The 69334-nt window shown below is 51.3% G+C and overlaps 3 protein-coding genes across 7 annotated transcripts; 1 reads left to right on the forward strand and 2 right to left on the reverse strand.

Moving 5' to 3' along the window:
- Nucleotides 1-3146: 3146 nt before the first annotated feature.
- PELP1 (proline, glutamate and leucine rich protein 1) lies at nucleotides 3147-13554 on the reverse strand. 2 transcript variants are annotated; one of them, XM_090060103.1, is made up of 18 exons: nucleotides 13326-13554; nucleotides 13185-13249; nucleotides 12923-13028; nucleotides 12428-12577; nucleotides 12214-12285; nucleotides 12066-12125; nucleotides 10399-10549; nucleotides 10072-10201; nucleotides 9700-9787; nucleotides 8753-8841; nucleotides 8212-8325; nucleotides 7973-8123; nucleotides 7645-7795; nucleotides 6986-7041; nucleotides 6688-6897; nucleotides 5531-6334; nucleotides 3515-4144; nucleotides 3147-3358 (listed from the first exon to the last, which is right to left on the reverse strand). In XM_090060103.1, exons 1-18 carry the CDS (start codon nucleotides 13491-13493, stop codon nucleotides 3266-3268), a joined length of 3288 nt encoding a protein of 1095 aa, XP_089916229.1. In that variant the 5' UTR covers nucleotides 13494-13554; the 3' UTR covers nucleotides 3147-3265. The 2 variants fall into 2 exon arrangements, with proteins under 2 accessions (XP_089916229.1, XP_089916228.1); XM_090060102.1 differs by having other exon boundaries at nucleotides 13185-13252.
- Nucleotides 13555-19051: 5497 nt separating this feature from the next.
- On the reverse strand, nucleotides 19052-43835 carry LOC149858590 (uncharacterized). 2 transcript variants are annotated; one of them, XM_090060107.1, is made up of 4 exons: nucleotides 43089-43835; nucleotides 42170-42296; nucleotides 35642-35758; nucleotides 19052-30316 (listed from the first exon to the last, which is right to left on the reverse strand). In XM_090060107.1, exons 1-4 carry the CDS (start codon nucleotides 43110-43112, stop codon nucleotides 28557-28559), a joined length of 2028 nt encoding a protein of 675 aa, XP_089916233.1. In that variant the 5' UTR covers nucleotides 43113-43835; the 3' UTR covers nucleotides 19052-28556. The 2 variants fall into 2 exon arrangements, with proteins under 2 accessions (XP_089916233.1, XP_089916232.1); XM_090060106.1 differs by having other exon boundaries at nucleotides 19052-30319; nucleotides 43089-43834.
- A 511-nt stretch (nucleotides 43836-44346) lies between these two features.
- On the forward strand, nucleotides 44347-60224 carry LOC149858591 (uncharacterized). Of its 3 annotated transcripts, none has more exons than XR_016443823.1 (5): nucleotides 44347-46562; nucleotides 47041-47167; nucleotides 51482-51598; nucleotides 54972-56099; nucleotides 56916-60224. XR_016443823.1 is itself a non-coding variant. In XM_090060137.1 (5 exons), exons 2-5 carry the CDS (start codon nucleotides 46539-46541, stop codon nucleotides 56009-56011), a joined length of 1308 nt encoding a protein of 435 aa, XP_089916263.1. In that variant the 5' UTR covers nucleotides 44347-46358; nucleotides 46461-46538; the 3' UTR covers nucleotides 56012-60221. The 3 variants fall into 3 exon arrangements, 2 of the variants coding, with proteins under 2 accessions (XP_089916263.1, XP_089916264.1); XM_090060137.1 differs by having other exon boundaries at nucleotides 44347-46358; nucleotides 46461-46562; nucleotides 54972-60221; XM_090060138.1 differs by having other exon boundaries at nucleotides 54975-60221.
- The last annotated feature ends 9110 nt before the right edge of the window (nucleotides 60225-69334 follow it).

The raw sequence follows: 69334 nt of genomic DNA on the forward strand, positions 1-69334 counted from the left end.
CTCTGTGCTGGTGGGGCTAGTAAACACCTACCTGGCTTCTAGCAACCCTTTGAAGTAGAGTGTGAGGCACTTAGTAGCACTTTGCTCTAGGGGTGAAGATTTAAGTGTTCCAGAGATCTTCTGGAAAGACAGGAGAGAGAAGACAGGAGTGGGGGATACATGACTCTGAGATGTGACCAAGAAAAGCAAGGGATGCTCCACAGTGGCCTGTGACGAATGCAGGTGCCAACGCTGGGAATGCATGCACACATCAGAAATGCAGCTCAGCTCACTTGGACCATCAGAGATCAGCCTAGCAGTGTCAGTCAGGGCAGCTCTGGGGATCTCCCTAGGGTTTGGGGGTGGCTGTAGGCTGAGATGCAAGTAGGGCCTGTGATGAGAGCTATGGAGGCAGCGATGGAGTTCTGAAAGTGCCCAGGGTTTAAGGGGTCTTGAATATCGGGGGGGGGGGGGGGGCTGAAAAATGTCCCCGAAGCTGAGACCTGAGAGGCCTGAGTTGAGGACTGAAGAGTTAGGGGTTGATTTGAGGGATCCCCAGTAGCTGAGATCTGAGAGGCCCCTTGGGGAGTTGGTAGCAGGTGGGGGCTTTGTGGGGTCCTCAGGATGAGTTCCCAGGCATCACAGGATCATAGAAAAAAATCATAGAAAATTAGGGCTGGAAGGGACCTCAGGGGGTCATCTACCCCAGCTCCCCAGCTCAAAGCAGGACCAGCCCCAATTAGATCATCCCAGCCAAGGCTTTGTCTACCCAATTCCTAAAAACCTCCAAGGATGGAGACTCCACAATCACTCTGGGGTACCTGTTCCAGTGCTTCACTAACCTCCTATTGAGGTTTTTCCTCATCTCTAACTTAAACTTCCCTTGCTGCAACTTGAGATCATTGCTCCTTGTTCTGTCATCTGTCACCAAACATGGGAGGAGGTTGGTGGTACCCCTAGGGCTGGGTTCTGGGCTCTCCCCCTGCCCCTCTCTCACCTGTAGACCTGAAGCTTCTCTTTCTCTGCCTGTTGCTGGGAACTTCCCAGGGGGAAGTGACCTGGAGTCACTCTCCCCCCCCCCAGCTTCTGGGCTGGAGAGGCAGAGCAGAGGGAGTAAGGACTCCCCTGCAAATAAGGAGGAGAGGGGAAGCAAGCTCCAGAAGGTAAGTTTGATGCCTCCTCCACTACCTCCAGAAGGTAAGTTTGATGCCTCCCCCACTTTAATTTCCCTTTGGCCAATAGAACCACTTATAGACTTCATGACTGAACCCATTTTCTGTCCCCTCTGCACTCTAACCCAGCAGGCTCCATCCTTTCCCAGAGTGGGGATAGGGCCCAGATGTCCTAGCTCTCAGTCCTGTCCATCAATCCCCCCCTCCTCTCTGCCCCCCACCGGGCCCTATAAGGACAGAGCTGCCATGGACTGGGTCAGACCCTATGTCCATCTTGCCCAGTCCTGCATTGCAGCAGTGCGCAGATGCTGAAAAACCATATGTGCAAGGCAGACCTTGTTTTAGCCTGACGTAGCTTGACCTAACTAGAAGCTATGATAGCACAGAGGCTCGCTACCTGGATTTATTAAGCTTAATTAGTCCTGGCAGCAGCAAACCAGGGACAGGGCTGACGTCCGTGAGGCATAGGAGCCAGTTGTTCCCAACAGCTGGTGGAAAGCAGCCTCATCCACTGTCTCCAAACCATGGAGTGTTATAACCCCCAATGCCTACCCCGCACCCCTACCATGGTCTTGTCAGGCTCTCTGGCTTCAGACTCCTGCAGCCAAGTGAACCCCCAGGTGGCCTTTCCAAGCGGCAGAGGCTAGAGCTGCCCATGTTGGGACACAGCCAGCAGTCACATACATGGCAGCAGAGTGTGGATGCTGGAAGAGAGAGTGACCTGGGTCTTTCCCATACTTCTCCCACTTGCAGCCTCCAGCATGTAAGGTTTAGGAAGTTCTGATTTAGAGGCTGTGCCCCTCACTCCCATGCTTAATACCTACCAACACCCCTTTCCTCCAAGGACATGTCTAATCCCTTTATGAATCTGGCTGAACTCAGCTTCCACCACGTCTGGTAAGAATGAGTCCCACCCTTGAATGCCATGCTGGGGGAAAAAAGAACTTCCTTGTGTTAGCATTAAACTGACTGCCTATGTTTCATATTTTTGACCTCTGGTTCTTGTCTGGTGACAGACAAATCCCAAAGCCATCTCTCAGCCCCCCACTCCCTCCATTAAACCACAATGGACCTCACTAGCTCTTTCCTTAGCCCCAGGAAACACTTCTTGCAGGAGCAGGCAGGTTAGAGAAAACAGGGTACATCTGTCTCAGTCTGCGTGCATCTCTGCATGTCTCTGTACATCTGGGTCTGCCTCTGTGTATCTCATCCCCCCAGACATTGCTAGCAGGGACCCAACCCTGCCCGATTCACGAGCTGGAACCCAGGCATCAGGACTCTCAGCACCCCTGGTCTAAGGCCCCCAGACCCGTCCCCTCCCTGAGCAAGGAGAGAACAGGCATCTGGGCCCCTGTGCCATTGGGCAGGCAGACAGTGGTGCCCCATGGCCAGCAGTAGCAGAGGAAGTGCAGAGCATCCCTCCCAAGGGATCCAGACCCTGCCGTGGTAGTAGAACCAGGCATGCAAGGGGCAGCAGTACCCTAACAGGATAAGGCCCCGCTCCCTCCACTTTCCTTGCTGCCTGCTGCGCGGAGGGAGGGGGGAAAACCTAGGACACTACAGCTAGCTAACCTCCCAGAGAACCCAGGTGTCCAGGCTCCCAGCCTACTCCCAGATCAGATCCTCTTCCCAGCACTGGGAAGAAACCCAGGCATCCAGGCCCCCTCAGAGACCTGCTGCAACCTCCCAGCCCCTGCTACTTCCCCAGAAAAGCCAGGTGTTTGGGCCCGCAGTACTCACCCCCAAAATCAAATCCTGCTTCAACACAATGGACACCACTCCCCTCCCACAGAAGCCTGGTGTCTGGACTCAGACAAGGAACCAAAGCCCTGGTTTTCCAGCAGCCACAGCTCTGTGAGGTCAGCTCTACTGGGTCACACTTCTGACTGGACCCACTGGGCTGTGGGGGGGAAGAGGGGCCCACTCCCTGCACACCCCATCACCCCCAAACCCAACCCCATCTCCCTAGAGCCCCGCTTAGAGACTCAAGACATCTCCATAACTCGCAGGCTTTATTCCATGTGTTTGGGCAAGCCAGTACAAAATGAGGAGCTGGGGGGTGTAGGGGAGCCCAGCCAGCCAGGATTTTGGAAAGCTAGGGGTCCCCCCAGTGCTTAGGAGCCAGTTTCAGGGGGGGTCTTGTCATCATCTGGGGGGCAGTCGATGAAGTCAGCCAGCATGGTTGCCGCCTCATCCACCTCCTCCACCTGGGGGGGGAGGGAGGGGGGGGAGGAAGCAGACAGGAGGGCAGTGTTTTAAGAGTGGTTCCTTTTCCCCAGAGTACCCCTCCCTTCCTCAGGTTTCCCCCCAAAACATGCCCCCAGGAGTCCCCCCACTCACACATACCCCCAGACCCCTCTCACCTCCTCCTTGATGGCGACAACTACTTCTTCCTCAGGGGCACCTGGAGGGGGGGGTGCCTCGGCACTGCCCTCACCAGCACCCTCCTCTGGGCTAGTGGGGGGCACCTCCTCAATTTGGGGGGGCTGCGGCAGCAGGGCTGGGGGTTCTGCCTCCTCGGGGATGGGGGGCAGTGGCTCCTCCACAGCAGCTGGGAGGGGGCTGGGGGGTGGAGGGGGTGTGGGCACAGGCACAGCCAAGGGAGGTGGGGGAGCTCCAGTGGCACCCTCCTGCCCTCCTCCAGCCTCCTCCTCCTGGGGCAGGGCCGGAGTCTTCATCATCACCACCTCTTCATCCTCCTCCTCATCCTCCTCTTCCTCCTCAGGAGGTGCAGGTGTCTCTTCCACCTCCATGATGAGATCCTCAGGCTCAGGGGCCTTGTTGATGTCCGCAGCAGGTGGTACTGGGGTGGAGGCTGATGGTGGGGGGCCACTGTGGCCTTCCTCATCATCCTCCTCCTCCTCCTCCTCTGAGAGCCCTTCATCTTCCTCGTACTCTTCCTCCTCGTCCTCCTCCTCCAGCTCCTCCTCCTCCAGTTCTGCCTCAAAGTCTTCTTCCTCTTCTTCCTCCTCTTCCTCAAAGCCTTCCTCCTCCTAGGGAAGCTGGGGTCAACACTGGGCCCCAAACACCCTTCCTGCCCCCCTGGCATATGGCCCAGGAGGGAGAGTCTGCCTGGGGTCTGTTCAAGACCTCCCTCAGTGTGGGGTTGCCAAAAGACCCAGCCCTGTCTGGGGTGGACACACAGAATTACAGGGATGCTCTCAGCCCCTTTACAAACTGTTCTGCAGTGAGGAATCCCACCCAGGAAGCCCAGGTCTCGGGCTGCTCTTCTCCCCAGCACTGCTTTGGCCTGCTAGCCACTAATGAGAAGGCTCCTTAAACTAATGAAGATACATGGACTGCAGCATTTCAAAGGCACTCTGGACACCTAAGCTGCCTCTAAGCAGTTAGCAGTAGGCCTACGTGCTCTGGTTATTCAATGCCTGGATTTGTCTCAATCAGTCCTGCCAGCAGCAAACCAGGGCCAGGATTGACCACTGTGGGGTCCTTGGCCCAGCTGTTTCGAACAGCTGGGGAAAACCAATTCCCACTCTGCTATCTCCCAGCCATATGAAGTATTACAACCTCTGAGGCCTATCCCCAACACCCTATCCTTGCCAAGCTCTTGCCCCAGTGCCTTGCTGGTCCTTCTCTGCAGCTAGATGAGCCCCCTGCTCCTTCTGAGAGACATAGGCTAAAGCTGCTCACAGCAGGGCACAGCTGGTAGTCAGAGCTTGACCTAAGAACTACCACTGACCGACTTGGACTCTAGGTCCGTCTTGCCCCGTCTCATGTTACACAGCAGCAGAGAGCAGATACTGGACGGAAGGGCGAACTGGGTCTGACCAGATTTTATTCCAATTCCTTGTTCACTTGCACCCTCCAGCATTTATGGTTTAGGATGTTCTGATTCAGAGGCTGTGCCCCTCACTCCTGTGCTCAATAGCTGCTAATGCCTCTTTCCTCCAAGAATTTGTCCAATCCCTTGGTGAATCTAGCTAAACTCTCAGCTTCTATGAGCTCTGATGGCAACAAATCCCACGCTTCAATGACCCACTGTGGCAAAAAGAACTGCTTGGTGCTTGTTAAGGTAGCTACCACACTGCTCTTGCTGCCCTTATCATGATGCCCGGGGCTGCTCTAGCTTTCTGTGTAACTTTGCTGAGGGCAGACTCCTGGGCCCAGTGGCTCGTGGAAAACTGGAGCACCCCCCTAACATACTACTGCTTGCAGACAACTGACTGCAGCTCCTCATACCCCAAGCCGGAATTGAGCAAGACCCTAAAGAAGTCATGCTGGGCAAAATTCCAGGTTAAACCAAGGTGCCAAGCAGGGGAGCATGGGCAGCAAGACCCAGCCCACAGCCAGGGATGGGTGGTGGGAGCCCTGGTGAAAGGGGATGGGGAGCTTCTGACTCTCCCCCCTCTGCTCCCAAATACCTCTTCTTCCTCTTCGTCATCCTCTTCATCCTCAAAGTACTCCTCCTCTTCCTCATCAAAGCCTTCCTCTTCATCTTCCTCCTCCTCCTCACTGCTGTTGATGTTGATCACAGCCGGGTCGTCCTCAGCCAGGGAAGTGGGGGGCAGCTCTGGGACACTAGGAGCCGTGGCAGCGGGTGCTGGCACGGCTACAACAGGCTCCTCCACAGGCTCTGGAGCCGGGGGGGCCGGGGGTGGTGGGGGAGAAGGGGGCAGAGCTGGGGGGGGCGGTGGTGGAGGTGGCGGCAGCGGTGGGGGACCCGGCTTAGGCAGCAGCCCCTTGGGCACAATGACAACGCTGTCATCTGAGTCACTCTCCAGAGAGATCTCCACATCCTCCTCCTCTTCCTTCTCAAAGTGGATGAAGACAGGGCGCCGTGCCTTGGCTCCTCCGGCCCCCCCTGCCGCCTCCTCCCCAGGTGAGGGGGGTAGAGGCAGCCCCTGCAGCCGCGGGTCCTCACTAGGGGGTACTGGCTGGGGCAGGGGAGGCTCCTCTGGCAGCCCCAGGCCGGAGGGGGCCAGGCGAGGCAGCCCCGCAGCCAGTGCAAGCCCCAGTGGGGTAGCTGCAGGGGGGCGAGGGGTGGCAGGGAAGGGGGCTGGGCCTTGACGGAAGGGGGAGGCAGGAGCAGCAGATGCCAAGTCAGGGGCTGGGGCCTGGGCTGGAGGGGTGGGGCTAGGCCTGGACAGGGGCAGTTGGAGGGAGGGTACCCGGGGCCGCGCGACTGCGCTGCAGATGACCAGGGCCTCAGCGCAGAAGGACGAGACCTACAGGGCAGAAAGGAACTGGTCATGAGGGTTCCCCAGGGGTGTGGATAGGGATGAAAGAAACTGGGGTCAGCGGGGTAGCAGAGTGAGAGTAAAGGAGCAAGAACAAGTTGGGGGAGGACACAGCAGACCTACGGCTACTGATTTGGTGCCACAGGGAAGGGGGTATGAGGGAGCTCGGGGGGGGAGGAAGGATGCTGAGGACAGGGCTAAAGGATCCCAAAGAAGGGGCTGAGGGCAAAGGGGTACAGGTCTGGAGGGTCCCTAGAGGGGAGTTGAGGGGAGAGAGGGGTAGGTCTGGGGCGTCCCTGGGAGGGAAGGGAGGGGCTGAGGAACAGGCAGGGAGATCTCACCTCGAGGCTGGGGTCATGTCGGCCCTGGGTGAAGACGCGGAGAGCACAGTGCAGGGGTGGGGGTGGTGCTGCAGGGGCAGGTGCAAGCAACAGGGCCAGCAGAAGGCGGTGCAGAGCCAGGCGGCAGGCAGGGCAGGCATAAGGGCTGCCAGCAGGTCCCCCATCCTGGGATAGGCGCAACAGCAGGGGCACCACCAGCTCCTGCAGACGCTAGAGGGGTGAGAGGAACAATCACAGCATGAGGGGGCTGCAGTGCCCCCACCCCTGCACCCATCACACCCCCCCACTCCACACTCACCCTGTGCATCTCCTCCTTGATGAGGGGCCCTCCCAGCAACACGGCTCGGTACAAAGCTGGGGAGGGAAGGGGACAGCTTATCTCCCCAGGAGAGGAGAATCCGCCCCCCCAGCTCAAGATGCAGTGTTCACAACAACCATCATACCATCCAAGAGAGCCCACCCCATTGGCACAGAGTCCTGTCCCAGCCTAACCTCAACCCTTGGGGGCCCTGAATTGGGGAGGAGCCCTGGTCCCCCAGTCTGCCCCATGGCAGAGTTGCCCAGCCTTAGAGCCAGGAACCCAAGAAACCAGGTCCCTACAAACACTGGAAGCCCCAGGTTTTGCCCCCTAGGCAGAGATGGGGACTCCTGCTTCCTCTGTCCCCTCCCCTTGCCCCTAAAGGAAACCAGACCCCTGCCTCCTCAGACCCTGACCCTCCATGGCCTTCCTCCTAAGGCAAAGGGGGACAGGTCTGGAGGGGGGCAGTGCCACCCTTCCTTGTGCTTTCCACATCTTCACCCAGGGCTGACATGACCCCAGTCACAAGGCAAGACCCCTCTCCCTGTCCCTCAGCCCCTCCCAGGGACCTCCCAGACCTGCCCCTCTCTCCCTTCAGCTCCCTCTAGGGATCCTCCATGGCCTTCTTTTCTCATCAGGCCCCCCTCCTGCCTCAGTACCCTGGAGGGCAGCTTGGCAGACATCGCTGTTGGCGGCAGGGTCCACTTTGCGGTGCAAGGTTGGGGCATCCCCTGCCCCCTCCATCAGCTTTGGCTTCTTGGGGGCACTGGGCTTGCCCCCCTCAGACAGGCTGTGGTGCCCAGTGCGCATCTGGGGGGGGCGCAGAAGAGGAGAGAGTGGTGTCAGGGTAGGTCCCCTGAGCAGACAGGGTTAGGTGGGAAGGGTACAGCAGGGGGTGCTATCCCTGGGCAGGCAGTGATGCCCCAGAGCTGCAGGTGCCTGGGGGTGGGGATGAAGAAAGGGAATGGAGAGGTGTGAGGGTCTCACCTTGATGCTGTCAGCGGGGGGCATGATGTCACTGAGCATGTGGCCCAGGAGGGCCTCACTGAGGGGCCCAGAGCCCTGTAGGACGCCCCCGCCGGCCCCTGCCACCTGCAGCCACAGCTCCAGCACCTGGTACAGCCTGGAGCGCACGGCGCTGAGGGGGAGAGGCAGGAGATGAGACCACCAAGCTGGTGAACCCGACCTCCCCATCCAACCCCTCCTCCAGCCTTCACAGTTCCCACCTGTAGGGCTTCTCTTGCCCTGGGGGGGCATCACGGGCCCCACTCCAGACATCCAGCACCTGTGAGAAGAGGCGGGCAAGAATGCTGCCCCAGCGAGCCAGCCGCGCCCCACACCTTGGGGAAGAAACCAGGGGGTCACCACAGAGCCCACAGCCCAAGACCCTGCCCCTTCCCCACAGCCTCCTGCCCCCAGCCCAGGATAGGACTCACCTGCTTCTAGCACTGACTCCCCCAAGGCAGCTCTCTCCTACACAGCCTCTACCCCCATCCAGACCCTACACACTCTAGCCCCTAGCCCAAGCTCAACATCTTCCCCCAGGCAGCTGATTTCCCCAACACTGAACCCCTCCCCAGGTACCCAGCCCAGCCCCATGGCCAGGGCACTGCCCTCTGCCCCATGTACCCCCCCAACACTTTTGCCCCCAGCCTCCCTCCCAGTCCCCCCCCCCCAACTACCTTCCCCCTGTCCCTCTCCTCTCCCCAACTATATATGCCCCCCTTCCCACGCCCTGGTTCTCTAATCCATAGGGACAGGACTCACGTCATAATGAGAGCAGCCAGTACGTCCAGGCTCTCCAAGTGGATGGAGGGGAGCAGCAGCATCTTTAGGGGCCCATCCCCAAACCAGCTCTGGGGGAGTGGGGGATATGAGGGGAGAGGTTAGAGCAGGGGTGAGCAAAGTCCAGATCAGTCCCACAGTCTGCTCCATTCCACAGCAGACCCTGTCCGCATTGCTGCAGCTGGCTTCCATGGAGAAGTGGAAGGGCTGTAACAGTGTGGGTCCAGGGTCTCCATGGAGATGGGCCCCAGCAGCCCTGGCAGGGCATGTGGCTGGGTGGAGAGCTGATCTGGGGCCAGGATTTTCTGGTGACATTGTGGTCTGGAGCCAGGGCACACCTGCAAGCTACTGCCTACATGCCCCAGGCAGGGGGATGCAAGCAGCAGATCGTGGGTCTGCCCCAGCTCCAGACCACACAGTCACAGCTGCAAGATCCCAGTACTGGCCCCAGCCCCAGACCAGCTTCCTGTCCAGCCCTGCTAAGGGTGTTCTCCATGGAAACCCTGGCTCCACACTGTCAAGGCCTCATTGCTCTTGGGATCTCCATGGAAACTGGCCCCAGTGACATGGGCAGGGGGTCCTGGGAATGGAGTCCAGCTGTTGGCCAGCTCTGCCATTTTCCCCACTCCTGGGTTAGAGGCAGCCTAGGAGGAATGGGGGGGGCAGATAGCCCCTGCCACACACACTATAAGAATCACTTATTGTTCTCTTTGCAGAACACTGGTTCTTTAAGACATGCAAGGAACGCTTACTGCTCAGTCAGTTTTGCCTCAGACTAGACACCTCTAAATGCCCCTGCCGAAAAGCCTGCCCAGCCAAACAGAGACAAGAAGGCTCCTAGTTCTCTCCCTCCCCCCCACCATGCCCTCTGCCACTGTACCCCAAGGGCAGCAGACTGTGAAAGACCCCCTGGCCCCAACCCAGCTCACAATGTTCTTGCTGGAGATGTTGAGGGCACGACACACCAGGTTCAGGATATCCTGGACGGGGACAGTCACCGGGGACCCAAACTCATTGCTGAGGGGGGTGGAAAAGCAAGGGGGTTAGACATAGTGAGAGGGCAGCAGGCAGTGCTGGACTGGGGAGGCGGGGGGCAGCCTCCACTGGCAGCCAGGGCTGACTCTGATACCCCAAAGCAGTTGCTAGGTAAAAAGGGGTGGGGGGGAAAGGGGTACAGGAGGGTTGAAGGAGTGGAGTGAAGTGGAGAGGAGCTGTGCTATCCAGGCCAGCAGTGCGGGGGGTGGGGGTGGGGGTGGAAAATGAGCTCAGGGGAAGGAATAGGGCCATGGCGGGGGTCTCACCTAAGCATCAGGCGGAGGCAGCGGGCCAGCCCGGCAAAGCGGGCACGCAGGCTTGGGATGCAGCCAGGCTCCCCATCCTGGAGTGCTGGGAGCAGCAGCTCTACCCCAGGGCCCTCATAGGGGACTGGATCTGGGGAAGACAGAACAGATATGATCAACAGCAGGGACCAGGGGGAGAGAGATGTGGACAGACGATGACTCACCCCCTACCCCAGAGCCTACCCTCCAACTCCCCTGGATCTTCCCGAGCCCACCCAGATGCCTAGGTCCTCCTGCCCCCTCCCTACTCCCCCCAGACACCTGGTACTTCCCAGCTGCAAGGCTTACCAGTCTCTGCACCCTCATACAGTGTGCCTAGCAGCCCATGCAGTGTGGCAAGGATACAGTGGAGCTCCTGCTCCCAGCACTCCCGGCGTGGCAACCCCTGTGGGAAGCCTCCCCCCAGTCTGGGCAGCAGTGCATAGCACTTGCAGGCAAGCTGAGGGAGAGGGGGCAATGGGGTGAGAGAGATCTCAGGGCAGGGATACTCCTCCACACCTACAGCCCCACCCCGCAATCCTGCTATTCCAGACACCCCCTAAGGCAGCCTCGGCCTGCCCACCACCTTGTAACAGCCTCCCTCTCAAAGCCCACGGAGGGGTAAATCCCCATTCATTCCCTACTCAGAACAGGTGTTTGCCCAGCCCTAAACCCTACCCCCTCAACCCATGCATCCACAGATGCATCTCGAGCAGGTCCAGGGAGGTGATCCTCCCCCTCTATGCGGCACTGGTCAGGCCGCAGCTGGAGTACTGCGTCCAGTTCTGGGCGCCACACTTCAAGAGGGACGTGGACGATATGGAAAGAGTCCAGAGGAGGGCCACTCGTATGATCAGGGGTCAGCAGGGCAGGCCTTATGAGGAGAGGCTACGGGACCTGAACCTGTTTAGCCTCCACAAGAGAAGGTTAAGGGGGGACCTTGTGGCCTGCTACAAACTGGTCAGGGGGGATCAGCAGGTATTGGGGGAGTCCCTGTTCCTCCGTGCGCTGCCAGGAGTGACCAGGAATAACGGTCACAAACTGGCGGAGGGTAAGTTTAGATTAGATATTAGGAGGCGCTACTTCACAGTCAGGGCGGCTAGGGCCTGGAACCAGCTTCCAGGGGAAGTGGTGCAGGCTCCTAGCCTGGGGATTTTTAAAAGGAAGTTAGATGAGCACCTTGCCGGGGTCATCTGACCCCGGTGCTCTTTCCTGCTAAGGCAGGGGGTCGGACTAGATGATCTACCTAGGTCCCTTCCGACTCTAGCTACTATGAAACTATGAAACTGTGAAACCCATCTCCCCCCAGCATGTCCAGGGGAGCCTTCCACCTATCCATACCATAGCACTCAGCCCCCTGCTCCATACCTCCAACCATCCTTGTTACCCTTTGGCCCATAGTTAATCTATTGAGTGACCTCTCTACCCTGCCTGTCCCTAGGGCAGGGATAGGTAACTTCTGAACTGTGGGTTGGATCAGGCCCGCAGCAGACTCCATTTCCCAGCACCCCCTGCCTGAGTTGCTGCAGCCAGTTTCCATGGAGAGCCTAGGAGTGGTGGGGCCATGATAGCAGAGTTCAGGGTCTCCATGGAGACTGGCCCCAGCAGCACTGGCAGGGTGCATGAAGCTGCCCTGGGGCTAGGCAGGGGCATGCAAGCAGTGGACTGTGGCTCTGCCCCAGCTCTGCACCACGCTGTCACTGCCACAGGATCCTGGCCACAACCCCTGCCCTGGAGCAGCTCTCTGCCCAGCCATGTACCCTGCCAGTAGTACTGGAGCCAGTCTATGTGGAAACCCTGGGCTGCTCTTGAGGTCTCCATGGAAACCGGCCCTGGTGAAGCAGGCAGGGGCTGCTGGGAAAAAGAGTCCAGCTGTAGGCCAGATCAGCCATTTTGCCCACCCCTGACATAGAGGATGCTCCCTTTCCTAGCATGCTCTGGGACAACTCCCCATGAAGCCTACCTGCATTCCTTACCTGCTGCAGCTCAGGTGACTTTGAGTCTACTCGGGCTAGGAAATATGCAGCCAGCTTGTCCTGGGGAAGGTGGGGAGAGGGCAAAGGAAGGAGTTAGTAAGGAATGCAGGCAACTGGGGAACCACTCCTCCTCACAGCCCAGACTTACCCGCAAGGAGCCACAGGCCCGGGGGTAGTGGGTCATACAGGCTCTGGTGCCCTCCAGAGTTGACAGCTGGCACTGGAAAGCAGATGGGAGAAATGCTGTCAGCACTCACCCCAACCCCAGTCCAAGAGACCTGATCCAGGGAAGCTGGCTGGCTTGGGAGCAGGGTGGAAGCAGGAGGAAACAGCCGGGGCCAGAGCCAAGGCCCATCTCTCACCTCAGGCTTGAGGGCGAGCAGTGAAGTGAGCAGCCCGGGGATGTGGTTGGTGCTGATGTCGCGGGCGAGCTCGGGCAGCTGGGCTGAATAGAGGAGCAGGTCACGCAGCACCGTCACACCCAGCGCCATGGTGGCGGCAGGGTCCTGGGACTGGGGGAGCAGGAAGGATTGGGAGCAAGTTAGGGCAGCTGGCAACTCCAGGGCCCCCGCCCCCACTTCTTGTTCCCAATGTGCCCCCAGCCCCTCTCAGTGCCCCACCATGTGCCCCCACCCAGGCCCTCACCCAATTTATCCAAAGGGGATGCCCCCTCCTGAGCCTCCCCATGTGTCTCCAGCCCAGCCCCTCTCCAGGTCACCCCACAAGGGACATCCTCAGCCTGCCCTCAAGCCTCCTAATATACCCCACTACTGTAAGCAGATATCCTCAGCCCCTCGTGCCCTGTCCAGCCCTTCCCCTGACCACCCCAGAGGGACCCCCCAACCATATGTGCTGACCTGGAGCAGGTGCTGGAGGCTGCGCAGCCAAGACAGGCAGTGCTGCTGGAACAGCTCGCTGGGGCTTTCCTGCACCAGCAGCGACAGCAAGCACAGCCCCTCGAACCTGCCGACATGGGAGCGGGGGGGACAGGGGCCCAGCTCAGCCCCCATTCTCCTCGAGTGGGGGCTGCACACCACAGGCCCTGCGCACCCCCTCCCCCACTCCACTGCCCCCAGGGCAGAGAAAAGGGCTTGCCTCCTCCCCCATCCCTGCGCTCACCGCGTCTTGCTGCAGCCAAGCCGCGCGCTGGTGACACCCACGAGCCCTCCCAGGGCCGGCGCGTTCTGCTGGGGGGAGCGAAGGGTTAACGAGGGGGCGGGCCCGGGACCACAGGGGCGGGCCCGGGGGGCGGGGCCTCACCTGAGCTGCGGCGCCGCTGTCTCGCAGGCCACTCACGAGCTCCGGCAGGGCGCGCGGGGAGGGCGGCAGCGCAGCCAGCGCCTCCAGCACCAACCGGCCCGGCACGGGCCCTGAGGCCGGCCCTGCGCCCGAGCCCGGTGGCAGCACCAGCCCGCCCGCCGCCGCCATCCCTGCCGTGCTGCTGCTGCTGACCGTGCGTCGGCTCCGGTGACGTCAGGCCAGCGCGACCGTGCTCCCCCCACCACTAGCGCGTTCTGCGCAAGCGCGGGCGCGTCTGGGTTTTCCCCCTCCACCCTAGGAACGTCTTTGGGCACCACCACGCATGCGCGTGGCAGAAGGCCGCTCTCTAGTCGGCGGGTCTGCCAGTGCGGCGCGTGGGCCTTCGCCCCGCCCCCTCGGCTGCCCTGGCAACGGCGCTGCTGTACTGGTGGGGCGGGGCCCGTAGCCATTGGTTGCACGCGGACGGGATGGGACCCGGGCGCCAGGGCTCCCGCGGGGAGGGTGCCGGCGGCCGGGCCGCAGGTGAGACCCCGGTCTTGGCCCAGTGCGGAGCCGTGGGCGGGGAGCGTGCGCTGCCGGGTCCCAGCGGCCCTCGTGCAGCCCCGAGCAGGGCGGAGCGGGAGCATGTGCGGGTTCAGAGCCCCCATCAGTGCTTCCACCCGATCCTGCCCCGGCTCGGGGCAGGGTTTGCCCGTGGGCGCTGCCCCCAGAAACAGCTGCAGCAGCAGCAGGGGGAGCAACGTTGTCCCGAGTGCCCTGGGGGCCACGCAGGGGCACTGAGAGAGGAAGGGCGGGGGTCTGTGGTACCAGTGTCCACGGCACAGGGTCAGGGACTTCCCTCCTGGTGCCTTTGGAGCCATTTCCCCTCATGCCCCAGGAGCTGCCTTCTTGCCCCTGCCCTTGTAGCAGACTCAGGTGTGGAGAAGGGGGAGACTCTGGAGCAGGTGGGGGTTGTGGGCTGAGAGGAGTCACTGCCTGGTCTGTCCAGAGCTGGCAGGACTTTCAACCCTGTCTGTGGTTGTGGCCTGCTCTGGCAGTGCCAGCTGACGGGACTTGGGTGCACGTGGCTTCTTGCTGCAGGCTGGTGGGGGCAGTCTGAGCTGGGTCCCAACCCCACTCCCACACACCTCATCAGGGGCCTGGATAGCAGAGGCTCTTGAGCCTCAGGCTTCCCCAGTGGGATTTGGGGAATTTATGGGAGTGAGGGGCACAGCCTTGTCAAACCCAGTTCACTTTCCCTTTCAGCATCTGCTCTTGGCCACTGCGTGATACAGGAGTCTGGGCAAGATGGACCTAGGCTCTGACCCAGCCTGGGTAAATTCCCCAAATCCCACTGGGGAAGCCTGAGGCTCAAGACCCTCTGTTATCTGGGCTTCTAATGAGCTGTGTGGGAGTGGGGCTGTGACCCAGCTCAGCCTGCTCCCACTGCCTTTTCCATGTGGCCAGTAAGTTTCAAATCTATTAACCAGGAATTTATATCTTTAAAGGCCCTTTCTTTCAGAAAAGGAATGCAATCTAATTATGTACTATATGCTGTATCTTAAGGAAGTATGAAAATGGCATGGCATCAACATCAGTATTAATTCGTGTTAAAAATACATGTCTGTGATTTTATTCACATAATTCATGGTTGTTACAATACATGAAAAATACATGACATACAAAATGCATGCAGTTTAACACATACAAAATAAATCATAGATGCAGATCCATATCAGGCTGTGAAGTAAACTTAGGATCATAGGGAAAAATAAATTTCTGTCATAGAGTCATAGAAAAGTAGGCCTGGAAGGGACCTCCAGAAGTCACATCAAGTCTGACGCCCAGCCTAAGGCAGGATCAGTTCTATCCAAACCATCCCATCCAATCCATAATCTATACTGTACATAAGACTATCATCAACCTTGACACAACATAGACATCACTCCTAAATCTGCCACAGGGAAAGCAGGGGGACCATAGCAGCCAACATCCTGTTTCTATAAAAGGTGGTTACTATATGGTCAAAAGATTCCAGGTAGAAGCTGTGCTTACAGCTTATTTAACTAAGAAAAAGAATGTAAAAAGAAAAGCTTTTCCTGTGAGCTAAGAACTGCCTCAATTCATGGCTCCTTTGAAATGCAAAAATCACATTCATGAACTTGGGGGAAAAAAAGCAAAGTTTAGCTTAAGGACTAAGAAGAAAAAGAAATGAGTTTCCTAATAGTATCTAGTCACTAAACTGCAAACATAGAACCCTTTTTTATACCTGAGAAGCCAAGTGCAGTCAAAAAGCACTTGCTGGTGTTTCAGAACACCAAATAACAACTGAAAATAGATATTAATTTATTAATTTACTTTGACACAGCTTTACAACTTTTCTCTTGTCCTGAGATGTCACTGTAAGAAGTAATATATGCATGTGATTGTATTCTTGTTTATGGGAAAACAAATCATAGAAAATCCTAGAGCAGTGGGGCTGGAAGGGACCTCCAGAGGTCATCTAGTCCAACCCCTGCCTGAGGCAGGATGAGTCCTATCCAACTCATTCTGTGCAATCCATAATCTAAACTCTTCATAAGACTACTATCAACCCTAACACAACGCAGACCTAACAGTCTAACCTGCCACAGGTAAAGCAAGGGAATCATAGCACCCAGTGTCCTACTCTGTGAAATGTTGGTCATGTCTACATGAGACACTGACTGCACAGTCATTTAGTACTTGTATAAACTAAATGACTGTGCAGTAACCTGAATTAATGTGCAGTAGTGTTGCTGAACACCTTTTTTGTGATGCTGACTGCGCAGTAGCTCGAGACTACTGCACAGTAGTGTCACATCATGCTTTCTGCCACCCAGCGCAACTGCACAGTAGTCACAGGCTACTGCGCAGTCAGTGTCTTTTGTAGATGTGGCCATTGTCAATATATGCTTAAGAGATCCCAGGTAGAGGTCATGACCCCAGCTGCACAGGAAGGCAAAAATCACCCGTAGTCCATACTAATCTGTCCATGGGGTGAAATTCCTTCCTGACCCCAAATGTGGCACTGGGCTGACCCCGAGCAGAGGGGCAAAACCCTCTAAACAGGAATCTCCTGCTTTGGTTCCAGCAGGAGCATTGGCACAGCCCAGTTACCATCCCCAGCCTTGACAGCAACCAACACCCAATGCCAGTGACGGAGGCTTAAAGACACTGTGGCATGTAGCAGAAATGGGGGGGTGGGGGCAACTAGGAAAGCCAAAAAGCCTGGGAAATACCCATAGTAGAACATAGGCATCGCTACACCTGGGTCATCCTAGACCAGTGGCTGCCCAACCTTTTTTTTTTTTTTTTTAACAGCTCCAGTGATGGAGAGTCCACACGTTCCTCAGGTATCTATTCCACAGTCTGTCTGCTCTACCAATGAAAAATATTTCTGATATCCAAGCTAAGCCTACTTTATTGCAACTTCAAGCCATTGGCCTATGATCATAGAATCATAGAAAATTAGGGCTGGAAGGGTCCTCAGGAGGTCATCTAGTCCAACCCTCTGCTCAATGCAGGATCATCCCTGCACCCACCGAGCCTCAATCATACGATCCCGTGCCGCCTGGCCCAAGGACTTGGTGGTAACCTTTCGCTCCGTCCCTTAGGGGAGGTGTCACCGATCTCCTGGTTCAGGCGGTCTTCCCCCTCCTTATCCTGCCTGCCGTGACTTCGATGATATTTCAGTGGTGGAGGGGTACGACTGTCTGATCCTGGCTGCCTCCCCGCAGCCAAGGCGTGATGTTCTTCGTGAGGCTCCAACCTCCCCTGTACCTCGCCCTATCCCAGCCTCAGCAGTGTGCTATTGTGGTTGCCAACGACCGACCCTTACTTGATGTAGGGTCCCTCCTGATTTTAGTCAGGCCTAGGAAGAGGGCCCAATAAACCCAGACCTTTTCCTGACTCGTGCGAGCTTAGAGGGGCCCTGGCTCCCTCTGGGTGTGATGCTCACCAGTAACGATACCAAGAGCAATAATGGAAGTGATATCAATGATAATAATAATAACAATAATAGGTCCACCAAGAGGCTATGGTGACCTTACTTCAACACCCCTTCACAACCTTCCTTATATCTCTGCCCAGGCATATCTAGCGCAGTGCCATCCCCTTAAACCCCACCTACTCTTCCCCTTAAGGGCTACTATGCAAGCTCGGGTGGGGATTTTCTCCCATAAGTATGCCCTCCACGTTCCTCGATGAAGGAGCCCTCCCTCAACGGGGTTCCAGTCTGTGTCCTCTGTTGCAAGCGTGAAGGTCTCAGTTGGCCTTCTTGTATGGATACCTCCTGCTTCGTACTTCTGTCGGCCTCGAGCCCAGTTGACGAGGTCACTCCCGTCGGCTCCCCTCGTGGCCCGAGGGTTATATACAGCCGGGACATCTGCGTCTTCTCAGGTCCGCCGGCAGCGTCTCCCCCTGGGCACGGTTCGGATACCTTTTGTGAGCCCGAAGCAGCATCCCCTGTTCCCTCTACTGCCTTAGTAAACCCGAGGACTCTTCTCTTGCCACCTCTCCCCGCCCTTGGTCCGCCTATTTCCCCTTCTTATACTCCTGGGTTGGTTCTCCTCCCCCTCTCTCCCAGCTGTTTCCCCTTTAAGTGAACCACGGCTAATGAGTCGCGGGGGCTCCGCCGCCTCTTTCCGCTCCGCCGCCGCTTCCAGTCCCGCCGCGCCTCGTGCTGCCGGTGAGTTGGTTTTGCTCATTCTTCCTTTCTCCTCCTTCTCCCTGGGGTGTGCTGTCCCCCAGGGTCCCTCTTTGACCCTTCAGGGTTCAAGTCTCCCCCTTGTCCCGGGACAATCCCCAACTAGATCATTCCAGCCAAAGCTTTGTCTAGCCAGGTCTTAAAAACCTGAAGCAATGGAGATTCCACCACCTGTCTGGGTAACCTGTTCCAGTGTTTTATTACCATTCCAGTGAGGAACTGTTTCCTAATATCTAACCTAAACTTCCCTTCTTGCACCTTGAGACCACTGCTCCTTGTTCTGTCATCTGCCACCACTGAGAACAGTCCAGCTCCATCCCCTTTCAAACCTCCCTTGAGGTAATTGAAGGCTGTTATTAAATCCCCACTCAATCTTCTCTTCTCCAAACTAAGTCCAGTTCTCTCTGCCTCTCCTCATATGTCATGTGTCCCAGCACCCTAACCACTTTGTTGCCCTCCACTGAACTCTTTCCAATTTGTCCACATCCTTTCTGTAGTGAGGGGCCCAAAACTGAATACAGTACTCCAGATGTGGCCTCACCAGCAGGAAAGAAAAAGTGTTTTTCTTGAACCTCTTCTTGAATACCTCCAGGGATGGCTTAGAACTGCTCGTTTCCACTGCTTCATACCTAGTTCATGCCCTGCTTCTGTTCCTCCAAGCAGATGGTTTGCACTTGCTCAGAGCTGGCCAGCCCCATCCTACCCTCCCCTATGCCAGGATGGGAACAGGTGTGTCTTGGGAGGGAAGCTACAGTGCCCCCCACTGGTTAGGGGAGAGCAGCTAGGAAGTGGGGGAATGTGGTCACCCCAGAGTCTCCAAAATCTTACATTGCCCACAAAATAAGCAAACTCCATCACAAAGATGAATAGATATTTCATAATTGTTCATACTCTGTTACCTGTCAGCTCTGTCTTCCTGAGGGAGGTCTAGCACCCAGCTTGCTGGACTTACAAAAAACTTTTTTTATTTTTCTCCCCCTCCCCCCCATACACACACACACATACCTCATCTAACCAGAACTAAGCAGAAGAAAAGTTTAATAGGCATCTCAGGCTGTACATTCCCCGGTCCCACTATGGGAGGCCTATTTAAACTTGATTGACTAAAACTCAGTTGCCGGGTATGGGAATGCTGAGGCAAGAAACCAAGTCAGAGGGGGTATGGACAACATGTGAGCAACGGTTAAGGGTTCATCACAATGTCCAGCCCATTGGAGCCCTGACCACAAATGCTGTCATACTTTTTCCGGGATGACTGGTGGAAGTCCTCCCCACAAAGTTATGAACACTCCAAGTAATCAATCCCTTTAAGTAAAATCTGAAAGTCATGCTAAGCTGAGGCTTATTCCCAACAGGTAAAATATAAAACACTAATGCTGACTTCACTGTGCAAGCATAGCTAGGCCATCTGAGAAGATCCCTTCCAGTATATTCATAATAATTTCAAGCTGGCTTCTAGGTGTCTAGTTACTCCTTAAAACTTAATGTTTTTCCAGGTTGTTAATCAGTTTCTTGAGATGTTTCAAACCAGATAACCCCTTACCACTGAAAAAGGTAATTAATTTAAATGTAAATTGTTTTTATAACAGGATTTTCCCTGTCAATTATGGTTTGGGACCCTCTTGGTTTACACAATTAAAAGAATGCTTTGAAGAGGCTAGACTAAGGGTATAAGAAAGCTGTAAAGTAGCAAACAGTGTGCTTCAAGAGAGAGAAATCTTTCCAACACCATCTGCTATTCTCGAGAAGCTGGGAGAAACAGATTGTTTCCCTTCAAGGATCGTGCTGAGAACTTTGTTTGTCAACAAATCACTTGAGTGCCCTGAAACGGTGAGATCCCAGCTCTCACTTTCTCTCTCTCTCTTTCTCTCTAGGCATAGCTTTCTGATCCTGAATCTTATTAGTTAAGCTTGAGCTAGGTTTCCCCAAATACTCAATGAAACCAGGATAATATTGTAATTGTTTCTGTTTGTTTTCCCTTGCATGTCTATTATTACTAGTACCATTATACATTTTATATACTTAGCAATAAATAACTTCTATAGTCAAACTAATGGTAACTGGATATATTTTTCCTTCTCTACTTCCACTTCCCCACTTGCTCTGCAGCAATGCTTCTTTTACCTAAGCCAAAGATTCCTGTGAAGCCCAAAAATACTGTGGAGTCCTAGAGGCTACCACTACTAGGACAGTTAGGGCAAAAGATTGGGACGTGCTGAGTTTGAAATACATAAGGGGATCAGCTTGTATAGACTGATTGACCCAGTTTGGCTCAGACATGCCCTAATGAACTAAATGCTAGCCCATAAGTGTGTCAGCCGGACACCCAGCTGGATTCAGAAGCATTCTGTTCACCTGTGTGCTTGTGTCTGACTGCATTTTATTGTTACCTTAATGAACTGATTCCTGGCATATGAGGGTGTCAGCCTGTACATGCTGATCAACCCAGCTAGGTCTGGCGTGTCACACTAATGTGTGTGTGTATTTGACTGATTTGGTGGCTGGAGGAACCTAGCCCCATTGAAACAGAGTCCTGCAAGATAGCTCCATTGGGGGTGAGGACTTGCAGAAGGGAGAGATACAGCTCTGTATAGAAACACAAGTAACACAAGCAGCACGTTGATAGAATTACAAAGACCCTAAAAATATATCCCTAATAAATGAGCATACCACAAAGTGATGAGCAAATCTGGTAACAACTCCATTATACCAACACACCCAGACTGCCCTCAAGTCTCTAGGCCAGCCCCCTCCCACCCCTCAGAGCAGGGATAGAACCCAGGCATCCTGGCTCCTAGCCATACCCTTGCTCACCAGGCTTCTAGCAGCAAGTCAGAGCTGTGCAAGTCAAGAGATGGCATTAATACGTAAGTGCTCAGAGCAGATCCTAACATTAATACCACATAGCATTCTATTGCGTTAGCGTGTGCTAAGTGTAACATATAACACCACCATCTGACATTTAGCTCAGCCTGCCTCTGCTTCCCCTTCAGACTGATGAAGGCCACCTGATGCTCAAAAACCTTGTTCAGCAGCTCTCCCAATTCTACCATTGGTCCAGTAAAACATATAACCAAAAGGCCTTGCCACTGGACATTTCCTGGACCATCATGGCTCCAATGTCATCCCAATGCTCCTTAAAGCACATATGCATATGAGACCGTTTTAATGCTGGGATAGAAGTTCATCATTTCATTTTTAACTATTTCTACAGGTCTAAAAAGAGTCATCAGTTTGATGCTGCCTGGATTTGCAAATCTTTTTCTATTAATTGGGTTTAAAGACTTTAGACATGTACCTTAATTTTTTTTAGCTTATTCTGTTAGTTCTGCCTCTTACTGTGTACTGCCTATATAAGTTTTGGCTGACTTCAGGCTTCTTTTTTTCTTTAATTATGTGTAAGGGAGGAAGGTTACTGCACTTTCAAACTGCTTTAAGATCACGTTTCTTTTTTTATATAATGCTTTAAGCTGTTTTATTTTCTCCTGTTTTTAAATTTAATTCGGCTTTATGGGCAGATTTTTTTACCTTATTATACTGTGTGTCCTGCCCATCTCCATGGGTCTGTAAGCTGGGCTTGGGGAAGTTACTGCTCCCTTTAGGCTAAACTCACCTCCTATCAGTGGTCCCTAGGGTTGTCTCTGTCCCTGCACCCTAGGGGCATCTCTTTCTCTCCCAGGCATACAGAGGGCACTACAGAGCCCTGTCCCCTCCCCAACATCGTTCCCCAGGCCTCAGGCAGTGTGAAGACACTGGACTGAGACTTTGGGCAGGAGGGCTCCAGTCCTCGCTCTGCCACAGACTCCTCAAGTCACCTTGGACAACTCAGTGCCCCTGGGGCCTGGTATCTCCCTGTGACCCAGGGACATTGATGCCCCACATCTGTTGGCTCTGTGGAGAAGTAACCTTGGCTGGCCTCTTGCTCTGGCAGGATGGCACTGGGTACAGGGGACAGCAGAGGCCTGTTTGAAACAAGATGCCAGTACCCTTCTTAGCTGTTTGGCCCATTCCCTGTGGCCACAGGATGAGGACAGCCCCTCCGGGCAGCCTTGGCTGCTTGCACCATATCTAGCTATGTGGCTAGAGGGTATCTCCATAAGGGCAATGGTACAAATGGACAGCATCTGGCAAGCCTCCTCCAGCCCCTTTGACATGCTCTGCAAGCTCCTATAAGAACACAAGACCTGCCATGGACTGGGTCAGACCTTGGGTCTATTTTGCTCAGTTTCCTGTGTCACACAGCAGCAGGGAGTGGATGCTGAAAGGCAGAGTGAACTGTATGTCATATGCAGAGCCAACCCTTGGGGCAGGGTGCAAATTGGGGTGACCGCCCCAGGACCCGTGCTCAGGGCACCACCACTCTGCGCAGCCACCGTGCACTGCTGGCTTTGCACTCTGCCTATTCCCCCCTCCCCCCACAGACCCTGCACAGGTTTATATGCCCTGGACCCTGCACACCCCTAGGGTTGGCTCTGGTTATATGTGCAACACAAGCCTTGTGCTGGCCTGGCCTGGCTTAGCTTGATCTAAGTAGAAGCCACGATAGCACATGCATAAGGGTTGTTGTGTAGTGAGCATAGGCTGTAAATAACCCTGATGTGTCCTTAAAATGTAAGAAAGTAGGTGGCAATTGGTTCAGCATGAAAATACAAGTAAATAGGGAAAAACTATATACTCCGTGGTTAAGTTGGTTGGGTGATATAGTTGGGGATGGTCCTGCTTTGACCAGGGGGTTCAATCCTCATTTTCTATGATTCCATGATTTGTATGATAAATTTGTATAACATAGGACTATCATGAGCTCAACTCTGAAAGAAGAATACAGTACAGGCAACCCCTGCTTGGTGCTCTTAATTGGTTCCTGAAAAACCAAGTGTTAAGTGAAATGAGCATTAAGTGAAACTGAAAGTTTTTGAGGACCCAAGATGGTGACTGCGAATGTTATAATGAAACTTGCTGAGTGGTAAGTAGAATCAGATATCAATTTAAAATGAGTGTTATAGCGAAACAGTGCTATGCAAAACAGCATTAAGTGAGGGTTGCCTGTAACATCAACACAAAGCCCTGAAGGACCAATGACACCTGGCCAGCAGACCTGTTTTTCTTCAAATCTGAGGCTCCATAAGCACTGTCCTTGTCAATGTAGAGAAGCCATTGCTAGAGCATATCTCAATAAAGCTTTCAATTCATGACTGGTGCCATTGGGTGTTATTGTCATCACTGCTGTTTTCCTCATTGGGTGTCACTGATGTCCTGTCAGTGTCAGTCTCAAGAGGTGTGGTGTCAATGAAGTCACAGCCAGGAGATCCCAACACCAATCTTAAAGAATGACCACAGGCTTGGTTCGACAACAGATTTGGCCAGGTTTCTTGTCTACAAACACAGCCCTTAACATGGCCTAACATGTACATCAGACCAGGAGTTAAAGCATTTGTACCTGTGACAAGGTAATCAGCACAACACCATGCGGGCTCCCCGTAGACACTACAAAGTTCTCCTGATTTCCAATTCTCCTTTTATATAAAGAAGTACTCAGGAGGGCTGGGAGCATCTAAGAGGCACAATATTGGAAGTTTAGAGTTCAGGTGATGGGTCTGCAGTGGATGGTTTGGATAGGACTGATCCCCGCTCAGGCATGGGGTTGGAGTAGATGGGACCTCTGGAGATACTTTCAGCCCCACTTCTCTAAGATTCCCTCAGGGGTCCTAAGCGAGGGGCACAGAGAGGAAAAACCTGGGCTTTTCAAGCTCTGGTCCTGAGAGAGCCCTCAGACCTGTGACATATGCACAAGGATGCCCTGGTTTAGTTTACATGGGAACCATTTCCCCCAGTGCCGCCCCCCCCCCCCACCCCCCCGCCGCCCATGTTCCCTTTGCCTAAAATGAATGTAACCAGCCAAGTGCCTCAATGCTTTCAATGAGTTGAAAATTATCCTCAAGGTGTGAATAAACTTCTTAAGCCTGACATGAGGGCAGCCATGTGAGGGAATAAAGGTTTAAAATATTCATAGAGGAGAAAATAATACCCCAGACAGGCTCCCCTGGGGGTGGAACTGAACCCTTCCACCCCCAGCAATGGTCCCTTTCAGAGGGGCAGTTGCCCCAGCCTGCCCCCCACCTGCCTCCTCAGCCCTTGGGGGATGGGCTGCTCAGCCTGTCTGGGGTGGACTTGACCCCCTCAGTCCATGGTAGGGGGTGGGGAGTGTTGCACCAGCATTGGTTTATTTGTTTTTAAACTAATCTGCATTTGTTTTATTTTAATAATATTTAGTTTTAATTAAGCTTTAGTACAAATCAATAATGTTTAGTATAGGTATAGCAGTCATTATATTTTATGTTTTAATACAGTGAATTTAAGTTACTATAACTAAGTTTGTTATTGTGTCTTTATATATATTTGGATGTATGGATAAATGAATGGTGAATGGTAAAAGCAGAGTAAGCTGTATGTCAGCAAACAAGTTACCAAATGGTGAATCATGTTCAAGTGGCTGAAGAATCCAGGCCGGACCAGGCGAAGAATAAAGGTAAACAGAAAAGATAAGATTGAAGACAAGGTCTGCAATATCTCAAAACTAGAGACTCTGGCCACAGCCCACACCACTGATAACGGAAGGATATTGTAAAACAGTGATTGAAGAGCAACACCTAAAGACTGATGCATGGGCCTAACTGCTTGTCAGGGTGGACAAGTACTGAGATTTCAGACAAAGGAACTACAGAATCAGTCACCCAACACCAACTTGATAACCCCTATAAAGGAGAGAGACTTCACAGCAGGACAGGGCTGTCCCTGGTGGGAGGTGCGAATCAGGGTGACTGCCCCAGGCCCTGTGCTTTGAGGTGCCCCATGGAGCTGGGCAGAGCAGTGGTGGTGCAGAACTGGACGGAGCATTAGCTCTGTGTCCTGCCACTCGCTGCCCCCCTGCTGCTGACACCGCCGGCAGCAGCTTCTTTGGGTCCAGGGCCTGTGGGATCGGAGTGGGGTGGGGCCCCACACCCTGCTCCGGTCAGCTCTGCAGCAGGAGGTGGGGTAACGCTCTGCGAACTTCACCGGAACGCAGATGCGTCTGCATCCCCCGTTCCTGACCTCATACTAGCCAGGCTGGCCACCTAGCGTATTGTATTCGAGCAACAAACTTTGGTAACTATAACCTGCACAGTATTTGAGAGCGAGTGTGTGTGTGTATGCATGAGTGCTCTTCTGAATATTATAATCAATAAACACAGCATTTTCCATTATCCCCCTCATAAGGTCTCACTCGTTATTTGAGCTAACTGGTAATTTGTGCAACTGGGGCTGCTTGTCCTGTCACCACTGGGGCAATGGCATGAAGGGAAAAAGCTCGTTTCTCTCAGCCTGCAAGGAGATGCACTCACCACCCGCTACAGCCGGTGCCCTGGGAGTGCCCCATCTGCCTCACTGATGTGAGTTTTTCTCCCTGGGCAGCTCAGCCCCTGAGGGGGATGGAAAGGCTGTCCTTGAGCTGGGGAACCCACCAGGAATGCTCTGGTTCTGCCCCAGGTTGTGGGGTGGGGCATTTGGAGAGGCCGTGGGGTCAGGAATGGGGCAGAAACAGCTGTGATTAGAGGAGGGGTAATTTTAGGCCAACAGCATCTCCCCTCAGCCCAACGCACTCCTCAGTCAGGGTGACTCCATGTCTTTCTGTTGTACCCCCTCCTGGGGACAGAGGTGCCAGTTTCCTTCACCAAATGAGAACAGGCCCTGCGTTCTTCCCTCCTTGCAGGGGCCTGTGCCCCGAGCTCTAGGACAGAATCCTGCTCAGCTTCTCCTCTGGGTGCAGACAAAATGAGCCCATAACTGAGACCAAGACCAATTCTCCACAACAGGATGCTCGGGACACTGGCCAAGCAAGGAGACACAGGGAAAATGTTTCCCCAAGAACAAAGGTGGTTAAGAAAAGTCTGTGCTGGAGGGCACAGATAAGTAAAGCAGCAAGGGAAAGCCTCAATGAGTCCAGTTTAGAAATGTCATGAAAGAAGGGAAGGTTTTGCCTAATCCTTATATCCCTATTATTACCCATAAGGCTCTACTCCCTCTCACTGCAACCCTGATATACCCCTACAAACCTCCATCACTGCAAACACTATGCCTCCAGCAGTCCCTTGACTCTCTGCTCCCCACCCCCCACCAATCTCCCCATTAGCCTCTGTCCTGGCCGGATGGGGGTTTTATGAAATACAAGGGGTGGGTTGGGATAGACTGCTTTCCCCCTGTTCAGGTGAGCCAAGAGATAAGGGCTATAACACAGCCGCTAAGATGCTGGGCAGTGGGAGATTATGGTCTGGCATGCTGTGAGAGGAATACAGAAGCTAAGGTAGCTCAAGGAGGTGTTGGAGACATCAGGATTTTATACTGGGTAAGGTGAGAAACTTCCCACCTGTCAGCTGACACAGGGGCTCCAGTAAAACCCCTGGTATACAGAGTTCTGTGAAAACAGGAGAGCATTTGCCCATTTCAATCCCTGTCATCCAGAGAAGTGGTGCAGATACTCCTTTTGTCAGCATAAAGGTTGTGCCCACATAAGCAGGTGCTGAAACCCTGTAGTGCAGGTGATGAATCTTTCCTGGAAGGGAATGACAGGGAGAAAACCCTGCCTGCAAGCAGTGACCTGAAAATTAATCTTTTTTCATTAAACACGTCCCGCCAGGGTGCCAGATTCTGACCCAGAACTGCTGCCAACCTTGTCCAGTGACCACTCCCTCCGCACTGGAAAATGAGACTGTCCAGCAGTCATGCTGAGCAGAGACAATCACAGCTGCCATATTCTCCCCGGCTTGAGGACTCTTTTTTTCCTCAGAGACAAAAGGTGAAGAGTCAGGAGAACTTGCCATCCTGCAGAGAGCAGGATTACCATGAAGGGCTTGTTTCCACCCAGATCCTGGCTCCCTCTGGGGCTTATCGGCCTGACATGTTGTGGGGCCCAAGAGGGATGGGGTCTAAGTGTGTCCAGCCCAATCTCCCAGCCCCTGAGTTATCAATTCCCATAGTCTTTGCTTGAAGTAAAATGTACACACATGTCGATCTGGCTGGGAAGATCAGTGTCATCTACTCAGCAGCTAGGACCATACCTTTCAACACTGGAGGGACCTCAGTTTACCCTTGTTCTGGGACCCAACTGTCATCGTTTCCCATCCTACCCTGTGAGACCTCTCCATATAGCATTCAGACTGTGCTTTGTTTCAGCCACTGTCTAGACTATACTAGATAGTAATCACCTCCACTCCCGATGGATTAAGCTGAATATTTTCTGTTCTGGGAGAACGGAAGAGACAAGTCTGATGCAGCTTAGGTTTTTCCTGGAAGAGTGTTCGCTGGAGAAATGCTCACTCTCTTACAAATACACAGTTACTGTAGAGCAGTTTCCTGCCTCTCTTGCTCTGTCCTGAATGCAGCTGCTCCAGTGCCTTCTCCCCCATGCCTATGATCCCACCTTATGGTCAAGTGAATTGGATGAAAAAGACAAACCTGCCCTTTAATGGCACCCAAAATACTTCCACAAAGAAGAAAGAATAGATCAGAGTAAAACCACAAAGCAAAAGGCCATAACAGAAAAAGTGTAATTTAGTGCTACTGTGGTCACAACTACAATGTCAGAGATTGTATTAGCTAAGTGACAGTGATTAAATCTGTTTTGTTCACTCTCATCCGAACCTGCAGCAGTGAGGCTGGAAGGAGTACCCCTGGATACTGCAACATGGACAACTTGTTGGCAGATGGCATGGCAAAATGAAACTGTTTTGGGCTCTGTAACCAATTCTATAACAAGAAAAAATGGTAAGTATAATGTGCACATACACTGAATGTAATCTGTGCATAACTTAAGTAAGCAAGGGACTGCAACAGAATTGACCTCCTTAGGTAAACAGTAGGCACTTGATAAACAGCACCAGATATATGCAGAAAAGCAAAAAGAACTGGAAAACACAGGAAAACACCTATAAAATGGCAGAAAAACCATCTGGAAATAGGCAAAAAGCAGAAGACATGAACCAAGAGAAAGAAGGGGTACAGACCACCCATAAAAGCAGCAAAAATGAAGTCTATGGACCCTCACCCCACCTATCAAAAAAGAAAGACTGCAGACCCTGGAGGCATTTAGAAATGCCTGGCCAGCTGCAGGGAGACACTCTGTCCTTGGGACGACATAAGACTTCTGCAAAGTTTCTGCTGTTTCCTGGCTTTAAGATTAATTGTAACTTGCTGTACTCAATAAATAACCTCTTCAGAAAACAGACTGTTCTTGTCCAAACCCCCTTTTACCACTTCAGTGCCACTGCCTAAATTTTAACATTAAATCTGGGCAACAAATTGACCAAGGGAAAATCAGGACCCCTGGAGTCCAGCCCTGAATCCACTTGTCTCCTCTCTCCCAGCTGTAGACTGTAACCCCCAATATAGCCTGTTCTGGAAGTCTCCTAAACACTCCCATCCCCAGGGCCATGCAAGCCCAGTGACTAGTGTATGGGGGCATTTCAGAACAGGTGCTGGACTCTCTCCCTTCTTCACTTCAAGTCACAGGCTGGAGGAGAACAACAAGCTGTAGCTGGAGACACTAACCCATGCCAGTTGTTAGATTCGAGCTTGTGGGTGCGCTGGTGCTTGGTGAGAACAGAGCTCTGCCGGAAGCTCTTCCCACACTGTGTGCAGTGGAATGGCTTCTCCCCGGTATGGATGCGCTGATGGACGTGCAGGTGGGATGGGTCTTTAAAGCTCTTTCCACAGTCCTCGCAGTGAAATGGTTTCTCTCCAGTATGCAGACGCTGGTGCTGGGTGAGCGATGTGCTCTGCCGGAAGCTCTTCCCACACTGGGCACAGCCGTATGGCTTCTCCCCTGTGTGGATGTGCTGGTGGGCTCGCAAGTGAGACAGGCGGGTAAAGCCCTTCCCACACTCCCCACAGTGGTGTGGCTTCTCCCCTGTGTGCACATGCTGATGGGCTCGGAGGTCGGACAGGTTGTGGAAACTCTTCTCGCACTCTGCACAAGGGTGTGGCCTCTCCCCCGTGTGGAGACGCTGGTGGAGCTGGAGCTTGGATGGGTAGTCAAAGCTCTTTCCACACTGTGTGCAGTGAAATGGTTTCTCCCCACTGTGGATGCGCTGATGCTGGGTGAGAGCAGAGCTCTGCCGGAAGCTCTTCCCACACTCTGGGCAGTGGTATGGCTTCTCCCCTGTGTGGATGCGCTGATGGACACGCAGGTGGGACTGGTCTTTAAAGCTCTTCCCACAGTCCCCGCAGTGGTGTGGTTTCTCACCAGTGTGAAGGCGTTCGTGGACATGAAGATGAGAGGAGTGGCTGAAGCTCTTTCCACAGTGCCCACAGTGAAATGGCTTCTCCCCGGTGTGGGTTCGCTGGTGTTGAGTGAGAGATGTACTCTGCCGGAAGCTCTTCCCACATTCAGTGCACTGATACGGCTTCTCCCCTGTATGCACGCGCTGGTGGATGCGGAGGAGGTCTGGGCGGGCAAAGCTCATTGTGCACTCCACACATTGGTATGGCTTCTCCCCTGTGTGGATGCGCAGGTGGACACGGAAGTAAGATGGGTCGCTGAAGCTCTTTCCGCAGTGAGTGCAGTGATGTGGCTTCTCCCCAGTGTGGAGGCGTTGGTGGACACGGAGATGAGATGGGTGATTGAAGCTCTTCCCACAGTCTGGGCAGCCATAGGGCTTCTCCCCACTGTGGATGAGCTGGTGCTGAGCGAGAGCAGACACGTGCCGGAAGCTCTTCCCGCACTGGCCGCAGCCATATGGCTTCTCCCCAGTGTGGATGCGCTGGTGCACTTGGAGATGGGACAGCTGGTGAAAGCTCTTTCCACACTCCCCACACTGGTATGGCTTCTCCCCAGTATGGATGCGTTGGTGCACTCGGAGGTGGGTTGGGTTGTTGAAGCTCTTCCCGCAGTCATGACAAAGGTGGGGTAACTTTCCTGAGGGTGATCTCAGGTGCTTGTAGTGGAAGCTCTCAACACTGGGGTGGACCACCTCCCTGCTGTGGGTCCGTTTGTGTGCCCCGAGTTCTTCTTGGCCCCAGAAGCTCTCACCACATTCTCCACATATATATAACACATCTGTCCTGTGAGTGACGCCCTTGTGGGTCTTTGAGGCTCTCTGCCCCTTGAAGCCTTCTCTGCATGCAGGGCTCTTTTGTTGCACAGCTGCTCTCTGTCCCCATTGTATAGGGAGTTGGTTGCTGACTGGGATCACCTCCATGTTTGCAATCCCTGCCTCAGGAAGTTGCACCTCAGCTCTGCTTATCATCATGGTACCTGCTGGATGGAGAAGGGAACCCAGAAATTACTTCGTGCTGCTGGAAAAGGGAAAGCACTTCAAGCACTATTATTTCTACCCAGCATGTAATTAAAGGGTGGAACTAGTTGCCACCCAGATGTGGTAGAAGCTGACCATTCAGCTAGGGTCCAAATGAGGGACTAGACACATTCTTGGAGGAAAGCAGCATCAGTAGCTATTGAGCACAGGGGTGAGGGGCATGCCTCTGAAGCAGAACTTCCTAGATATTAAATGCTGGATACTGCAAATGGGAGATGAACAGTGGGAAAAACCCTGCTCAGACCCAGTTCACTATCCCTTTCAGCATCTGCTCTCTACCACGTTACACAGAAGACCAGGCAAGATGAACCACTGATCTGACCTAGTCAGTGGCAATACTTTGGTTCTTATGTCACTTGGCTGGGCAGTGTCCCAGTTCAGGGCTGGACCTTGCCAGCTGGATACCCTGGAAAAGGTCCAATACCAAGTGTTCCCAATGCTGTGGGTGGAGGGACGGATTCCCAGTGGTTCTGTCCCAAACCCATGCCTCATCTGTGCGGGGACAACTGAGAGACTTAACAGCCAGGTGGTATGTGCCCTGGGCAGCAGTGCTGGCAGAGGCAGAGGCAGCAGCAGCAGCAGCAGCAACCAGGCTGGCTGCAGTCAGTGGGCTGACAGCAGTTGTAGCACTGGCTCCCTTTTATGTGCCCTCTCTAACAAGTAGGTATCTACCTACATCATGGTTGAAGAGTCCAAAATTTGCATCTGGATTGCAACACTGGTCACCATTTTTCTGGTCTTTTCACAGTGGGACCACCCACTGCCGACTAGCTGAGGGACCCTGGCAGTCCTGCCCCATACCACTGATTGGCCAAGGGGCCAAAACCATGGCATAATTATCCTTATAAAGCCTGCTGGAGTCATTAACTGATGTGTTAGATTACTTAAGCATTTAATTAAACTCTAAACTGAAATGCCTTATGAAATTAAAGCTAAACACACCGTGAATTGCAACTAATATCATCACCATAATTTATTATTAATGTTGTGAAAAGGAGTTTAGCAATACTCAGTGCTAACCTTGAAATAGGCAATTCATGTTAGCTGTTAAACACTAGCATGGAGCATCCACTGGCAGTTGCCGTTGACATCCTCAGACTCTGTGGGGTGAACACTTGTTCATACACAGAGACTGCACCTTCAGAATCCATTGAGTTGGTTGGAATGGAGAGGACGCGTTTAGCTAAGGCATACAGATGTGGAAACCAATCAAAAACAGACTCCCAAAACACAGTCACAGGCACCTGGCACTCTTTGACAAAATTAATGTAAGCAACACATTCCTTGTCATGCTTTCTGCCATCCAGAGATTGATTTTAGTAGCTGAAGGTCAAAACTCAGCAAAGGCACCTGACTGGGGTCAAAAATGCGAATGGCACTAAGGAAGGAGGCAGCCGGTTGTTCTCCCCAGTGTGGAGGCGTTGGTGGACACGGAGATGAGATGGGTGATTGAAGCTCTTCCCACAGTCTGAGCTGTGGTGGTAGTGATGGGTTGTACTTGCAGTACTGGTTCAACTCTGCAGTTATTGCCTGGAACAGGTCCCTTCTCCACTGGTTTTCATGAGGACAGCTTGATAATTCTTGTGATGCCATATCTTCAGCCCAACTTATCAAATCCATCAGCTTATGTGCACGGTGGATTGCAGCCTGCCAGCCTTCAAACCACATTAGAAGTTCCATGAACCAGGTGGCATTTTCTGCCACAAACTTCACTTGATCTCAAATGTCTCCCTGCTCCAGATAATGTAGCTTAAGCATACACTGTGTGCCAGGTGTGATTTCCAGCTCCTCAGATACAAACTACTGGTAGTACTGCATATTCTTGGCATGGTAATGGACCGCGCTGAACCACAAATTCCATCATGTGAGCAGAGGCTCTGATGGCAGTGGCACAGTCGCATGCGAGTCTCCACTTTGACTGGCAAGGGACTCCTTGTACCAGAGCTTACAGCCTGGACAGTGCTTGAAGGCTTTCTTGAAGGAGAAAACCAGGCTATCCACTTCAGGGAACTGCACGTGCCACATGTCACTTACCAAAAAGACAGAACGTGCATACTGCAGGTTACATGAATTGCACTGGGCATCTGTCCCTAGAGAACATCAGAGAAAGCCTTGCACACATACGTGACACTGCTGGACAAAAATGCTGAGATATTGTTAAATTCTAAGTCACAGTCAACAACAGCCTTCACTACAGCCTGAACCATGGTACAAGAATTGACAGATGTGAGGTGGACCGGCTCTGTTCGAAAAGTAGCAGGTCCCGGTCTGTCCAGCTCTCAGGTACAAATAAAATGCACAAGACATAATTATTTTGAGGGCTGGTGGCTTCAAATCAGCCACAATGGAGATGGATTCGTACACTGCCAATTCATGGACTGCAGACTTTTTGGATTGTACGTGCAAAGCAATCACTGCAGGGAGATAGTTCTGGTGAAGCTTGTCTGCACATGGGAAACATCCAGCATTTGGTATGTTTTTGATCAAGTAGTCCCCTTAGGGTGGTCAATTTTCTTCAGCGGGATGTTTGCTGCCACAAAAGCCTCCGCAAGGGAAAATGTTGCCATTTGCCTCGCCAAGCTGCTTTCCGTGGTCCTTTTAAAAAGCAAGGACATGGTTGCTTGTTTCTTGCTCTGACCTTCAGCCTCTGCAGCTGCCTTTCGCTTCACATGTGCCTTGGACTTTAAGCGCTGATCTACACAGTTTTTCCTTGACATATCCAGAGTCATGGTGTAGGTGGTACAGAGCAATTTGCCTCTATCTGCATGCAAGGTCCCTGTAGGATACTGCCTTACATGGTCCAGAACTGATATGCATTTTGCCTTCTTGGAGGATTTTGTTCTCACAATTCATCCTCCTCAGGCTGCAGCATGCTATAACAGCATGCCTCTGGCTACCTCAACTATGGTGCCACAACCCTTTCACTTCCCCAGCCAGCCCCAGACTGGCACCTGTATTGACAGCCTCAAATTAGCTCCCTTTCACCCCAGATGCTCCAAAGCTGAAAGGCTTCCCACTCATTTCTTTGCCTGTAGGCAAGTCGTTTTTTTTTTCCTCTGGGTGATCCTGCCGAAATCAGAAACCACCATTTTTCACAGAAGACACCTAATTTTGCATTTTCCATGAAAAAGGCAAAAATCACAATTTTGGTAGGCCCTGACTGAGCACCTGGGGTTCATGCCTGCCACGTGTTATGCTATGGGGAGAAGTAGATCACCTCACACCCTCTGGGGGTAGACATGTGGAATACATGCACTGGCACAAGATCTGAATGGCTCTCTGCTCTCTATGGCTAGAAGGGAGACAAGAGGCCTCTCTCTAATGGAAGAACAAGGCTCTCAAAGAGCTTATTTACACCACAGCAGTTGTGGGTCCTGGGGAAGATTCTGCTGAGCATTCCCCACCCACCTAAGGTTGCTGCCATGCTAGAAACATATAACATCACCAGTGAAGCTGTTTAGAGCGCATCCCCAGCGCTTGTTCTCAGGCTTTCGGTATCTAGCAGTCCTAAGAACAGCATGAGGACAAGAACTGAAACAGCTTCATTGGCAAAGTGCTGGGTCTGGAGTGCTTCCACAGGCATGGGTGTGTGGGGCATGCTGAGCACTGCCCTCTCTGGGACAGACCTCTGCTGTGGTATAAGCAAACTCTAAGGACTGCTGGGAATAGAAAGAAAAGCCAAACTATGCCAGCCCACATCCCTCAAGGAAATATTCCTGAAGCGGAGGATTTGCAGCTCATGTAGCAGGCATAAAGGAGAGCTGGAGGGCTCATTTCCTGGAAGAAGCAGAGCTCTGCTTCCTAACTGCCTGCAGAGAAATCTCTTCTCTGAGGAATGAGGCCATGGAGCTTTCCTCTGCCAGTGAGCCTCAGGTGTTCTCCAGGTTAGAGGAATCTGCTCTGGGATAAAGGCCTTGGGGTTAACTTGCACTAAGTCTCAGGACCCAGGGTTTGCAGGGCCCCCAAGAGGCAGCAAAAAGAGGAAGATTCTGCTCCAACCATGAGGAGTTTATTTCCCCTAGACCATGAGTTTGTGGATTCCACTAACATCTGGGAGCTATGAAACACAGTCTGAGACGCTGATTAAACACTACCTGTATTTTTTGTTTGCTATGGAGGGAAGTTCCAGTTCCCACTAAGCAGGAGGAACCAGTAGCAGTGGATAGGAACCCCACCCTCTCCCTAATGGCTCCCAGGGCTTCTGCTCACCATTACAACTGTCATGAGGAAATACAGGTCCCATCATGCCCTCCAGAGTGAACGTATGAGGGTGTTTCAAAAAGTAATAGCAATTTCAAAATAAAACCATTTTGGGTACAATGAGTGGGAAGCTACACAGCTACACAGCAGCGGAGAACACTGATAATACTGCTGAATGTGCCCGTCGTTTACAACTATGTAGAGAACTTAGGGTTAGGTATTTGACTGGTCATATAAAGTTTGGTCAATTAATCAATCAAATAATCAGTCAAAAATTGCAAACAGAGTCAAATAATATATAGAAAAAACCCAAATTTCCCATTAAAAAATGTGTCAAAAACAAGAAAAAAAAAATCATATTTCTGTCAAGAAAACTGAGAAAAAAAATTCACTCAACATAAGATTGCTATAATCTTTGACCGGACAAAAAACTTGCAGTCAACTGACAATATTTGACTAATCACTTGACCAGTTTGCCAACCCTAAGAAAACTCATGTCATACAGTAAATGTTCACTGCATGGAAAAAGGTATTCTAAAATTGCCATTATTTTCTGAAACACCCTCACAGAAGCATGTCCACCCTGGGCTGTGGTATCAACTCTTCCAATGCTAAGTGATGACAAATTCCAGCCTGCAATACGACATGGAAACCCACTGTGCCCAATACTGAAACATCAGGCTAGTTTGGCTTTACTACTGTAGTGTTTTCTTACAGGCATGCTCCCACCACCATGGCAGAGTTCCCTGTCAAAGGAACTGGGGCTCAGTCTTGGGTGGCGAGCAACAGAAACATTGCTGAAGGGGTGGATCTGGATTTCATGTCCCACAAGCCCTAACAGGGGAAGAAGAACAATTTCCTGTACTCACAAGAACACATGCTTGCCTGGATAACATGCACCTGCAGGGAATGGGAAAACATGCTTGCCTGAAGAACATAGGTCATGGTTTAAGGCCAGTATCCTGGGACAGCAGATCAGGGCAGGGTTGCAAGTTTCCAGTTATCCTCTCTCTGGTATTCAGCAGTACTGAGGAACAGGCATAGGGGGAACTGCCCTGACTTACCTGGAGATAGGTCCTTAGACCACGCAGTTTCTCCACGGTTCTCATCATCACAGACCCAGAGCTCCACCTCCCCTTGCTGGATACGGCAGATCAAGTCCGGTGTGGGACCCTTATATCCTGTGCAAGGAAGTGAGTGAAGGGTGGTTATGCTTGGTTACTCTCCACCCAAGCCCCAACTGGGACTTGAGGAATGGATCCAATGGACTCAAACATTCTAAGAAGGCCTCAAAAGAAAAAGCAAATGTGGACATATAGAAAAGACAGCACTCCAGGGGGGAATCTTCAATACATAATGGACCTTGTCACCCAGGTAAGCAGAATGGTCATTTTAAATATAATGCATAAACCATTGAGATGTATATGAAGGGTATAAAGCTCCTTGTAGCAGAATGGAAGATAAGCAGAAGTACAGTGCTCTGTGATGTACTACAAAGAAAGATGAAAACATTTCCAAATTTTTTAAGGTACCAATTTGGAAAGACAGAGATGGATGGATGCAGTTTATTATCAAGGTAATTCCAGGCAGAGAACTGGAAATGGCTTTATTCTTGATGAAAATTTGCACTGACAAGTTTTGGAAGCAAAAAGAATCAATGACAGTCACATAAGAATGAAACTTTGTATGGGGGAGAAAGTAATTCTTATCAACAATGTACAGACAAAGATGGACTTTATAATAACAGTAGATGCTATTATATGTTGACTACCAGATATGGGCTAAGGGACCATTACTTTTCCACAGATCTGACCCAGCAAATTTAGGTGGTCTAAAAGAGTAACTATATGAAGACTCTGCAATTTGTAAATCTGGAACTATGTCAAACACTTATTTGTTACATCCAAGAAAATCTTTTTAATTCTTGAAAAAAAAAAAAAAAAAGGAAATGGTTACACAGAATCAAATAGTTAGATTATGCCTAGATTGGGCCCTGCATGCCCAGATCAGGTCTGCGCAACTCCAGCCTGGGCCCATGCCACCCCACCCTGGCCCTGTTTGCCAGGATCAGGCTCTGTATCATCCTAGCCTGAGCCCATGAAGTCCTGTATGCCAGGATTGGGCCCCATACCACTCCAGCTGGCCCTATGTGCCTAAACTAGCACATACCGCCATGTTATCTGGACCACAAGGTCCTCAAGTATGGAAATTTGGCAGCATGGGAGCTGCAATTAAATGCTGCCGCCACTACCCCACTGCCAAGTTTTTAACTCCTGGGGAGCCTTGTGTGCTGGATAAGTGACCTGAGGGCCAGCTCTGGCCCATGGACTGGGAGCTAAGCACCCCTGGATTATGGAGAAGAATTATAAATGGATACAAATCTAGAAAGGTTATAAACAACATGGCTATAAAACTAAAAGCTAAGAAGTTTACAATTGCTGAGGGAAAAGATTTTTTTTAACATCCTGATTTTCCTTAGTTCTAAGGTTTTAAAACTACTAACATGCAGGCTGTCTTAACAGGCTGGCTACAGAGACTAAGCCCTGAAAGCCAGGATTTCTAACATCTGTAGATGGGTTCCTCTGCTTGAACAAGATTTCAGTCCAAGAGGAACACCATCTGGTGACAGAACTACCTTTTTATTAGCCAGTGGATAATAGGAAGTGGACTTAAAGATAATATGGAAAGCAGGCCTTCTATCTGCTATTTTATTCTTTTACAGTTAGGCTACATGCAACCAAGCCAGAAGCTTTTTATTTCTCTTCTATCCCTATCCTTGCAACCAATGTTGAGTTAATACTGGCTCTACAGACCTTTTATCCACGATGTTTCCTAGCCTGTTTCTAGTTCCTTAAATTAGATTTCCCTTTGCCTAACTGCTTGACATTTCTTGGCCTAGTTTTGCTTTCTGCTCCTAGCTAGCAACCTAATATTTCCTCAAGTCTACCAATAACAGTCCTTCCATGTGATGGGAGAATCATCATGGAAGTGGGTATGAATGCACAGGTTGCTATATACTGTAATACATATGATACAGTCCATCAGTTTCATGGATATGGAGAAAAAGGAGCAAGACATTTCGAGACCCTGCAAAAGCCTAGAGTATGGAACTAGTCAACACTGTTTTCCAGAAAAGAGATGGGCTTAGAATGACCTCCAAAAGAGACAGCCATTCAAGCAGGTAGATTTCACAATGACTAAGAGTGGAAATAGAACAAAAGTTGTTTAATATCTTGAAAGCAAAATGGCCCAACGCAGTGTCCCATTTGCTGACTTTTGGTTTTTCCCCCAAGAATATAATAAAGAAAGTGAACACCAGGGGAAGAGATGAAACGGTAGAAGCTAGTTAAAAACAGAAAGCCAGGGTTGCATAACCAAGTCAGTCTTCAATTTCATTATAATACTAAAAAGCTTGATGCAGATATACTTTGGGATACAGGGAAAGGGGCTGTAGTTATAACTGCTGAAAATATATCCTGGTGATACCTGCAGGCCTTGCTGGAACACTGATTAATACATATACTGCTTGCACAAGGGCTCTGCTAAACCACAGGCCAGAGTAGGCCCGCTTAGTGAACCTGCCCAATGCACTAATTCCTTACATAAGCAAAACTTGGCACGTGGGCCAGATGAGCACTTATGCCAGGAGATGGGAGGACATGGCTGTATCAGGTGCAGAGGTAGTCCAGTACCAGGATAACAAGCCTAGAACAGGAACACCAAGATCAGGATGTAGAACAAGTCCATGGCACAGGATGGCTCAAGATATTCAAGGTATTGGTGGAATATAGTATGTAATTTGTTCTGATCACTGTATAAAAGCAGAATTAGAAATCGTGGGAACTTTGTACAAGTCTTGTGGAGCCTGTGTGGTATTGTACTAATACCTTGTCATGAGCATACACACATTAACATCTTGTTTGTCAGATCAAGAGTGTGTTAGGGCTATGTGTTGTAGATAACGAACCTGGCCAAGCCTTTGCACCAAACCGAATCTGTAGGTCGTTAAGATAAGACTTGTGTTGGGATCTTCTGCCTGTGACATTTTGTCAGCACCCCAGTCCACGAGACTTCAGATCTGACAACGCTTCAATAACACCCAACGAGGACAGTAACGATGACAATACCAAAAGGTAAACCAAATGGGAAGCCTAATGCTGGCATATAGAGATTAAATCAGCTACTGAAGAAAAGAGATCTTCAATAAGTAGCAAAATGAATTCAGACCAGTCATTTATGTGAAAAAAGACAAGATCTGTAAGGATGACAAGAATACAAGAAGCAGCATTAAGTGACATGTACAAGAAACTGAACAGTAGATGGGATGAAAAAGTAATTGATAAGATGACTAAAATCCCCCATGCCCAAACAAAAAACTTGGATAATGATGTCCTCAATGCTTTTATTATCATTAATGGCAGATTAACAGCTGATCTAAGAGAAATCTGGCATGCCTGAAAGGTGTATCTTGAGAAATTCTTTAAAGAAGAATATTCCAGAGGACATCTGCATCCACTGTAAATGAAGCTGAAATTCTAGTGGCCAGCACTGAAAGGCAAACTGAAAAAGTGATTACAAAATGGCAGGGGCATATGCCCAACTTGTGAAAGTTCCCAAGCCATTAGGAGACTGTCAAGCGACAGGGTCCTGTAGGATGGCCGTGGTCTTCCCCAGGCCCCATTACCATGCCAAGTTGGCCCAATGGGCACCCTCGGTTCTTGTCCGCCAGGTCTTAGAGGCAGCCTCCCTATCAATCATTCGATCAAAGTCCTCTTGGACATGGTTGAGATCAATTCCCTGGACCCCTGGTAGGTCCCGCTCCAGGATGGATGTCACAATGGGTGTTTCGGGGTACCCTCGCCTTCTGGGCTATGCGTGGCTCCAACCACCCCTTTACCACGCCCCAAGCCTCGCAGATGGAACCGACGCTGTTTGGTCTAGGCTTTGTTATACTTTGGCCCCCTGGTCATCCCTGGGCTCCCTGCAGCCCTGTCTCATGCTATGCCTCCACTGGTGCTCAGGCTCCCTGCAGCCCTGTAAAGTGCTGTGCCCTCTCTGGTGCCGGGGTCAGTATACCCCCAAATGCTGAGCCCCCTCTGGTGCCAGGGTCCCCATGCTGCCGTGGGTCCCCTATAAGGCCTCCTCCATCCCCTAATAGCCTCACCCAAGCCACCGGTCCTAAACAGCAAACAAAACACAAGCTCCTGGACTATATCATAAATTCAAGCCACCTGGCTATAACATCACTCAAGCCACACCAGGGTGCTCCATCCCTCACCAGTATCAGAGGCTGTACCTGCAGTCAGGCCTCCCTCTCCCCTTTGGTTGCTCTGGGAGAGCTCCTTCCCCTCTGGCTGCTACGCAAGGAACTCCCTTCCTGGCCTCAGCCCTGGGGTTTATATATGAGCCAGGCCCTGCCCCTTCCGGTCAGCTGACCACTGGCAGGTGTGGGCCACTAGCTCACTCTCGCTGTTCTGGTAACCAGCAGCTGGGGCTCCCCACCCACTGCTAGGGCTCTTTCCCTAGCAGTTTCCACTCTTCAAAGGAGCAGGGCACCTAAGTGCTCTGTGACAGAGACGAAGGGGAATGGTGGTTACTGTATTTAACTCAGAAAACTGTACAAGACTTTAAAAAATCCAGATAAATAGTGACTAAATATATCATAGTGACTAAATATAGTGACTAAATATATCATAGCAATCTTTGTTCAAATTGAATGGTAGTAACTACCAATGCTCCAATGAGAGAACATAAACTTACTTATATTTCCCTTTGACTGAGTGTCTGAGAACAAACTTACTTAGACATTCAATGAAAAAAATATTTTTTATAAATATATATAAATTATTTTAATTAATATATATTTTGCAATTAGATGCAAGAGATTAGATGCAAGAGAACTAGACAAATCAGTGACAATCAGTTCGGTTTTAGAGAAGAAAAGATTGCAAGAAATCCTCAGTCACTTTCAAGAAAATTAGAGAAGAATAAACTGCTCCAGGTGGCTTCCACAGATCTAGAAAAAGCATCCAAGTGGGTCCCAAAGGAATATCTTTGATGAAGCTGAAGGAAGAAGAAAGCACTAGAAAAGTACATCTGACTAGTACACGTACATGACATGTACATCAAACTTTCAGATTACAGAACCTATAATAAAGAACTTCTGGAAATGAATTTTCACTTTCATTAGGGCTCTGCATTCAACCCACTTTTTGTCACAGTGATGGGTGTCATGGACAAAAAACTTAGATGGCTTGTACTGTGGATTATACGACATTTGCAGGTGACCCCCTGAAATACAGAGCAATTTTAGAAGGGCAAAAAACCCATTATAGTATGGCAGTGTGAGCTTGATTCTAAGTAAAATGCAATAAAGACAAAAACCATGGCCTGTGGAGGAGATATCAGAAAGGCACATGGGCAGAAACTTACACTGACTCCTGGTTAAAAGCACTTGGATTCTATCGTTCATAGAAATGTCACTAGAGCAGTGGTGTTCATCCTCCAGTCCAGAGCTGTCATCCAACCTGGAAGGCTCCCTACAGGTCTGGAAATTTGGCAGCAGGGGTGTGGTGGCAGCATTAATTGTTGTTCCTCTGCTGCCAAATATCTGGACACAGGGAGAACCCTGTGGGCAGGATGGTGTGATTGTGCCCTGGTCACTCTGCAATCAGATCCAGGCCCATAGATTCAGGCCCATGCACAGCCACATCTGGTGCGCAGCTACATTCAGTGTATGGCATTGAGCTGGTGCACGATGAGATCTGGGTGCATGGTTGGATCTACCACATGGGATTGGGCCAGCGAGGATCAAGATTAGGCCAGCATACAGCAGGATCAGCCTGGCATGGGAGGTTGGGTGGCAGGTAGGATTGCAGCTGGAGGCTGACCCTTTACACCAGGGGCGGGCAATTATTTTGGGCAGAGGGCCGCTTACTGAGTTTTGGCAAGTCATCGAGGGCCACATGACAGGCAGCCCAGGGCAGATAAATATTAATTTTCTAAATGTTTTAGGGGCCCCACACGCCAGACAGAATGGCCTGGCGGGCCGCATCCGGCCCCTGGGCCACATTTTACCCACCCCTGCCGTACACCAAGCATGTGCACAATCCAGCCCATGAAGCAACACTGCCATGGGTTGGATAAGTGGGACACTACTGCACTAGAGGATGAGATAAAGAAATGGGAAAGCAATCTATTGAAGCAGCAGATGCTGATAGGACCTCCACTGATTTACGGTGGCAAGCAACCAAATAGAAGCAAGTGGATTATACATCGAGACTAGGACAGCTAAATGTCTGGACAGGATAAAACTGGAAAGAAAATGAGGAAATAAGACCAATTTGCCAAGTAAAGCCACTTGGTAAATATTTATAAACACTGAGTTGAAGATGCTGTGGACAGGCTGGGAGGACACAGGGAGATCCTCTTGCAAAATAACTGCTGAATATGGAAGCAGCAGGAGTTGGAGCAAAAGACAGACCCAGGAAAAAGGGACTGGTTCAAATAACAAAAAAAGAATATGAAAATACAAAACAGAACACAGGGCTATAGGGGGTGGGGACAGGAAGAAGTAAGAAACAGAACTTTACCCAGGGAAACAAGGGCTTGGTAATTCCTCAGCATCTGATCCTGGTAAAGCACCTTGTCTCCATCTCCCAGCAACTCCCACTCCTTCTGAGTGAAGTACAGTGCCACGTCTTCAAAGGCTTCCCGGAGCTGCAGTCAAAAGCAGTATACATTCAGCCCCTTTTGCTCCAGCCTCATCCAATGCCCAGTCCTGAGCCTTTTGATGTACTACAAAGATTGGCCAGCTTGGCTACACTGGACACTGATGTGAAACTACCTACCCCTCAGCCAACACAGGTGCTCCAGCAAAGCCCCTGATGTGGACACAGCACAGGGTATGTCTACCCAACACAGCACTGCCATCATAATTAAACCAGCAGTAGTGATCCCAGGAATTAATCCGTCTCCATCAGACACTTCCCCAGGGAACTACAGGACTCCTGCATCTCTTGAGTTTTACTCCAACCTATAAAGATCTGGATGCATGGGTATGCTGCAGAGGGACTTTCTACCCCTCAACTGATGCATCTGCTCCAGCAAAGAGTGTGCTGTGGACACAACTCTGCCTGCAGAAGAGTGGTTCTCTCCTACAGTTAACGTTATCCAGAAGGTGGTGCAGCACAGGCTGTGGGTAGTACCCCCTAGTAGGGAGCTGCCATCATCACTCCAACAGCAGACTGCAGGGCAGGTGGCTTGTGTCTCCCCTGGGGAAGCTGTCACTGCCAGGAAGACTCACAGGGAGATCCCCTTGCCAGGGCTGGTGATCCCAGCAATTTATGTTTTCCCCTTAGATACCTCCCCAGGGAACTCCAGGGCCTTGCAGTGCAGCTTCCAGTCCCCCTTTGCTTCACATGTGGCTCTGAGGTGGGAGCTCTTTAGCATTCAGACTCTCAGGGATTTACTGCACCCCATGAAAGAGGGAGCTTCCTGGTGAAGTTTTACCTGAGCCAGGACTGCTCCAGCCATCTCCGCTGTTTGGTGCAGAGGAGCAGAAATGAAGGGGAAAGGCAGGAGGGAATGTGGCTCCTCAGTGGCCTGGGCTGGTGCAGGCTGAACTCAGTGGAAAAGTCAATCTGGAAAGAGGAGAAAGAGGCGAGTGCAACATGCCCACTCCAGCAGTGTCACAGCTCCGGGAACCACCCGGCATCCGGGTCCGTGGGGGGGTGAAGCCTGTAGCGCGCTGGGGAATCACCGGCTCGGGGCCGCGTCCGATACCCGGGCAGAGCCTGGGGCTCATGTCACTGCCCCGCGGATCGTCCCCGCAATGCAGCTCCCACCGGAGCCGCGCTCCCGCTCCGCCGCCGGGCGATGCCGATGCAGCTCTGTCCCCGCACGGCCCCGGGCTCGCACACGGGCTGGCCGGGCCGGAGGGACCCGCCGGGTGACCTCGCAGGGATGTCGCAGCTCCTCGGAGCTCCGGCCCACCCCCCCGCTCCTGCAGGCGGCACCTGTACCCCGGCGGCAGGGCCGGCCGCAGGAGTCTGACGTCACCGCGCAGCGCGACCCGCCTCCTGCGGGGGGCGGGGGAGGCTACCGCTCTGGCGGCCGTGGAGGACCGCGGTTCTATGGTCGTTCTGCTCCGTGTGCAAGTGCGCGTACGGTTGTGCCCGTCCAGCGATGAGGGTGAAGTTGGTTCCTTATTCTCGGTTCCCGGATCCTTTTTCAAAGCTAATTTAGCCCCAATAAAAACTTGTTATTACTGAATTTCACAACCTAAAGAAAGAAAATGTCATTAGCTATGCATATGTTTTAATTAATATGTAAAATAATATCCCACATCAAGTACAGAGCCCTAAACGAAGGTCAGATTAGGATGGGATTATGGGGCAAAATACTTCTTAGGCCACCCCAAATTTCTAGCCATTATCCCAGCCCGAAAACCAGTTCCTTATTCTGGCCATTATACTTAGTACAGTGGGCATGGGGGCTATTAGCTGGCAGCCTGGCACGGCCAAACTGTGCTTTGGGCTGGGACTATGGTCAGTGTTCTTTGGGACAGTCCTCCGGTGGCATTGCCATGACATTTGGGGTGGCCTAAGAAGTATGTTACCCCATAATCCCAGCCTAATCTGACCTTCATTTAGGGCTCTGTACTTGATGTGGGATATTATTTTACATATTAATTAAAACATATGCATAGCTAATGACATTCTCTTTCTTTAGGATGTGAAATTCAGTAATAACAAGTTTTTATTGGGTCTAAATTAGCTTTGAAAAAGGAACCGGGAACTGGGAACAAGGAATAAGGAATAGGGAACCAGGAATAAGGAACTAACTTCAGCCTCATCTGTGAGCACCTATCTGCCCACCTGGGGTGCGTCCGGGGGCTGCAGGTGTGTGCACACGTGAGTTTGTGCACACACTTGTATGAGGACGTGCATGTGTATTTTATGGGCACGTCTACATGTGTGCCTGTGTATATTTGCCCATGAGTGTGCACATGAGTGTGCATGTGCATATGTGTGGAAGTGTGTGCACATGTGTACGTGCCTGTCTCTGCACATGTGCTGAGGCATGTGCATGTGAATCAGAGAATCATAAGAGAAGCAAGACTGGAAAGGAGCTCCAGTGGGCACATCTGGTGCAAGCTCCAGCCTCAGGCCGGGTCAGCCCCATCCAAATATACCCGGATATTATTCATATCAGAAAAAATAGGTCAGTTGCAGATGTTTCAGTCATCTGTATATTACAGCTGAATGAGTCCTAGAGACTGCATGTGTAAAAGTGTGTGCGCACACATCTGTATGTGTGTACATGGGTCTGTATGCATGTTTGTGCACATAAGCATGCATGTGTTTGCATGTTTGTGTTTCTTCATGCAGATGTGCAGCTGCGTGTGTGTTCACGTGCTTAGGCTGGCAAATTTGCATGTTCCTGCGCATGTACGCACACATGTAAGAGCAGAGGTGTGCATGCCTGCGTGTGTGCACACGGCTGCAAGTATGCCTGTGGGCAGGGCAGATATGTTCCCCAGGCTGGGGAAGAAGTAGGCGGGGCAGATGGGGGTTGTCCAACTCCTGGCTGGAGGGGGCCACTGCCAGGCTGTCAGGCAGGGCCCTCCCTAGGCCTAAGCGACCTGCTCCCCTCAGTCTGGAACTAGCGGAGGAGCCAGGTCCCCCCTGCCTTCGGCTCAGAGATGCTCCTCCGGAGCCCAGGTGTCCCTCAGCCCTCGCCGCTCCGGCAAATGCTTCCGGCCCGCGGGGAGGAGCGGAGCAGCAGGGCGGGCAGCAGGGAGCCGGCTGGCTGCCCAGCAGGGAACGGCCTGATCCTGCCCTGCTCGGCTGTGAAGAGCCGCAGTCTCGGGCAGGGGTGCTGGTGGAAGCAGGGTGGGGAGGAGCGGCCCCCGTGCCCTGCCAGGGCGGGGGCCTCGTGACAGGGGCGGACGTGGGTTTCTCAGGCTCCAGCGAGGCGCTGCAGCGCCCACGGCACAGGGCCCCCGCCCAGTGCCTGCGGAGCCACGTCCCCTCACCCCTCGTCCCCCAGCGCTGGCACTGGCCTGAGGTGGGAAACACCCCCGGGAGGGAGAGCGCGATCCCGCGGAGCGGAGATCCCCATGTCGGGGATTTGTAACCCCTTAGGGATGAAAAAGGAGCAGTGTGGTCCTTCCAGGGGGCAGTGGTGGCAGTTGCCCCAGCCCCGCCCCTCGCCCGCCCCCTCAGCCCTGGGGGATTGGGGCTACGCAGTCCTGGTCTCGGGACTCGCCCCCCCGTCCATGGCAGGGGTGGGGACAGCTGGGGCGGTTTGTCCTGTCACCACTGGGGCAGACCCCCGTGGGGAAGGGAAAGGCTCCCTCCCTCAGCCCCCGCACAGCCCTGCCCGGGCGGAGGGAGCCTGCGCGTGCCTATGGACACGTCTGTGCACGCGTGTGTATGTCGATCCCGCACAAGCTGCGGGGAGCTAGGGCTCGCGCCATCACCGCTGATGACAGGACAGCGCAGTCCTGCCTGCCCCGGCCCGGGCACGAACGGGTTAACGCGGCACGGCACGAGCCGGCCTCGGCGGAGAGGCGACGGTGCCACCATCGAGTCGCGGTCCTCCAGCCCAGCCAGAGCGGCGGCGGTTCTTGCAGCGCGGTGACATCAGGGCGGCGGCTTCCCCGCACCGACCCGGGCGCAACGTCACCAGCGATGGGCGGGGCCGGCGGGAGGCTGAGAGGGTCGCGCGGCAGCACGTGCTGAGGCCTGGCCGCCGGGATCCCGCTCCGTGCTGCAGGTATGACCAGTGGGTGGGGATCCCGCCCGCTGGTGATGTCATGTCGTGACGTCACGGGCAGGGAGCTGCGGCGATGCACTCGCCCCTTTCTCCTCTTTCCAGGCCGACTCCACCCCGAGCCCTGCTGCTGCGGTCCTGCCCCTGCCCTTCAGTTCCCGCCCTCTGCAGGTGACAGCCGGGATGGCTGCAGCCGCCTCTGCTCAGGTAGGACCTCAGTATGTCGCAGGGGCAGGAAATCCCCCTGGATTCCGGCCCTTTGGAGCTCCCCTGTCAGAGACATGAGAGAAGCAAAGGGACAATCCTTCCGGTGGTGTCTGGCTGAAATAGCTGGGGTCACCATTCCCAGGTATGCGAGTCACTGCCAAGCCTGCAACGTGGAGGCTGCCTTCACTATAGAGCCTGTCCTGTTGCACTGAGGATGGAAGCACCCCCTACTGTACACACAACCTTTGCCAACAGAGGAGGTAGCTACACCAACCTCCCAGATGCCAGGTACACACCTCTCTCAGGCCTGTAACATGCTTTGCTGCAGTGTCTCTGTTAGCTGAGGCATGGACAGCTTCCAATTCCTACCTGGTGTAATTAGGCTTGCAAGTCTAGTGCAGTGGAAGGCTCCAAATTATGGGGGGGCTGGATGAGGCTGGAGCAGAAGGGGCTGAGTGTGCAATGCCTGTGACTACAGCTTCGAGTGGTCTTTGAGGATGTGGCGCTGTACTTCACCCGGAAGGAGTGGGAGCTACTGGGAGATGGAGACAAAGTGCTTTACCGGGACCAGATGCTGAGGAATTACCAAGCCCTTGTTTCCCTGGGTAAAGTTCTGTTTTTTCTTCTCTCCAGAGCTCAGAAATGTCCCCTTCCTCTGGTGGTTCTTCTGCAGTCTTCCCATGAATTTTGGGCTGGTCATCTACATTTACTTTCCCCTCACTGCTCTGTCATCGGTCAGGCCTGTGTTTTGTTTTGTATTTTCACATCCTCCTGTTTTTTGTTCCATTCTCCTCATCTAAATTCCTCTTGGTCTGACTCATACTCTATATTCAGTATATTCCCCCCACTCCACCAGTATGATCTTTCTTTGCCTTCTCAGCATTTTCACACCAACCCCAACCCCAAACCATTTTCTAAAAAATATGCACCAAGTGGTTTTACTTGGGGAGTTGTTTTTACTTCCTCCTTCTCATTCTTATTGTATCTTGTCCAAACATTTAACTGGTCTTACCTGCACGTTTCAGTGGTGTCCGATGCACTTTCTTCCTTTGTTGTTTCTTAGCATAAGTCCAAAGAGGTCTGATGAGAATTTGCTTCTTCAACACATGGCTTTCCCGTTTCCTCAGTTTGTCCTGTATTGAGCTTTCTCTTTCTATGCATGATAGATCCCAAGTGCATCCAACAAACACTTGTTTTAAATTTCTGTCCCTATTCGTATCTCCTTAGACCATAAATTCTGTCCTCATTCAATTTCCTTTAAGACCAATGCTCTCAAGCTCACTTTGCCAGTATGTACATGCTTTTTGTTCTCCTAAAAAAAAAATCTTGGTAGTTTGGGAGATTGCCTATATACACCATAGGATTACTAGTGCAGTATTCAGCCTTCCCTTTCATTTCCTAATGCCTTGGGAACTTCTGCAAATCAGATGTATGACCTGACTTTTCCTATTTTTCTTTTAGTTGACTTTCTGCTCTCTAAACACTACCAGTGAATACAGATGTTCTCTGGAAGATTCTACTGTTAATAAATTCTCAATACATTTTTAGGCATGCCTGGTTTCTTTTAAGCCAGCTCACAATCCACTTCTCCCACCACTAATAGCACTGGGGACATTTGTATTCTCTCTCTCGGCTTTGTTGCATATCCTTGTCTTTCTGCAATAAACCACCTTCCACTCTTTATTTTTTGGAAAAACCCCAAAGTCAGCAACTCAGGCACTAAGTAGGGCCACTTCACTCTCACAAGGTATCCATCTTTGACTCTTGTACTCTCCCCACTTTCTACTTATTGTGAAATATGTTTATATTAAATGGCTATCTCTTTTGGAGGTGATTTTATACTCATCTTTCTCTAGAAAACTATGTTGATCAGTCACCATCTGGGCCTTTGCAGGCTACAGAAATATGTCTCTTCCTTCCTTCATTTGTCTATATCCATAACTCCAATAAACTGTGTTGTATATGCTGCAGTATTTACCAATCTGTGCTTTCATACCTACTCCCATGATGGTCCTCATGTTGGATGGAATGAATGGCTGCTATATATAGACTTCAGTTAGCATTAGGTTGCCTGGTAGGAGTAGATTAGGAACAGCCAGGACAGATAATATTAAGCAGTTAGTCTAGGGGAAATAGAATTTAAGGAGTTAGTGACAGTATAGGCAATATCATAGGTGAGAGATCTGCATTGCCAAGAGAAAGGCAAGACTGGGTATACAGACAGGGAAGGATCTATATTTATTCTGATCTGGTTGTAGCTAGCTTCATTGAAAAAGAATAGAAAATAGAAGGTCCACTTTCAATATTAGTGTTAAGGCCACTTCATGTTATCAGCTTTGTTACTAAAGTCCATTTGTGAGAGGCTGGCAGAAGGCATGGTGCTGAAGGACAGCCAACATGGTTTTGTTCCGGGCAGGTTGTGTCTGACCAACCTCATCTCCTTCTATGATCAAGTGATGAACTGCTTGAATGTGGAAGATGTGGTTTATGTAAAATACTTGGATTTCAAAAAGGCCTTTGATATTATTGTCTTCCATGATGCTCTTATAAAAAAAATGGGGAATTGTGGGCTGGCAGAGTTCACTGTCAGGTGAGTTGGGAACTAGCTAAAGAGTTGAACCCAGAGAGTGTTAGTGGACGGGTCTATATGTCTTTGCGGGAGGTAGCCACTGGTGTCCTGTAGGGTTTGGTTCTTAGCCCCATGCTGTTCAACATCTTTATCAATGATTTAGATGAGCATGTGGAAAGCACATTCGCCAAGTTTGTGGATAATAAGTTAGGGGGAAAATCGGTCACACCAGGGGATAGGATGCAGACCTGGACAAGCTGGAAAGGTGGGCAGAGCGGAACTGGATGCAGTTCAGTAAGGATGAATGCAGAGTGCTTCATCTGGGGAGAAGTAACTAGCAGCATGAATATAGGTTAGGAGGAAATGTCCTGGCCAGCAGATGGCTGAAACGGGCCTGGGGGTTATGGTTGATCACAGGATCAATATGAGCTGCCAGCATGATGCTGTAGTCAACAGAGCTAATAGCATACTGGGATGCATTAGCTGATACATCTTGAGCAGGGCTAAGGAAGAGATACATCCTGTCTTCTCAACGCTGGCAAGATCCCAGCTGGAGTAATGTGTCCCGTTTTGGGCGCCACACTTCAAAAAAGACATGGAAAATCTTGAAAGGGTCCAGAGAAGGGCCACAAGAATGATCAAGGGCCCAGAGGACAAATCTTATGAGAAAAGACAAAGGGATCTAGGATTGTTCAGCCTGGGGAAGAGAAGGCTGAGGGGGAATTTGGTGGCTATCTATAAGTATGTAAGGGGTGAATATTAGGGCTCTGTGAAATTTCGCTGTCGTTTCGTTCCGACACTGTTTCGACCAATTTCGAAGTTGAAACGGCAAAATTGGAATTAAACAAAGGCTGTCAAAATAGCCTCGAAACAAAATGAGGCTGATTGAAACGTTTTGAAAGTCGAAATGTTTCAGCAATAGGCTGGGGATGGGAAGTCAGTCCAGCTGACCTGACTTCCCATCCCCAGCGCAAGATCCGGCAGGGGGTGGGAGGCAGCCCAGTGGGTTCCTGATGCCCCGTGCTTCATTGCACCAGCGCGGTCAAGCGCGTGGGTTGGGGTATAAGCCCCACTGGGCAATCTAGCACTGGGGATGGGAAGTCAGCCCAGCTGGTCTGACTTCCCATCCCCAGCGAAACTTGAAACAGTGGTGAAACAGCCTTTCTGTTTCAACTCAAAATGAAATTTGAGATGAAACACCATTCTGTCGAACCATTGAAACTCAAGGCGAAATGGAACTGCTGTTTCATACAGCCCTAGTGAATGTCAGGAGCTGGGAGAAAAACTGTTCACTCGGGTGCCCCAGGAGAGGACAAGGAGCAATGGCCATAAACTGTTAGAAGATGGTTTCAGGTTGGAAGTAAGGAAGAACTTCTTTACAGTAAGGGTGACCAGAATCTGAAATAGACTTCCCAAGGAGGTGGTGCAGTCCCCAACCTTGCAAGTCTTCAAGAGGAGACTGGACAGACGCCTTGCTGGGATCATTTGACACCTTGCCGGGTACTCTTGGTCATCCACTAGTTCTTTCTGGTTTTCTGCTGACTTCAGCAGTCTCTTCAAGGTCTGGCTTCTGTCTTCTGTCCTGACGATAGCTGGTAGGCTGCATCTTGTTCTTACACAAGGAATAATGTATCCTGTACACTATACCATTGTTAAAGAAACTTCTTGCCTAAGCATTTGCAAGGTTATTTACATACATCATTCTGCCTTGTGGTCAACAGCTTTTTGCTGAGACGCAGGTTAAAGCCTTGTTTCAGCTGCAGATCCAATGCTCCCCAATCATCCAAATTATTGTCACCCTAACAGGGATCAACATGTAGTCACACCTGCACTTATTTTAATATCATCATTCTTTATACTTTTGAGATTAATTATGTTCTCTTCTGTATAAAATTTCATCGTCACCATCTTTCATTGGCTCTCTTCACTTCCAAGAGCTGTCAATGTAAAATTTATCAAGAATAAATCCATTTCCAGTTCTTGACCTATAATTATCCTTATACAGTAAGTTATCCTTCCATAAATATGTCCACTGTCCCTATGAAAGCTTTCTCTTCCTTCTTCCTATTACACTGTTGATCACTGTTCCCTAGCCCACATTGCACAGTACCACTTGTGTTTATATACACCAGTAACGCTATAGGTGTTTTATACCCTTTATCTTAGTGGTTGATGCTTTATTTCATACAGGTTTGTCTTGTAGTATCATCTTTAATCTGAACTGTCCACCTTCTCTTTTCCTTTTAAGGCCCCCTTAAAATGTTTGAGTCTATTGGATCCATTCCCCAAATCCCATTTGGACACTGCATGGGGAGTAACCATAATCACTATTTATGCCCTTCCAAAACAGGATATGAAGGTTTTGCACCTGACTTGATCTGTTGCATCCAGCGAGGGGAGATAGAGCTCTGGGTCTGTGATGATGAGGACCCTGGAGAAAGCAAATGGTCTGAGAGCTCATTCCTAGGTGAGTCATGACATTCCTTCTCCCCCACTCCCCCTCACCATGGGCTCAAGTACCCAGAGTGTTAGGAGGCACTGCTGTGCCAAGATACGTCAAACAGTTTATCTTGATCTGTCTTGTCTGGGCAGGTGTGTATTCGAACTTCCTGCAGTTGAATGATGTGAGCACAGGCAAATGTTTCCTTCTTTGACCCTGGAAGGGACCTCAGCTTCACCCCCCCCAGCAATCAGCTGAGACTTATTGGGCCCTCTGGCTTTTCTGTTGGTGACCTCCTTTGGTTTTGCCTATCACACCCTTGTTGTTAATCACTGTTAATTTGGCAGGCCAGGCTGCCTGGGTTGCCAGAATGACACCTATAGTACTCCCTCCCCTTGCTCATTATGGAGCTGATTCTTTTTTGACTGCCTCAGTCAGCATCTGGAAATACTGGCCCTGCCAAATTCCTAGATGCCTGCTGGTCTCCCGTGTTCACTGAACTCAGCCAATGTCCTGGCATTTGATTAGGCCCAAATCAGCCATAATTCTCCTGGGCTACTGACACCCTCAAGCAGTCCTAAGATATTGCTAATCCGATCCCATAATTTTAGGGGTTGTTGTGAGCTTTTGAGTAGTTCTGGGGTCTTGCCAATTTGACCACACTATTTCAGGAGTCATAAGAAGCCCACAGGCAGTTCGGAGGCCTTAACATACTGACCCACTAGTCTCAAGGAATAGACCACTGCTGAACAGAGAGATGCCACAGGCCTTGGCACCCACCTGGTTTGGCTACCTAGTAATGGCCTCCCCTCTTGGCTTATTCAGTACATCGCAGTACCTCCCTCTCTAGTGAGTCAAGTCCTGGGAGCCCTCAAAATCCATTTTGCCTAGCACATGGGGCTTGGAGCCTGCAAAATCAACTCTACACTTCACACGAAGGCTGGGAGGCCTTACTTCCTGCCCTTAAATACCACCAAACAATACAGTTCCAAGGAAACAACTTAGCAGGAAAGGGCCTTTCCTTGCAGCTTATCCCTTTCTGTCTGCTAGGTTCCACGCCACAGAACATAGCAGGTGCCACTTAGTCTGCTGTCCTTGAGAGTTCAGTCTATGGCAGGGAGCTCCTCTCCCCTCTATGGTCCCAGATCTGCTCAGGAGCAAAGTTTATACAGCCATGGGATGGCCTGCTCTGGGCCACAAAAGTCTACCTCTTAAAGGAGCTTCACCCTTTTTTCTGACTTGTCTTTCCTTTACTAGTAACAGGGCTAGGGAGCCCTGTTACAGCCCACTAATTAGGGCTTTTGAGGCATCAAATCCAGGTTGAGCCCTTTAGCAATATCTCCTATTGCTTCCCTTTCTGGAGATTGAACCCCAGTCACCTTGTCAGTAGGATCTGTCATGGAGGGGCGGGCTTGCCCACACAGAAGTCATACAGTGCTACAGCCAAATCTTAGTCCACTGTTTCAATATTAGGCAAAAACCGGGTATCCCTGGGGCACTGCGAGCTGGATTTTTCCATCCTCGCTCAGCACTGTAAGAATTGATACTCCATCCTAAGGTGGCAATATCTCTATAACACCTTCTAGCAGGGCACCATGGGGTATGTATAGCCACTGGGCAGTTGACAAGGAGGACAGAAGCTCTGGGAGCCATTTAGACCACTAATTCTCAACCTGGGTGCCACAGGACCCTGTGGTGCCTCAAAATTCTTTTAAGGGTAGCACAGGGTGCCACACAGTTGTAGCACTGTCAGGTGTGCAAACATGATTCACAAGAGAAACTTGGAGATTTCAAATAGGAATCCCCAGTGTTAAAAGCATTCTGACCTGTTGTGGTTTCCTGTGTCCTTTGTAATAGAAGAATTGCTCTATTATTTTTCTGTAGTAGAAAAAAAATAAGTGAAAGCTAAGAGCTAGCTGTTTCTGAGGGTTGCTTAGCTCTAACAAGGGATGCCTTAGGTCTAAACAATTTGAGGACCATCATGTTAGGGACTGGGCTATAAAGAAACTAGGGCTGTCCTGTCCTTGGCTGTTGGTTCTTTCTGCTTAGCTGGAACTGGAACTCCCATCTAGCAGATTGGGGTATAAAGGCAGGGTTTAATCAGTATCTTGGGCTGTATTATATATGGCTCTGTTGTGCTCCATCTGGAAGCAGACCAGATGGGAGAACTTGGTTCAGGACTGGCTCGAAAGCTACAAATCATCTGTTCCCAAATTGTTTCCTGAAGGGGCAAGGGCTGACGTAGTTTGTTTTTTCTTGCTAAATCCAACTGCCCTTAGGGCTTGCTGATATGAGAGCATCAGCAGTGTGTCCCAGAGAGAGTTGTGCTCAACATGACCCACACAGCCACGCCTGCTGTTATACTCTGGCATAGAAGTTTGCCAGTGAGCTGCTTTGGACCTGTCCCTGGATGCCATTCTCAGAACTGCCAGTGACCGAGAGCCTGAGAACAGGTGCTGGGGATGAGCCCCAAGTAGCCTCTTGTGAGAACTTCTTGGTCTGGAGCATGACAGGGCACTTGTGTGTGGGAGAGTGCTCAGCACCATTTTCAGAGAGTCTCACTTTTTCTTGAGGCAGATGCCTCTGGTCTCATCTTCAGTCCTAGAAGGCATGGAGCTGTTCAGATCTGTGCTAGCACATACAGATCTCCTGAGGAGTTGAAAGTGATGTAGCACTTTCCAATTCTGTGGGGCTTGGATTTAGGACTGAACCACCGGGAATCTAGGTCCAAGCACCCTGTTACACATTTCAGTTTAAAGCTGGCTAGAAACCAGTGAGAGTTGTTATGTATTTTCAAGCACTGTTTTTATAGGTGGTTAGCTCTTTTTATAACTGGATAGTCATTTGTATGGTGTGTTAATTACTTTGCACATGTGGCTGGTGTAAATTTATTGTGCATTTAACTTGTCAATTGCATAATATATGTAATATGTAGCAGGGGCCCTACTGTCACTGGGAAAGAAAGGAACATTAGCACAGTACACTGACCTGCCCCTCCACCCCCAGCATGGGGAGCATCTGGAATTGGACTTGTTCTTACAGAGCTCCCCAGTCTCCATGCTACAACCTACCCAGGCACCCAACCTGACCTGGGAATCCACATTGCCTGACTAGAATCCAGGGCTTAGTCAGCACTGAGAGTCTTCTCTTCTCTGAGCTGACTCCCCTTTTTTATACCACTTCTTAAGGCCTGGCATTGGCTGCAAGTATATCAAGGCAGGCAGCCAAGCAGCTCTCTTTAACTCCTTATTCTCCAGGGGCTAGCAAGTCCATGTCATCATTATACCTGAGTGCAAAGGCCTGGACAAGCTCTGTGGTATGTCCCAGCACAGGGGAACAGCAGGGCTTTCCTTTTTGCCAGGGCATAGGAATTCATCTCTGGGTTCCCTTTTCCACCCAGCAGGTGCTGGGACGATGACCAGAGCTGAGCAGTGGCCTCCTGAGGAAGAGCCTGCAAACCTAGAGCTGATTCCAGCCAAGAACCAGCTTTCTGTGCAATGGGCACAGAGACTGGCTGAGCTCCAAAAGAGCCCTGTGTGCAGGCAGAAAGAATTGAGGAGCCCTGAGGGCGGCACTCACAGGAAGAAGGCAATGTATATATGCAAAGAGTGTGGTGAGAGTTTTAGGGATCAACAGGAGCTCTGGGTGCATGAGGGAACCCACAGGAGGGAGATGGCCCACCCCTGTGCGCAGTGCGGGAAGAGCTTCCACTACAAATCCCGTCTCCTCGAGCACCAAAGAACACATTCTGGGGAGCGCCCTCATCTGTGCCCAGAGTGTGGGAAGAGCTTCCGGTACAAGTATGGTCTCCTCATCCACCAGCGGATGCATTCAGGGGAGCGCCCCCACCTGTGCCCGGAGTGTGGTAAGAGCTTCGCCCGCCCAGACAACCTCCAGAACCACCTGCGTCTGCATACCGGGGAGAAACGGTACCCCTGCACTGAGTGTGAAAAAAGCTTCCAGTACAAATCCCATCTCCGGGAACACCAGAAGATGCACTCAGGGGAGCACCCCTGTCTCAGCCTGGAGGATGGAAAGGATTTCCCGAAACTGTCTCCCCTCTATGTCTACCAGCAGCAGCACGCTGCAGAGAAGCTGCATGGCTGTGTTGACTGTGGGAAGAGCTTCTATCAGCTGTCCCATCTCCGTGTCCACCAGCGCATCCATACGGGGGAGAAGCCCTATGGCTGTGCAGACTGTGGGAAGAGCTTCAATGACCCATCCCACTTCCGAGTGCACCAGCGCATCCACACTGGCGAGAAGCCATATGGCTGTACTCAGTGTGGAAAGAGCTTCAGGCACAGCATGTCTCTCACCAATCACCAGCGCTTGCATACTGGGGAGAGGCCCTATTGCTGTGCTGTGTGTGGGAAGAGCTTCACACAGAGTACGGCTCTCACCAGGCACCAGAAAACCCACAAGCATGACCCTTGCTGTTGATGTGGGGCAGTTTCTGCCAGCTCTTGTGTCACCCTCCTCCCCCTGAAGCAGGGGTGGCCTGAAATGCGTTCACCTCCTCATTCAGCAGGTGCTGTGTTTGTATGGTCCTGGGGATGGGAGAAAATGGAGTCACAGAGGAGGGAGAAGAGGTGTGGGGCCTGCAGAGCACTGAGGTGCTGTGCTGTGCTGGGAAGTAGAAGCCAGGGAGGGGGATGGGGTGGTCAGACCGGGGTGGGATTGTGGTGTGGGTGTTCTCATGGTGAGAGGGGATCTACAACAGCAGCCTTGCTGACCTGAAGTGTAATACGGTTAGGAGGCTTCAGAGGTGATAGGGACAGGGCCAGGCTAGGCTTGTGCTGTGCAATGGAACAAGCAGCTGAAGGATGGGGGAAGATTTCAGCTCATTGTTAATGATGGCATCAGGCAGTAGAGTGAATCTGGGCCTGGACAAGGGAACAGCAGGAGATGCCCCAGCAAGCTGAGTCCTGGAGGAAGGGAGGAAAAGGGCCACAGGAAGATGTTCCTGGAGTCTCCTAGATAGGGCTGTAGTGAGGTGGCAGGACAGAGGAGATAAGCACTCTCTTGACCCTCTCCCTTAGATTTAAAGTGTATTTTAACAAAATTGTAGCAGGTTGCTGGGTATGGTCCTACCTGCTGAGTGAGTGAAACTGTTCTATTCATGGAGGGGCTTCTATATGAGAGAGACTACCAAGGCCTGGCATGTTGAGTTTAGAAAGAGACACTTGAGGGAGGACATTCCAAAATACTAAATGACAAGAGAAAGTCACTAGGGATTTATTATTGACCGTCTCCCACTAGACAAGAACAAAGGGCCACCTTGTGAAACTAAGTAGGTAGCAAGTTTAAAACTAACACCAGGAAATTCTTTTTCCACCCATTCAAGGGTGCAGGACTCATCATCACCTGATGTGGCAGAAGCTGAGAGTTTAGTCTGATTCACCAAGGGATTGGACACATTCTTGAAGGAAAGGGGCATCAGTCGCCATTGAGGGGCACAGCCTCTGAACCAGAACTTCTAGACCAGTGGTTTTCAACCTGTGGTCCGCAGATCTATGGTGGGTCTGCAGACTATGTCTGATAGGTCCATGGAAGATGACTGTGATCAATCAAATATATGTGAATAACGACACTTACAACTCAAAGGGGTCTGTAGCTTCATTTGAAATTTTTTTAGGGGTCTGCATATCAAAACCACTGTCCTAGGCCTTAAATGCTGGAGGCTGCAAGTGAAAGAGGAATGGGGAAAAATCCAGGCCAGACCCAGTTTGCTCCCCCTTTCAGCATTCACTCTCTGCTGGCATGTGACATAGGACACTGGGCAAGATGGAGCTGTGGTCTGACCCAGTCACTGGTAATTGTGTTCTTATCTGTCTTCCACAAGGTGTGTGTGTGCCTGTGCACTGCTTCTAGCACAGACAATAGGAACCATCACTTCTGGGGTTGGCCTCCAACCCCCTGCTCAGGGGGAATCTGCAGAACAGCACCCCATGTTATCCTTGCCATCTCCACATCCCAGGCTCAAAGGCACTGGGAATGGGCCCCAGAGGAACTGAGGACTGTCCTCTCCATCCCTGCATTTGGTCCCTGATGGAAATTCCTGGGAACTAGGGCTGGCTGCATTTTGCCTCCCACCCCTAAGCTCTGTTCCTCTGGGGACAATGGTGGCACCTGGGGAGACCCCAAAGTTTACCTCCAAGCTCCACCCATGCCCCAGCCATGCACACAAGGCAGCTGGGAACAAAGACTCAACAGAGAGATCAGGTGCGTCACCAGGTGTGTACGTGTGTGTCCCAGTCACTCGGCTCCCTGGTGTCAGCTGGCTGCTTATGCCATTTCCTGAGAGAGGGGAGCCAGCTTTGGCTGCAGGTTTTCTGGCCAAACAACATTGAACCCACAAGAAATGACCCCACCAAACTGTAATAACAAAAACCTTCCATCCTTCATGCATCAAGAGAGGACCAGTTTTAGCTCTGGACTTCTCCCCAGCCAGCAGCCTGTCCTCCAGTCCCCTGGTGCTCCCTCCTGGAGCTCTGCTCTTCTGGTGGCTGTCCTCGCTTACGGGTCATTATCTTCAGCTGGCTCCTAACTGCCCAACCAGGCACAGTGTCATGTCCTGATTGAAGAATCTCATGCACTAGTACAGGCTGGGGGCTGAGTGGCTGGGCAACAGCTCTGCAGAATAGGACCTGGGGGTTACAGTGGACAATAAGCTGAATATGAGCCAGCAGTGTGCCCTTGCTGCCAAGAAGGCTAATGACATACTGGGCTGCATTGGTAGGTGTGTTGGCAGTAGGGCAAGGGAAGTGATCATTCCTGTCTATTCAGCACTGGTGATCATTCCCCTCTATTCACCTCTGGAGTACTGTGTCCAGTTTTGGGCCCCGCACTACAGAAAGTAGACAAATTGGAGAGTCTAGGAGAGGGCAGGGGCTATCCTAAAAATGGTTCAGGGGCTGGAGGACAGGACCTCTGAGGAAAGACTAAGGGAACTCGGCTTACTCAGTTTAGAAAAGAGATAAGAAATCTAAGCCCTACTGCTGTCTACACCTCATTCACACTGCTGCTGCAGCTCCATTCCCCCCATTACACAGAACCAGCCCTCTGCCTTCATTTTTTATTATGGTAGAGCAGAGGCACAATCCTTCATCCATCCATCCCTTCAGGGCAAGCAGGCCGTTGGGGCTTCCACAGCCCCGTCCTGCTTCATGATGGCTGTCATGGGCATCCTGGAAATGCCACAGGCATCCCCCAGCTCCACGCTAGATGCGGAAATAGCCCTGGGGGATGAATAGGGACACATGGTTAGGGGCTGGGCATTCCCCCCCCATACACACACATCCTGGTATAAGCCCCTGACGCAACCCACCCTGGACAATCTGCATTGAGCAACAAAAGCCTGGATAGACCACCCCTGACATATCCACCCCACAGCAACATGTGATGTGCACAGAGCAAATGGGTTTTGTATAACCAACCCTTGAGACACCCCGGCCCTGCGCCAGCTGCATCCCAACAGTCCCAGCAGCTATGGCTGCCCTCCAAGTCCCCAACTCACCACCTCCCCCCCACCATGTCCCCCAAGAGTTCTTGACAATCCAGTAGGGTGTCTTCTTCTCTGGAGTGAAGGCAGGGGGGCAAGTCAGCATGGCTGGACAAGCAGAGCCAGGCCCAGTTTTGTGGAGCAGTGACAGAGCCCTGGGAGGCTCCCCCAGCCCTGGCCCTAGGACCCCCAGCTACTTGTATATGGTCCCCCCAGATCTCTCCTGAAGTTATCTCCATCCCTTAGGATACCCCATGAGGACCCCAGTCCTGCTCCCTGATCTGGAGCTCCCCCTCCCTCCCTAGGCATTATAGCAACATTGAAAGGAAAGGCTAGCTTAATTAATGAAACATTGAGACCACACCCATGTAGTGGTATCATTCCTGGTAATCTCTCTCTTCTATTTCACTGCTCTGCTGCTTGTTTTTAGTTCTAGTTAGCTTGGGTCCAACTCAGGTGTGGTCATTTTAACACAGATATACATTAACTCAGGTGTGGAACGGTGTGACAGTGGAGTGTGGGGTGCACTATCAAGATGCTCACAAAGGCTAGGTTTTGTATTACACATCTGAGTAAGAAATGTACACTTAACTATAATGATGATGGGACCAATGAAACTCTTTTGATATTTTTTGCCTAATTCTGTGAGGGGTTTAAAATTTAATGTATAATTAGCAAATCAGTGCACCTTCCAATAAAGCTGTACTTAGTTTTGCTTTGCTCTTAAATTGAATCTAGCTCTGGGCCCCAGGAATATTAGTAAATCTAGTTTCTGTTTAACTGGAGAAAAATGTGTTGTGTTTATGCACTACAGCATCTGCACCCCTCTTATCAAAATCCTAGATCTGCTCATGGAGGTAACCTACCTGCAAGAGGTCAGCATTTAAGGCTACAGTGACCAGACCCTGGGTCGTGACATGCACTGCCAGCTCTGTGTGGGGAGGGCAACATAGCGTCAGAGCGTGAGGGAGAGGAGACAGAGTTTCCCTGCCCCTCTCCCTGCCAGAGACATCTTCAGAAGGCTGGCTCTGCTTTTCCCCATTCCCCTGGCCTGCACTGTCCTCCAGGATGCCAGTCCCGTGTGGATACACATGCATGTAATTGATTGCCCATGACGCCAGTGTTCAGTCAGGCCCCAGCTATGTGTTACACATATTACACGAGTAACTGGGAAACTGCACAGTAAATTTAGACTGGCTGCATGTGCAAAGTCATTATCATGCCATAAAAATGGCCATCCAGCTATAAACAGAGCCAACCAGGTCTAAGTCAGTGCTTGAAAATGTGCTGGATTGAAACTCGATTGCTGGTTTCTATCAAGCTTTACTTTGAATGCGTAGCAAGGGTCCTCAAGAGATACAGACCCAGCTATCTCTTACACGCATCTCTCACACAGGCCCCAGCAAGAAACCAACTAGTTCACTCTGCCTCCCTGCTGAAGAGCTACACCCTGCCTCTCCCCCAGCCCTGCACAGGATCCCCCATGTCTCCATGCTTCCATCGTGTTTCATCAGAAGAAAGGAACTCAGAGCTCTGGATACTGGCAATGTGTCCGGTGATGGTTCTCGCACTCCCCCTGGCAGCCCATGTATGGGTATTCCTCCTCTGTCATCAGTCCTTTTTGGGAGGGAAAGGAGGGGTCAGTGTGTGCAGTGCCCAACAACACAACTGCCCAGTCTCGGCCTCAGAAGTCTGGGCAGAGCCTGGCACTGACGGGGGCCCCCAGCTCAGCTTCTGGGCCTAGGTAGCGCACACTGGGGTCTTGGCATGGGAGGCTAGATGAGTTTTGGCTCTTGCTGCGGGGAGGGTCAAGCCAGCAGAGGGTATGGGGGCCCGCTCCTACATACCACAGGACCAGGCGACACTGTACGCATCCCAAGAGAAAGCCCCTCCACAGGGGACTAGTAGTTGGCTGCAGTCCAGTACTTCTGCAAAGTAAGGCTGTAAGTTGGGGCTCTCCTAGGACAAGCTTTGGCTAGGCTCTCAAAGTGTAGGGGCCAGCCCAGCCCCGATAGATAGGTGTCCTCCCCTTCCATCCATTAGTTCACCTGGGAATTGGGAGTCCCCACAGACAGGTGGATCCCCCAATAACTTTCTTCCACTTTCCCCCATGGGCTGGGGTTCTGCTCCCTGACTTGTATCCAGCCCCCCCTCCCACCATGGGTCAGGGTTACCTCCCCTGCCCCCCCAATACCCAGCCCTCCTTTCTCCCCTGGAACTTGGGTTCCCCTAATCCTTCACCCCTGTCCAGTCCACCACTCAACCATGGACTAAAGCCCCCCTTCACCCCGTACCCATCTCCTCCCCACCATGAAATGGTGGATCCCATACCCTGCTCCCTTTCTTTCCATTGGGCCATGGTTCCCCTAACCCTCTCCCCATGGACTCCCATATGTTGTATTGAGAGTATAGAGCTCGTAGTGATGGATGGACCACAGTTACTCGACATTGGTGACAGCAGCAAAGGCCCAACAGGAACCACAGTGCCCCTGAGACCAAATAGGGAGGGTGTGAAGGGATGGGGGTCAGCTCAGATCAGGACACCCCTGTTACCTGCTCGTCAGATGCCAGCTGGATGGACAGGTGGATTGTAGACCAATGGGTAAAGATGTGGTATGGGGAAATAGGGGTAGAGGATCCTGTAGGGGGTGCTGTAGGATGGGGGGCTCAGGGAACATGGGTGTGCTGAGCAGGGCTGGGGAATAAGGGCAAGCTGGGGCACAGGGAGCTAGATGAGGGTATCAGGGGCACCATTGGGTTGGGGGTGCTCAGTTGGGGGATCACTAGGAGGTAATGAGGATCAGGGAGAAGGGTGCCAGCTTAGGGAGCCACCATGGGTCAAAGGCAGGGCGGAGGGTTGGGAGAGGCACTACTTTCTGGCAGTCAGTGCCCCTAAGGGTGGATCCTCAGCCTCCCTGCCCCATCCCAGCCCCCTTTACCTAGTTCTTAGCAGGGGTAACAACTCCTGCCTTCCTCTAGTCACACCTGTGGGGTACTCACTTTATAGGGTGCTGCACAGTGAGGCATGGGACATGGCGGTCAGCACAAGAGGTCCAGTTCCTAGTAGTCCCAGTACTGGGGATGAAGGAGTAGGTCAGTGTACTGTGCTAATGTTCCCTAGTTCCACAGTTAATTTCAGACCCAATTTCCCAGTAGTTTCGTCCCAAATCAAAGCCTTGTCTGAGTGGGGAGAACTACATTTCCTTGGACCTCGCAGGGGAGATGGATAAGGCACGTGTGCTCTGCACAGAACCGGAATGGCTCCACGCTCTCCAAGGCTGAGGATGAGACCAGAGGCATCTGCATCAAGGAAGAACAAGGCTTTAAAGCACTGGTTCCCAACCTTTTTTAGACTCAAGGCACCTCTCGGAAATTGCCAGATCTTAGCTTTCACTCATTTTTTGACTACAGAAAAATACAACTGTTTTTCTGTCACAGAGAACTCAGAAAGACTACAGCATCGGGCTTATCTTGTGAATCATGTTTGCAAACCTAACCAGACTAGCTAGCGTTGTTTGTTTGCCGCAGCACCTCTGAAAGGATCTCAAGGCACCCCAGGCTGTTGTGGGAGCCTGGTTCAGAACCCTGCTTCAAGGGTGACCTGGGGAAGAGGATGCTGAGCTCTCCTACACCCAGCCCAGTTAGCTGCTCAAGACCAAGAAGTTCACCTGTGCAGCTAGTCCTCTGGCAACAAGACTGAAGCAGCCTCATTGGAAAATTTCTGGATCAGAAGCTTGTCCACAGATATGGCCATGTGGGGCATGCTGAGCGCAGTGCCCTCTGGGACAGATCGCTGCTGTGGTATAAGCCAGCCCTAAGGGTCACCGGGGTTGGAAGAAAAGCCAAGTGACGTCACCACTCATCCCTCCAGGCAACGTTCTGTGCAGGGAGGATTTGCAGCTCCTGAGCCTGACATGAGCTCTCCAGTTCTCCCTTCTGGAAGGAGCAGAGTTCTGCTTCTCACTCAACTGCGGGGAAGGGTCTGGTCTGAGCAATTAGCCCGTGGACCTTGCCCTTGCCAACAAGTCTCAGGTGTCCTCCATGTCAGAAGAATCTTCCCCAGGACAAAGGCCTTGAGGTTACCTGTATATGGACTCTAGGTCTCAGGGACCAGGACTTGTGCCATTCAGGGCTCAAGATGCAGCGGCGAGAGGAAAATTCTGATGTAAACCATGAGTTTACACCCCCCCAGCTCATGAGAGCTTGTGAATCCCACCTGCACCTGGGATTCTGCACCTGTAGTACAGCCTGAGATACTGATTATGTGCTGCCTCTCTCCCCCTGTCTGTTATGGAGGCAAGTCCCAGTTCCACCTGAACAGGAAGAACCAGCAGCGGTGGGTAGGAGAGCCCAGACACTCAACAGTTCAGTGCCTAGTAGATCTCACAGCTTCTGCCCACCATGACAGTTGCCAAGGGACAGAAATGCCATCGTGCCCTGCCATAGGGCGCTGCGCAGATGTATGGCCAGTATGGGCTGGAGTATCAGCATGTACGCTGCTGAGTGAAAATGGGAATTTCAGCCTGTGGTACTAAAGGGAGACCCAATTTGTGCCAAATATCAAGACGTCAAGCAAGGCTTGTCCCTAGCACTGTATTACATCCCTGTGTCCAGGCCCCTTTCTTCATGATAAAGTCCCAGGGAGACCCAGTTTGTGCCTAATACAGAGACATCAGGCATTTGGCCCCAGCCCTGTATGACTCCTTGGGGGTGGGGCTCACCCTCACATCCCCCCAAGTGGGACAGGACCTCCTGCCAATGTGCCTGGGGCTCAATCTCCAAAGGTAGAGTGATAGAAAAATTTCTGAAGGGGTGATTTTGGATTTTGTGTCCCTAATGAAGGGAAAAGAAAAGGGGCAGTTGCCTGCAATCACATCACTGAATTTAATGGAGTGGGAACACACACCTGCCTAGACAACACAGAGCCGGGGAAGCCATTTCAGGTCAGCACCTTGCGGTGCAACTTGGAGCCCGTTTCCAGGGTCATAACTCCCTGTTACTCTGGTACGGAGCAGTACTAAGGAGGTGGGATGGGGGAATTGACTCGACTCACCTAGCGACAGACCCTCGACCATGTGCCTTCTCTAGGGTCCTCATCATCACAGACCCAGAGCTCCACCTTGCCTCACTGGATGCAGCAGATCAAGTCTGGTGTAGGACCCTGACATCCTGTGCAAGAAAGTGCAGGAAAGATGGTTATGTTGGGTTACTTTCCATCCAGTGTCTAGTTGGGATTTGGGGAATGGATCCAACCAACTCAAACACTTTGATGGGAACTTAAAAGAAAAGGGAAGGTGGACATGTAGTGTCAAAGTGAAGGTGCTACAGGGAAAAATCTTCAACAGATGATGGCCTTTGCTACCCAAGTAAGTGGAAAGAGAGTCATATGAAAGGACAGGAGGAGCTAGCCCTTCTACTCTCCAGTGGGCATCTAGTAGGGATTATGGAGACCTGGTGGGACTTCTCACATGATTGGAGCATAGCTATAGACAGCTACCCCTGCATAGACGGGACCGAGTAGGGAAGAAAAGTGGAGGTGTAGCTCTCTATATGAAGGAGCAGTACACCTCCTTGGAGGCCGACATCAGCTCCAAAGAACGACTCAAAACCCTCTGGGTCAAACTGGGGTGGGGGGCACAGCACAGCAAGAGAGACCTGACTCTAGGTGTGTGCTACAGACCACCAAACCAAAGGGAGGAACTTGATCTAGAGTTCTCCCAAGAACTGCCAGAGGCCGCAGGTGCATGGGACATGGTCATTATGGACCCCTTCAATTGCCCGGCCATCTCTTGGGAGGAACAGTTGGCCAAGTCTGATCGGTCGTATTCCTTTCTGACCTGCATCAAAGAGCTTTTTTTGACTCAGGAGGTGCTAGGGCCAGCCAGAGGTAATGTTCTTCTAGACTTGATGTTGGCCAAAGGAATTGACCTGGTGACCAACTTAAACATAGAGGGCAGCCTGGGTGACAGCAACCATGAAACCACCACGTATACTGTCCATTGCAAGGCAGACAAACTAGATAGCAGGCTTGAAGTTTTGGACTTAAAAAAAAAGCAAATTTCAACAAGCTTGGGTCACTAGCACGGGAAGTGCTGCAGGACCACAGACTGGAGGCAAAAGGAGTATACGAAGAGTAGTCATTCCTTAAAGACACAATCCTTGAAGCGCAAAGGAAGTCCATCCCCACGCGGAGGAAAGGTAGCAAAAGGACTGGGAAGCCCTCTTCGCTAAACAGGGAAATTGTGGTCCTCTTAAGAAAGAAGAAAGAGGCTTATAAACAATGGAAGTTTGCAGCATGGCAAGGAAGACTATACAACAATGGCCCGCACTCATAGGGAACAGATTAGAAGGGCTAAGGCAGCAACTGAACTAAAATTAGCAACAGGGATCGAGGACAACAAGATGTCCTCCTTTAGGTAGGTAGGGAACAGGAGGAAAACAAACGGGAGCGTGGGGCCACTGCTCAACAACTCAGGAGAGCTTGTTACTGGCACTCAGGAGAAAACCGAACTCCTGAATGACTACTTTGCTTCCGTCTTTCACAGGGCTAAGGGGGAAAACATGCCAGATAGCGTACAGAAGGAGCAGGGTAGGAATGACCACCTTTCTACTATTGCCATAGAACTAGTGTGTGATCAGTTAAAAAATTAGACATATATTTTAGGGGGACCTGGGGGAACGCCTGTTCACCAGAGCACCCCAAGGGATAACAAGGACCAATGGTCATAAACTCCTCTGTGACCGTTTTCATAGAATCATAGAAGTCGGGTCGGAAGGGACCTTATAGATCTTCAAGTCTGACCCCCTGCCCGGGCAGGAGAAAAAACTGGGCTCAAATGATCCCAGCTAGGTACGCATCAAGCCTCCTCTTAAAGACCCCCAGGGCAGGAGCCAGCACCACTTCCATTGGTAGTTGGTTCCAGATCCTAGCCACCCTGACTGAAGTAGTTCTTACAGATGCCTAATCTAAATCTACTCTCCAGCAACTTGTGGCTGTTATTCCTTGTCATACCAGGGGGTGCTAGGGGAAACAAGATCTCTCCCAAACCCTTCTGGTCCCCCCTAATGAGTTTATAGACTGTCACCAGGTCACCCCTCAGCCTTCTCTTGTGAAGGCTAACAGGTTCAGGTCCCTCTCCATGTGGTCCACATCCCTCCTGAAGTGCGGCGCCCAGAACTGGATGCAGTACTCCAACTGCAGCCTGACCCGTGTTGCACAGAGGGGGAGGATCACCTCCTTGACCCTACTTGAGATGCACCTGTGGATGCACGACAAGGTCCGGTTGGCCCTGCCAACCGTGACCTCGCATTGTCGGCTCATATTCATCTTGGAGTCAATAATGACTCCAAGATCCCTTTCTGCCTCTGTGCTCTCAAGAAGGGAGTTTCCCATCTTATAAGTGTGCTGCTGGTTACTACTGCCCAAGTGCAGCACCCTGCACTTGTCAGTGTTGAAGCACATCCTGTTTTTGCTAGCCCACCCCTGTAACCTATCCAAGTCTTGCTGCAGTCTTTCCCTCCCTACTAGTGTGCTCACCTCACCCCAAATTTTGGTAACATCAATGAATTTAAACAGGGTGCTTTTCACCCCGTCATCTACATTGCTGATAAAGAGATTGAGCCGCGCGAGCCCAAGGACTGAGCCCTGGGGGACTCTGCTGCCCACTTCTCCCCAGGTCGAATATGACCCATCCACCACCACCACCCTCTGAGTGCGACCCTTCAGCCAATCTGCAATCCATCTGACTGTGTAGGCATCGATGCCACAGCACCCAATTTCTTAGTGAGGATGGGGTGGAAGATGGTGCTAAAGGCCTTGCTGAAGTCCAGAAAGACTACATCCACAGCAACACCTGCATCCAAGGCTTTTGTGACCTGATCATAAAAAGCAATCAGGTTGGTCTGACACAACCTGCCCCTAATGAAACCGTGCTGGTTGCCCTTGAGCATCATCTCTGAGGCCGGCCCATCACAGATGTGCTCCATGATGATCTTCTCAAAGAGTTTCCCAAGGATTCAGGTAAGACTGAAGGGCCTATAGTTGCCTGGGTCCTCCTTCCTCCCTTTTTTAAAGATGGGGGTTTTAGGCTGCACATAAGGAAAACTTCTGCACTGTCCGAGCCCCCAAGGCCTGGAATAGACTCCCTCCAGAAGCGGTGCAGGCACCTACTCTGGACTCATTCAAGAAATGTTTTGGATGCTCTTTGACTCCAGCTGACTTCCTGCCCCTGGGGCAGGGGGCTGGACTTGATCTTCAAGGTCCCTTCCAGTCCTAATGTCTATGAACCTATGAATCAGCAAGCCCAGAATAACTTAATCTAAGGCTGCTGAAGGAGCTGGCTGAAGTGATCGTGGAACCCCTGGCAAAACTTTTCCAAAAGTCAGAGCACCCTGGAGAGCTCCCTGAGTACTGGAAGAGGGCCGATGTTGTGTCCATCTTCAAGGAGGGAAGAGGGAAGACCTGGATAACTATAAGCCAATTAGCCTAACTTCTATCCCAGGGAAAATCCCGGAAAAAATCATCAAGGTGTCTATATGCAATACCTGCTTGCAGAAGGTAGGATTCTAAAAAACAGCCAGCATGGCTTTTTGTCATGGGCAGGTCTTGTCTTAGCAACCTCATCGCCTTTTATGATCAGGTAACTTACCCCCTGGGTAAGAGAGAGGAGACTGACATTGTATACCTTGACTTCCAAAAAGCTTTTGATTTGGTATCCCACAATTTCTCACAAGAAAATTGGAGGATTGTGGGCTTAACTGTAAGACAGTTAGGTGAGTAGGAAGCTGGCTACAGGGTAGGACCCAGAGTCATAGTGAACGGATCAGTGTTGTCTTGGCAAGAAGTGGCTGGTGCCTCAGGGGTCGGTGCTTGGTCCAGGGCTTTTTAACGTCTTCATCAATTATTTGGATGTCGGGGTGAAGAGCTCACTGGCTAAGTTCACTAGACAACACCAAGTTATGGGGAAGCATAGTCACACTTGAAGATAGGCTACAGATACAAGCAGACCTAGACAGGGTGGCAAGTTAGGCAGATTAGAACTAGATGAGGTTTAACATTGAGAAATGTAAAGTGCTCCACCTGGGGACAAACAATCCCCTGCACACCTACAGGCTTGGCAACGCCAATCTGAAAAGCACTGTGAATGAAAGAGAGCTGGGGGTAATAACTGACCATGGTATGAACATGAGCCAGCAGTCCGACGCTGTAGCCAGCAGGGCAAATAATACTCTGGTGTGCATCAATCGATGCATCTCCAACAAAACCAAGGAAGTGATTCCTTCACTCCACTTAGCATTGTTGAGACTGCAGATGGAGTACTGCATCCAGTTCTGTGCGCCGCTCTTCAGCAAGGATGTGGAAAAGCTCGAGAGAGTCCAGAGAAGGGCCACCCATGTGATCAAGACTTGTACGGCATGCTATATGAGGTAAGGCCGAGGGACCTGGGACTCTTCAGCCTGAAGAAGAGAAGGCTAAGAGGGGACTTGGTAGCAGCTTACAGAAGCCACAGGTGCATGGGACATCAGGGGTGTACAGAAAGGGCTTGGTGAACAACTGTTCACCAGGCACCGTTGGGGAAAACCAGGAATAATGTTCATAAACTCCTGGAAGGCCGTTTCAGGCTCAATGTTAGGGAAAAACTTCTTCACAACTAGGGCATCTAGACTGCAGAATAAACTCCCTCCAGAGATGGTTCAATCGCCTACCCTGGAGATCTTCTGGACTGTCACCTTGCTGGGGTCACTTGACCTGTGTCTTTCCTGCATGGTGCAGAGGGCTGGACCCAACAATCTTCTGAGGTCCCTTCCAGCCCCTAACTATCTATGAATCTAGGAAATATAAAACATAAACCACTCAGAATAGGGGTGAATTGATATAGATTTTGGGGTCCAATACCTATAGCTGATTTTTAAGGCATATGGGCTGATACCGATCTGATACAGATGCATGCAGCTGGTAAGTCTGTGTTGGAAGGGGAGGGGGAAGGGAAGGGGTGTGGGGGCAGATCAACACCCCCTGCAGTGAGGGAGGGAGGGAGTGGGGCAGGGGCAGATGCTGCCCAGCTGGTGGCACAGTGGGGGGCGGCTCCTGCTACTGCTTGCACTCCAGTAGAGCGGGGTATGTGTGTTTGGGGGCGGGGGGGAGTTCCTGGATAAGAGAGGACTGCAGATAGCTAGGCCAGATAAATGTCAAGCAGTTACACTAAGAGAAACTGGATTTAAGGCATTAGTAACAGTCTAGGCCAGGGGTTATTGACTGGGGG

The sequence above is a fragment of the Crocodylus siamensis genome, chromosome 8, assembly GCF_052110815.1.
Source record: "Crocodylus siamensis isolate JL-2025a chromosome 8, ASM5211081v1, whole genome shotgun sequence".
NCBI lineage: Eukaryota > Metazoa > Chordata > Crocodylia > Crocodylidae > Crocodylus > Crocodylus siamensis.

Coding starts and splice junctions, on each gene's coding strand:
- PELP1 (XM_090060102.1), bottom strand. CDS start 13,493: ATGGCGGCGGCGGGCGGGCTGGTGCTGCCACCGGGCTCGGGCGCAGGG. Junction 12,126..12,213: donor GGGCCTGTGGCTCCTTGCGG/GTAAGTCTGGGC, acceptor CACCTTCCCCAG/GACAAGCTGGCTGCATATTT. Junction 8,842..9,699: donor ACATCTCCAGCAAGAACATT/GTGAGCTGGGTT, acceptor CCACTCCCCCAG/AGCTGGTTTGGGGATGGGCC.
- LOC149858590 (XM_090060106.1), bottom strand. CDS start 43,112: ATGGCTGGAGCAGTCCTGGCTCAG. Junction 42,297..43,088: donor CTGGAGCAGTCCTGGCTCAG/GTAAAACTTCAC, acceptor TTTTGACTGCAG/CTCCGGGAAGCCTTTGAAGA. Junction 30,320..35,641: donor GTCTAAGGACCTATCTCCAG/GTAAGTCAGGGC, acceptor TTCTCCATCCAG/CAGGTACCATGATGATAAGC.
- LOC149858591 (XM_090060137.1), top strand. CDS start 46,539: ATGGCTGCAGCCGCCTCTGCTCAG. Junction 46,563..47,040: donor CTGCAGCCGCCTCTGCTCAG/GTAGGACCTCAG, acceptor CTGTGACTACAG/CTTCGAGTGGTCTTTGAGGA. Junction 47,168..51,481: donor CCAAGCCCTTGTTTCCCTGG/GTAAAGTTCTGT, acceptor CTTCCAAAACAG/GATATGAAGGTTTTGCACCT.